At 45.3% G+C, this 60,026-nt stretch overlaps 1 protein-coding gene across 3 annotated transcripts; it reads right to left on the bottom strand.

The window, feature by feature from the left end:
• Positions 1-244: 244 nt before the first annotated feature.
• TMC7 (transmembrane channel like 7) lies at positions 245-59,047 on the bottom strand. 3 transcript variants are annotated; one of them, XM_060172860.1, is made up of 18 exons: positions 58,789-59,047; positions 45,062-45,136; positions 42,590-42,830; positions 38,743-38,891; positions 35,153-35,320; positions 30,707-30,789; positions 25,405-25,550; positions 24,269-24,416; positions 21,415-21,588; positions 16,191-16,348; positions 11,454-11,571; positions 11,090-11,187; positions 8,378-8,564; positions 6,298-6,428; positions 5,282-5,437; positions 3,787-3,865; positions 1,246-1,361; positions 245-896 (listed from the first exon to the last, which is right to left on the bottom strand). In XM_060172860.1, the coding sequence occupies exons 4-17, from the start codon at positions 38,870-38,872 to the stop codon at positions 1,287-1,289; spliced, it is 1,851 nt and encodes a 616-aa protein (XP_060028843.1). In that variant the 5' UTR covers positions 38,873-38,891; positions 42,590-42,830; positions 45,062-45,136; positions 58,789-59,047; the 3' UTR covers positions 245-896; positions 1,246-1,286. The 3 variants fall into 3 exon arrangements, 2 of the variants coding, with proteins under 2 accessions (XP_060028843.1, XP_060028842.1); XM_060172859.1 differs by lacking the exon at positions 45,062-45,136; XR_009544970.1 differs by lacking the exons at positions 245-896; positions 1,246-1,361; positions 6,298-6,428; positions 45,062-45,136.
• Positions 59,048-60,026: the final 979 nt, after the last annotated feature.

The raw sequence follows: 60,026 nt of genomic DNA, 5'->3' as shown, positions 1-60,026 counted from the left end.
GACAGAGAGGGGGAGAGAAAGACAGACACCTGCAGACCTGCTTCACCACTTGTGAAGCGGCTCTCCTGCAGGTGGGGAGCTGGGGGCTTAAACCGGGATCCTTAGGCTTGTCCTTGCGCTTTGCACCACGTGCGCTTATCCCGCTGCGCTACCGCCCAACTCCCTATTGCATAGGTTTTACCTTAATGGAAATCTTAAGAAATACCCTGTATATTTTGTGAAATAAAGGCGCATACACTTAAACTTGTAAGCACAAGAAAACATACACTAGCCCTTTAATAATATGGATATGTGCATTTAAGAGGCCAGCATTCTGTCCATTTTGGTACACCTGCCCAGGCTTGGCAGATGTTGCAACCTGTATTCTCAGGCATAAATGAGTGTAATCCCACAGCTCAACTACTCAAAGACCCTTTCCACCTTCACCGTGAAGCAGAAGTCCTTCAGAAATGGAGCCGCTGGTGCAGGACTGAAAGTGGCATTTGGGCGCATAGGAGACAAAAGTAGCTGCCACTTTAATTTTGATGACACGGGGCCTCAGTCAAGTTCCAGGTGCTGAAAAGTAGCTTTTCCTGGGTTGCTGCCCAATGCCAGAAAGCCACCATGGAATTCAGGCTGCCAGGTTCTCTCCACCTCTTGAGGTTTATTTACTCCATGGTCTTCAGGGGCTGCTCTTTCACAGGCAGAACTGGAACCAGCTTCTCTCCATTTCCATATCACTACGGCAAGGTAGCGGAAATTACATAACCATGTTCTCCATCACGTTCCCACTGGCTGCACCAAACAGATTCAAGTCTTTCTCTCCATTAAGAATCAGCTCTCATTTTAAGTCTGTTGAACTGTTCACAAGAGTCAAGTCTTCTTAAAGATCACTTATCAGCCCAAATTCTTAGATCCTGGTCAAAAGAAATAATCTCATGTCAAGAATCAGTGACCTCTACAGATACCTGTAAAAGACAGCACAGATAAGCTTTGAAAGCATCAAAGGTGGCTTCTCAATTGTTGTCATAAAAGCTTAAATGGTTTAAGAAGTTGCCAGTCTATAGGAAGGACTTGGGTCTAAACTCTCCTAAATTATAAAAGTCCTACAGAGAGGCTCGATTATGTAACCACAGCCACCCAACTGCACCAAAGAAGTCACTTCTCAGAATTCTGAACTCAAAAAAAGCAGTTTTTTGGGTTTTTTTTTTTTTTTTTTTTTTTAAGATTTCTGTTTAAATGCCAGGTGTAAATCTGGAAGCTCACCACTTGCTCAGCTCACAAACAGCTCTGCGGCGCTGTCTTCATCAGTCTGCACGGTTCCTCACATCCCGCTGGGCTTCTGTTAGTTTCTGGATTAGATAGCGCTTGTCACGACTTTCCTAAAGAGACAGAAAAAGGAAACATATGGAATATATTGAGAAACAAATATTTCCACCTAATAAATTGCTGGTCAGACAGTAATCAGGATCAAAACCATTAGGCTACTAGAATGGGCTCAAAAAGTGTCCAATAATCTTCCTAAAATGTAGATTTCTACTGTACTCCTTCCAGCGGCTCCTCATCACACTCAGAATTAAATGCAAGCTTCTTCCCAGAGTTCATCAGCGGCGCCACTCACAGGCCCACACTGCTGTTCCAACTTCATCTCACCTCTCCAGTCACACCTCTCTCCTCCTGGCCTCCAGGAAGGCCCCTCCTTTTCCTCTTACCCCTAACACCTCTCTTAATCACTCCCTTCTCATCATTCAAGTCTTGGCTGCAATGTCACCTCCTGAAAGCGATCTCTGGAGCCACTAATTACAGGCAGACCTAGCTTTACTGCACCTTGCAGGTATCACACTTTTTACAAACTGAAGGTTGTAAAAAATGAGCAAGTCTTATCTGCTCCACTTTCCCCAAAGCATGTGATGATGGTTAGCACTTCTGGTGATAGAATAATTTTTAATAATGGTATATACGGTGGTCCGGGAGGTGGCACAGTGATAAAACTTTGGACTTTCAAGCATGAGGTCCCGAGTTCGATCCCCAGCAGCACATGTGCCAGAGTGATGTCTGGTTCTTTCTCTCTCCTCCTATCTTTCTCATAAATAAATAAAAATCTTTTTTAAAAAATAATGGTATGCACGTATTTTAGATATCATGCTATAGCGTACTTAATAGATGGTAGTACAGACTGAACAAAACTTTAATATGCACATCATTATTATTGTTGTCGTTATTTTACTACCACCAGGGTTATCACCTGGGGCTCAGTGCTGGCTCTATGAATCCACCGCTCCTGGTGGATATACATATACATATACATATACATATACATATACATATACATATACATATACATATACATATACATATACATATACATATACATATACATATACATACACATATATTTTTTGATACGACAGAGAGAAATTGGGGGGAGATAGAGAGAGAGAGAAAGACAGACACCTGCATCCCTGCTCCACTCGTAAAGTGTTCTCTCTCTGCAATAGGGGGTGGGGGTTTGAACCTGGGTCTTTGCATATGGTAATGTATGTACTCAATCCGGTAAGCCACTAATGCACTTTATAAAGCTTGGGACTGGCTTTATTGCAGTGATCTGGGACTGAACCCACAATATCAAGAGGTGAGCCTCTACCCTGTTTATGTTATCTTCATAGCAGTAATTGTAAGCAGTACTAGGCTTTTAAAATATTTTTTTAATTATCTTTATTTATTTGTTGAGTAGAGACAGCCAGAAATCAAGAGGAATGGGGAGACAGAGATGGACAGAGACACCTGCAGATCTGCTTCATCGTTTGCAAAGCTTTCCCCCTGCAGGTAGGGACTGAGGGCTTGAACCTGGGTCCTTGCACATTATAACATGAGTAGCACTTGGCTTTTTTCTCTTCTTCCTTTCTTCTTTCCTTCCTTCCTTCCTTCCTTCCTTCCTTCCTTCCTTCCTTTCTTTCTTTCTTTCTTTTTTCTTTGCCAGGGTTATCGCTGGGACTTGGTGCCTGCACTATGAATCCACTGCTCCTGGAGGCCATTTTTTCTATTTTTGTTGCCATTGTTATTGTTGTTATTGCTGCTGTTGTTATTGGATAGGACAAAGAGAAATCAAGAGAGGAGGGATAGGCAGAGGGAGGAGAGAAAGATAGATACCTGCAGACCTGCTTCACCACTTGCGAAGCGACCCCCCTGTAGGTGGGGAGCAGGGGTTCAAACCAGGATCTTTCCACCCATCCTTATGCTTCATTCCATGTGCGCTTAACCCACTGTGCTACTGCCCCGTCTCCAGCATTTTTCTTTAATAACCACTACATCCCAGCACTGCAGTGAGGTGTGGGACAGGCACTCTGATATACAGTGGGTGCTGCATAGTAGGGGTTGGGGTGCTAGCCCCAACATAGTAGAAAATCTGAATGTAACTTCTGACTCACTCAAAACTTAACTACAGGCATTGCTTGGCATCCTGGGGAGATTGGTTTCAGGGCCTCCCACCACCTGCCATACCTAAATCCTCAAATACCAAGTCCTTTTAGTATCCATGGCGGATTGAATCCATGAACACAGATCTGCAGATAGGAAAATCCACATATAAAATGGATCACACAGTTCAAACCCATGTTCCTGAAGGTTCAACTGTACAGGGGAAGGAATGAATGAGTCAGAGAATGAATGACACAGCAGGAAGCCCAGTCTGAAAGGACTTGGTGGGGGGGGAGCATGCAGAAATCTTTCCTTCTCTGTGGGAAAAGTGCCACATTGGGCGTCCTGAAGATGTCGCAGCCAAGACCCTCTGGAGCAGTGCTTCCTTACCAGAGATAGCTGCTCTCGGAGCTGGTCCACCACCCGCTTGTGCGCTCCAGCCAGCGCGATGAAGTAGAACATAATGAGGCTACAACACAAGGCAGAGAGGTCACTAGTGAGTCTGTGCCATTTAGAGGCCACTAGAAAAACAAACCGATGTGACTGGGCTGGAGAAAAAAGGAAGGATAGGAGGAAGGGAGGAAAGGAGAAAAGGAAGAAAGGGAGGGGAAAAAATCCTTATATCCCCCAAGAGCAGAGGACATCAGAAACAAATTTTTTATTTGTGTCTTGCTTTAAAAAAAGGGGGGAGACAGGTGTGGCATGCACACATGGTTAAGCACACCCATTACAGTGCGCAAAGACAGGGATTCAAAGCCCCTTGATCCCCATCTGCGGGAGAAGGCTTCACGAGTGGCAAAGCAAGGCTGCAGGTGTCTCTGTCTCTTTCTGTCTATCTTCCCCTCCCCTCTCAATTTCTCTCTCTCTCTTTTTAAAGATTTTATTTATTTATTCATGAGAAATTATAGGAGAGAGAGAGAGAGAAAGAACCAGACATCACTCTGGTATATATGCTGCTGGGGACTGAACTTGGGACCTAATGCTTAAGAGTCCAAAGCCTTATTCACTGTGCCACCTTCTGGACCACTCCCTCTCAATTTCTCTGTTTCTATCCAATAATAAATAAATAAAATTAATGAAAATTAAAATCTTTAAAAAATTGGGGTGGGGGAGATAGTAAAGAGATTCTCATTCCCACATCTCAGATTCTATGCCCTATACTACCATAAGCCAAGCTGAGCAATGCTCTAGTCCTCCCTCCCTCTCTCTGATGCTCTTCCTTTCATTCTCTCTGTCTCTTTCATAATATATATATATGTATATATATGTATATATATGTATATATGTATATATGTATATATATATGTATATATATGTATATATATGTATATATATGTATATATATGTATATATGTATATATGTATATATGTATATATGTATATATGTATATATATATATATATATATATATATATATATGAAGGCGGGGGTTAGGTAGTATAATGGCTATGCTAAGAGACTCTTATTTCTGAGGCTCCAAAGTCCCAGGTTCAATCCCCTGCACCACCATAAGCCAGAGCTGACCAGTGCTCTGGTGGGTTTTTTTTTAAATATATATATATATATGCATATATATATATTCCCCAATGCCACATAAAAATGAATAAAAATAAAGAATTAACAGGATGATAATGACAATTTTACTTGTTAAAAACATCAAATAATGAGACAGACAGAGAAAGAGAGAATGAAAACCAAAGCGTCACTGGCATTTTCTAATGCCCATTTTAGAGATGGGAAACTAAGGCTCAGGTTCGGTAACTGATCGAGTGCAGCAGGTCACACACACACACACACACACACACACACACACACACACACACACACACACACACACCCATTCCCAGTGCAGTGTAGCTCCCAGGAACAGTATGCTGTCACTCACCAGATGATCATGAAGAAGGGCACTGCAAAGGCTTCCGATGTGATGCCGTGGACCAGGGACTGCAGTGAGCTGGGGAAGGTGCCCACTGTCTTGGGAATCACCTCCCAGGTGGTGTTAAAGTTGGTGAATGGCCCACAGGCTTTTGAGGACGGGATGCTGTCAGGACACAGAGAGGCGGAGGGGGTGTCATGCCAAGGTGTGAAGCCCTGGCAGATCCCAACTCTACACCTCTACACACCCAGAAGGGCCATGAACAAGAACTCCCCAGGGACCACCTGAGCTCATGGGTCTTCTGGAATCTTTTGATCAAAAGTGCTTACTCAATTGTTTCAGCAAGTGTCTAAAACTAACATCCAACTTACAGGACATTTAGGATAGAAAAGCAAGCTATACCATACCATGAGGAAATCATCAGTCATATCCTGAGCTGGGGGAGTCTAGTCCCCAAGATTTTTTGTTTTGTTTTGTCTTTTTTTTTTTTTTTTTCCAGAGTGTTGCTCAGTTCTAGCTTATGGAAGAGGGGTGGGAATTGAGTCTGGGACTTTGAAGCCTTGGGCATGAAAGTCTTTTTGTGTAACCATTGTGTTATCTCCTTGCCCTGCCCCAAGCTCTTAAGGGTAAGAGAGAGAGGCCTAGCCCCCAGCCTCAAATACTATGGGAGCACTGCAAATTCAATTGCAAAATCAAAAGTCACTCCAGTATCCAGAGAACATTCCTAAACAGAGGTGGGCCTGGCAGGGCAGTTTACTGAGCTCTCCCATGAGATAAGCCAATAAAAAGAATACAGGGAGAAGCTGGACTCAGCAGCAGAGCACTGGCATGTGTGAGGCCTCGGCTCTCATGCCTGGAGTCACATAAGCACACGAAAGACAAAATAAGCCAGAATCCCATGGATAGTGATGTGGTAATTTGTGCTCACTCTCTGTCTCACTACAAATAAGATAGCAATGGGCCCTTTAAAATAAAAGAGAGGAGGTGTCAAAAAGCAAGGAAGCCTTCCAAGCAGTCATATTTACCGTGCCATGCTGATTGTCAGAGGTATTATTGCCAAGCACAGCCCAATCAACAACACCAACAGGAAGAAGAAATTAGAATTGGATGCTCTGAACTGCCTTGGGGAAGGCCTACAGGTATGAAGAAGACTCATCTAAGGAGAGAGAAAGAAGGGAAAATTTAAGAGTACAGATCCCATGAGGTTATATGAAAACATCAGAACATTCTTCAAAAGCCAAAACATCCAAGTATAAAGTTAGGTTTAATCCAAGGTCCTACTTATTAGGTTAAGAGGAATAAGCCCGGGAGTCGGGCGGTAGCACAGCGGGTTAAGTGCAGGTGGCACAAAGCGCAAGGACCGGGGGAAGGGTCCCGGTTCGAGCCCCCGGCTCCCCACCTGCAGGGGAGTCGCTTCACAGGCAGTAAAGCAGGTCTGCAGGTGTCTGTCTCTCTCTCCTTCTCTCTGTCTTCCCCTCCTCTCTCCATTTCTCTCTGTCCTATCCAATAACATCAACAACATCAACAACAACAATAATAACCACAACAATAAAAGAAGAGCAACAAAAGGGAATAAATAAATAAATTAATTAATTAAAAAAAAAGAGGAATAAGCCTGTGTTTAAATTCCAGAAGTCTTATAAGCAGTGTGACTTTGGACGTTAATCAACCTTTCTGAAGTACAGCCTAATTTATAACTAGTGGTTCCTATTCCAAAGGGCAGAGGTAAGCCTGGCATGATAATCTATGTAAAGTGTTCAGCACAGTGGAGGGGGACAGTGCTATTATCATTTACTATTTTTATTGTTAGTGCTATTATTATTTCCATTTCTGAGTCACTGGGGTTTAGCCTAACAGACAATTAATAAACACTAGACTTGTTAACAGAGGGTACCTTTATCTGATACAAAGGCTGGGTGGTGGCACATCTGGTAAAGTACAGATGTTACAGTGCACAAGGACCCCAGTTCAAGCTCCCAGTCCCCACCTCAGGGGGTAGCTTCACGAGCGATGAAGCAGTGCTACAAGTTTCTCTCTTTCTCCCTTTCCATTAATCCTTCCCTCTCAATTTCTATCTTTATCCAAAATAAATAGAAAACTTGATGTTTAAATGAATAAAAAATTGAAAGTCTGGTGTTATTGTATACATATCTAAGTTAGTTATGTAAATATTCAATAGTATGCATATACTGCCTCTAAAATAAAGAAAAAGGGAATCCAGTAAAAAGCAAATGTTAGTCACTTGGAGGGCTACTCTACCCATTAAGTACTTAGCTCAGACACAGTGCCTGAGGTCTACAAACTGCTTAAAAACTTATACAATAGAGTCCAGGAACTAAATGCACTGGCTTCAAAAACTGATGACATTTAAATAAATAAACATTTCACTCTCCACCACCAAAATATACTGTCATCAACTGACAGGCTGAATGCAACTCAGCTCTTAGCCACCTTTAACTGTATTAAAAATATTTAAACTGTAAGCCATTACCCACCCCCAATAAAATGGTTTAAAAAAATTAAAGTCACAGGAACAAGAAAATTGTCGCTATGACTCCGAATTATGATGTGGAAATCCACTTAAAAGTCCTTTTTTCCAGGCAGGGGTAGATAGCATAATAGTTATGCAAACAGACTGTCATGCCTGAGGCTTCAAAGTCCCAGGTTCAATCCCCTGCACCACCATAAACCAGAGCTGATCAGTGCTCTGGTAAAATAAAATAAAATAAATAAATAAATAAATGAAAAAGTCCTTTTTTCACAGATTAAATATGTCTATCAAATAAGCAATTTGGTTTGTGCAGTTGGTAGGGGTAGACTCCCTTCAAACATGAATATGACTGCAGGGGAGTTGCTTCACAAGTGGTGAAGCAGATGTGCAGGTGTCTATCTTTCTCTCCCCCTCTCTGTCTTCCCCTCCTCTCTCCATTTCTCTCTGTCCTATCCAACAATGACATCCATAACACAACAATAATTACAACAATAAAAAAAGGGCAGCAAAAGGGAATAAATAAGTAAATAAAAATTTTTTAAAAAACATGAATATGGAATGCTTTCAAGATCAAAGACAGTTAAAGGGACCAGCTCCCCACCATCTCTCCTTACCTCTTTCACATAAAAGATGATAATGAATTTCAAGGTAGCAATTGCAGGGAGGAGAGGTGAGAAGAAGGCTCCAATCCAGCAAATAGTCTGTCCATAAACGATGCCCAGGACATTATCAGGGATGGCAAACTCCTGCTGCCCCCAGCACTGAATCAGCTTCCAAGAGGAACAGTAGGTCACTAACAGCCTACAAACAAAGGGGACAACTTCTTACCTGAATTATCAGTGTCTTCAAGGTCACACAACCACATCTACAAGACCAGGGTTGTTTCCACATGCATTTCTCAAGGAAATTGATCAATCATGGGTCTAGTAGGCACAGGGGGTTAGGTGCTGGTGCACCTGGTTGAGTGCACACATCACTATGTGTAAGGACCTGGGTTTAAGTCCTCAATTCCCACCTGTAAGGGGAACACTTCAGAAGCAGTGAAGCAAGTCTGAAGGTATTTTCCTTTCTTTTTCCCTCTCTACCTCCTCTCAATTTCTTTTAGTCCTATCAAATAAAATAGAAAGGAGAAAAAAAAAGGCTGCTGGGAGCACTGGATTCATCAAGCCTCAGAGATAGCCCTGGTGATGATGATGATGGTAATGATAATAATAATATAAAAGATAGAAGGCACAAAACATAATAAGCACTGTTATCTTTCAGGTCAAGTCTCAGAGCCAAATAAAGTTAGACAAGGCTCTTTTTTCTCATCTGGAATGTGTGTGTATAGTGGGGAGGAGGGGTCATAACATCACTTACAGGTTGTGGTGACAAAAACAACACCTTTAGCCTTTCTAATATGACTTGTCACTCAGCCTCCCAAAATGTACCTCCTCACAAAAAATGGCCACCTCACATGCATTTCCCAGAATTCTAGAAGTTTCCTATATAAGAACCGGAGTACCTGTGGCCCGAGAGAAACAATTAACTGTTTACTCTAGCCATGTCAGAACAACACTGAGAAATTATAAGCCATGGACACAGTTGGGATATAGACAGTCCTTCAAATGAATGAGGAAATGCCTTATATCCTGGCATGGATACACTGTTTACATAGAAGGTGGGGCAGGTGGAACAAGCTATGAGGTTACCCTATGATCTCATTTATGGGGGAGGCAAAAATTATTTCTAACAAGAATATATATCTTATTGTATATGTACTTATGTGAAGGAGGACATTTATTTTGAAGGATTCCTGGACCTACGCCCCCCCCCTCCAAAGTGTGCACAATGGCTACTTCTGAGGACTTGGGTGGGATTAGAAAATGAGAAGAGAGCGATCTCACCATTCTACAGATACCTGTATATTATTTATTTTTTTTAGGTAGAGGCAGAGAGGGAGGGAGGGATAAAGGGAGGAAGGGAGGGGGAGGGAGAAAGGGAGAGGGAGACAGAGAGAGACTGAGATTGCAGCACTGAAATTTAAACAATTTCTTTATGTTCTTTTTTAAAAATGATTCATTAGTGAGTGAGCAAGCAAGCAAGAGTGAGAGAAAGAACCAGAGCATCACTCTGCTCTGTGTAGCACATGTGGTGCTGGGGATCAAACGCAGGGTCTCATGCTTGTAAGTCTTGCTCTCTATCACTGAGCTACCTTCAGGACTGCTAAAATGTTGATGTTGAATTACTGATTTTAACACTTTTATTAGTGATGTCATAGCGGTTTATAATATTTTAAGATTCCACACTGCACCCACCACCAAAATTCTGTACACCCCACCCACCCAACAATAACTACCCTATATGTCTGTGATTATTTGTATAGTCTCACTGGACCTCTTGAATACCTGGGCCTGGGTAAAACAGTCTATGTGAGGGGCCAGGTGGTGACACACTCAGTAGAGCGCACACGCTACTATACACAAAGAACTGGGTTCAAGTCCTGGTCCCCTGGAGGGGGGAACTTCACAAGTGGTGAAATAGTAATGAAGGTATCTATCTTTTTCTCTCCCTCTTGATCTCTCCCTGCCCTCTCAATTTCTCCCTGTTCTATCAAATAAAAGAAAAACAAAAGTGGAAAAAATAACCAGTGGGCGATTCGTCATGCAGGCACTGAGCCCCTAGTGATAATCCTGGTGGCAAAAGTGTGTGTGTGTGTGTGTGTGTGTGTGTGTGTGTGTGTGATGGGAGGCAAACATATGGGTAAAAGGTAAATTAAATGAGCAGAGTTTCACTTAAGGCTCTAAGAGATTCTAAGAATAAGAATAAAACAGACAGCACAGTGACTCTAACCATGACGCTGATGATTAGTGTTTTGGTAGGGTCTGTGACCTGGAATGTTTTCAGCACTTTTGTCTGCATGACTTCATTGAATCTTCACAACCAACAATTCTATGAACTGGACACTGTGACTGTCCCCACTTCACAGAGGAGCAAGTAGGCTCAGACTCAACATGACTAGCAAGTGACAATGCCAGAGCTTGAACCCAGCTAAGTGTCCACTACCACCGGAAGGGTCTCCACTGGCAGGGCCCACAGTTGTGCTAACAGCAGGAAGTCACCTCCGTGAAAACCCATGAAAAACAGCAACATTTCTGCCCTCTGTAATGTCTTTCAACAGGGGCATCTATGCAGGAGTTGTCTGAAAAGTCACCAATGAATGTCAGTGCTTTCCAGGGACTGTGGAATCTTCCAGTACTTTGCAGAGAGCAGCTGTGATAGGAGCCTCCAGTGGGAATTGGAGTGAGGGTGACAGGGAGAGACTAAAGGGGAGCCCTAACACTTACTTTCTTGGGAAATCCACAAAAAGTGTCACAGCCAAGATGATGATGAAATCAAAGATCATCAGCTTGTACATTTCCTGCCCAACTTGGGTCTCCCAGCACTGAAATCAGAGCAAGAAAAAGTGAGTCCCACCTCAGGGCAGAGAAAGACTGGTTCTCCAGCTCCTCCCAACACCCTTTCAGTTCCTGCAGCCTCTGAACAGATCATCCATTAGATTCTGTAAGATTCAGCACAGACTCCAGTCCTTAAAGTACCCACTGTCCCAGGCCTGTATGTGGCAAGAAAGCTGGTCAACTAGGAATCCATCTCAGGGCTTTCCTCCAAAATGATCCACTCAGGGGGATACTCTTATTCCCACAGCCTCACCGGGTAGAGTTTCTGGTTGTAGCCACAGAGTTCACAGGAGTAGTTATCACAGGAGGTGATCTTGGAACCCAGGGTGAAGACCAGCACACAGATGGTGGCCAGTCGCATGAAGACACACCTACAGGGGGCAAGAGAGAGCATGGACGAGGAGATTCTTTAGATCTGCAGCTGAGAACAGAGATGCTGTCTTTCTTAAAAGCAAACCTGGAAGTGGGGCAATAGTTCACCAGGTTAAGCGCAGGTGGTGCAAAGCACAAGGACCGGCATAAGGATCCCAGTTCGAACCCCGGCTCCCCACCTGCAGTGGAGTCTCTTCACAAGTGGTGAAGCAGGTCTGCAGTTGTCTTTCTCTCCCCCTCTCTGTCTTCCCCTCCTCTCTCCATTTCTCTCTGTCCTATCAAACAACATCAATAACAACAATAATAACTACAACAATAAAACACAGCAACAAAAGGGAATAAATAAATAGATAAATAAATTTTTTTTAAAAAGCAAACCCTACCACCAGGTTCCAGATGCTACTATGATGCCAACCAGTTTTCCCTGGGCAGACGACCCCACCAATATGTTCTGGAGCCCCACTTCCCCAGAACCCTGCCCCACTAGGGAAAGAGAGAGACAGGCTGGGAGTATGGCTTGATCTGCCAACACCCATCTTCAGCGGGGAAACAATTACAGAAGCCAGACCTTCCACCTTCTGCACCCCATAATGACCCTGGGTCTATACTCCCAGAGGGATAAAGAATAGGAAACCTATCGGGAGTCGGGCGGTAGCGCAGTGGGTTAAGCACATGTGGCACAAAGCACAAGGTCCCGCGTAAGAATCCCGGTTCCAGCTCCCGGCTCCCCACCTGTAGGGGAGTCGCTTCACAGGCGGTGAAGCAGGTCTGTAGGTGTCTATCTTTCTCTCCCCCTCGGTCTTCCCCTCCTCTCTCCATTTCTCTCTGTCCTCTCCAACAACGACAACAACAATAATAACAACAATAATAACTACAACAATGAAAAACAAGGGCAACAAAAGGGAAAAGAAAAAGAGAGAGAGGAAGAAAGGAAGGAAGGAGGGAGGGAGGAGAGGAAGGAAGGAGGGAGGGAGGGAAGGAAGGAAGGAAGGAAGGAAGGAAGGAAGGAAGGAAGGAAGGAAGGGAGAAAACGAAAGCTATCAGGGGAGGGGATGGGATACGGAGTTCTAGTGTTGGGAATTGTGTGGAGTTGTACCCCTCTTATCCTATGGTTTTGTCAGTGTTTCCTTTTTATAAATAAAAATAAAACAAAAAGAAAACCCTACCTCCCCAGAGCCCTACCCCACCAGGAAAAGACAGAAACAGGCTGGGGGGTATGGACCATATTCAGCAGAGAGCAACTACACAAGCCAGACCTTCAATCTTCTGCACCCCATAAAGACCTGTGGTCCGTAGTCCCAGAAGGATAAAGAATAGGGAAGCTTCCAATGGAGGGGACGAGATACAGAACTCTGGTGTTGGGAATTGTATAGAATTGTACTCCTCTTACCCCACAATCTTGTCAATCATTATTAGATAACTAATATAATAAATAATAGCAAACCCACAGAGTCAGAGGGAGTTACCATAATGATTATACAAAGAGCTGAACAGTGCACTGGTGAAAGAAAAAAAAAAAAAACCCACAAACCTACAAATGAGGACAGAGTTTCTGGATGGAATGGCAAGAAAGTTTTGGAAAAACTTTCCAAAGTGGTGATGGTGTAACACAGGGAATGTACTTAACACCAATGAGTTAAGGCAGCTTCTCTGTTTGTAGACTTCAGGGGTCCAGAAAAACAAAACACATCATGAAAAAACAGTAAACTCAACCCAGACAAGGGCACATTCTACAGGACAAATGTCCCATTCTCTCCTACAAGCCAATGACATAACACAAGGGGAGGGAGGCTCTGAGAAGAGTCAAAGTGGCTTAAGAGACAGAGCCACCAGAGGCAGCATGTGATCTTTGTGTGGACCCTGACCCACACAAACCAGTGCAATTTACTCTTATTAGATGTGATGATGGTTAGGCTTTTTAAAAAGCCAACCAGGGAGTTGAGCGGTAGCGCAGCGGGTTAAGTGCACGTAGTGCAAAGCACAAGGACCGCCGTAAGGATCCCAGTTCGAGCCCCTGGCTCCCCACCTGTAGGGGAGTCGCTTCATAGGCGGTGAAGCAAGTCTGCAGGTGTCTATCTTTATCACCCCCTCTGTGTCTTCCCCTCCTCTCTCCGTTTCTCTCCGTCCTACCTAACAACATCAATAGCAACAATAGTAACTACAACAATAAAACAACAAGGGCAACAAAAGGGAATAAATAAATATATATTTTTAAAAAGTCAACCAGAAATACACTGAAAAGTTAGATAAAACAGCATTTTAACTTAATGTAATTAAAAAATATGAGAGAAACCAGAGCATTGCTCAGCTCTGGTTTATGGTGGTGCAGGAGATTGAACCTGGAACCTTGAGCCTCAGGCCTGAGAGTCATTTGCATAATCATTCTGCTGTCTCCCTTGCCCTAACATAATTTTTTTAATGTCCCTAAAGCAATCCAACAAAAAGGGTGGAGTAAATGAAACAAGATTAGCAAAATGTTGGGAATGCTTGAAACAAAGTGAAGGGCACTAAATCTGTTTGAAAATAACCAAAACATGGGTGGGGGTAGATAGTATAACGGCTATGCAAAGACATTCTCATGCTGTGGTCTGGGAGGTGGTGCAGTGGCTAAGGAACTAGACTCTCAAGCATGAGGCCCTGAGTTCAATCCCCGGGAGCACATGTACCAGAGTGATTTCTGGCTCTTTCTCTCTCTCCTATCTTTCTCATTAATAAATAAAATAAAATAAAATAAGTGATTCTCATGCCTGAGGCCCTAAAGTCCCAGGTTTAATCCCACCCCCACCTGAACCACCATAAACCAGATCTGAGCAGTGCTCTGGTTAAAAAAAGAAGAAGAAGAAGAAAAGAAAATATCCAAAACATATGATTTTTAATTTTTACTTTTTCAGCACATGCAGTGCTGGGAATCAAACTCAGAACCTAATGCTTCTAAGTCCTGTACTCTATTGTTGCACCACCACCTTGGCTTAGAAAAAAAAAAAGACGCAAATGTAATTTTAGGCATTTCAGAAGCAGAAAGAGAACTCTCCAGTTTCACACCTGGCTCTCTTCAACTCAACTGTGCTAAGGCTGTGGATTCTGCTTTTTTTTTTTTTTCCCCTCCAGGGTTATTGCTGGGCTCGGTGCCTGCACCATGAATCCACCGCTCCTGGAGGCCATTTTTTCCCCCTTTTGTTGCCCTTGTTGTTGTAGCCTCGTTGCGGTTATTATTATTACCATTGTTGATGTTCATTGTTGGATAGGACAGAGAGAAATGGAGAGAGGAGGGGAAGACAGAGAGAGAGGGGGAGAGAAAGATAGACATCTGCAGACCTGCTTCACCGCCCGTGAAGCGACTCCCCTACAGGTGGGGAGCCGGGGCTCGAACCGGGATCCTTACCCGGTCCCTGCGCTTTGCGCCACGTGCGCTTAACCCACTGCGCCACCGCCCGAACCCCTCTGCTTTTTTTTTTTTTTAAGATTTTATTTATTGATTGATGCGAAAGATAGGAGGAGAGAGAGAAGGAACCAGACATCACTCTGGCACATGTGCTGCTGGGGCTTGAACCCAGGGCCTCACACTTGAGAGTCAAGCACTTTATCCACTGCGCCACCTCCCGGACCTCGGATTCTGCTTTTTAACAGTGTCCTTTTCTGGGGGAAAAAAATGAACAGTATTTAAAAGAAGAGCTATTTCAACAAATACTAAGAGGTCAACTTTAGCACGTGGCGCGAAGCACAGGGACTGGCGTGGGGATCCTGGTTCAAGCCCCCGGCTCCCCACCTGCAGGGGGGGTCGCTTCACAGGTGGTAAAGCGGGTCTGCAGGTGTCTGTCTTTCTCTCCTCCTCTCTGTCTTCCCCTCCTCTCTCCATTTCTCTCTGTCCTGTCCAGCAACAAACGACATCAACCATGGCAATGATAGCCACAACAAGGACAACAAAAGGGGGAAAAGATGGTCTCCAGGAGGAGTGAATTCATGGTGCAGACACTGAGGCCCAGCAATGACCCTGGAGGCAAAAAAAAAAAAAAAAAAAAGCCAACTTTAACGGAGTCCATGTTGAGAGGAGAGAAAAATCACTATAGCAGAATGGGCTTTAGGATCTTCCAGCTAATACGAACAACGCTTCTCCCAAGAGAAGTGTGGGAGAGCTCGGGTACAGTCATGGGGAGGGGAGTGACTCTGGAGCCGGCCACCCAGAGGCAGAGAAGGGTGAAAGTTCTGATATTTTCCTCACAAATCCTAGAGTCACTCAGGAGAGTAAACCCCAGATATCAAAAGCAGCACTCACCCATAAACTACCTTCCCTTCCTCCAACCAGACCTCATCCACTCACATAACCAACTATCATTCTCTTTCCACCTGTCATTTCTAACATCTTCAGAGCCACACCTCTTATGAAGATTCCTATGTTACTCCCTCAGCTGTCCATGGACCAGCACATGAATCCAAAACACAATTCTGATGCATCGATTCTCAAGTCAAAGAGATTTCATTCATGCATAAAGCTTGATTCACTCATTCATTCTTATGGTGGAGGAGGGTTCTTGGCTCAGTCGCAATCAATTAGCAATGTCTGCCTCAGGCAAGAAATCATATGATTGGTGTGGCTGGCTTGGGCATGTGCAGACATTACCTAAGGATCGTCAGCCGGATCTCAAAGCCTGGGGAATAATCCTCATAGTGAATGATCTTGGCAAAGATCATCGGGGTGATAAAATTGGCCAGGGTGATCACAATAGAAGGCAGGTACAATATCAAGAGGTTCTCTCCAAAGACCATCTTGTCAATTTCCTATGAAGAGAACACAATCAATCAGGAGACAATAAGAGAAACTGTAGAGGGGGCCAGGGAGTGAACAGGGGGGCCTGACGACCCTGTGTCCCATGCTGGAAGACGACGACAAATCTTGGTGGAGGCTGTGGTATGTGACACCTGTCATGGGGAGATAGGAAACTGTATACCTGTGACTAGAGTCTGGTAGATAAATCATTTCCTAATAAAGTGATCTGAGAGAAAGATGGAGAACACGCATCATACAGGAACTGATCTTAAAGGAACTCACCCACATCTGATCAGTAGGCAAACAAACATATTTGTCATTCAGTGTGACCCCCAAACACAAGTTATCTTCTTCCTTGAGTGTTCAGAGGAACCATGAGCTAGTACTATTGTGGGAGAAAAATGAGCTCTGTTGGATTTAAGTGATGTGGAAAAATCCATGCACTTTGTACTGTTGGAGGATTTAATGTATTTTCCAAGCTGTAGCACTAATTGACTTGAAATAGCCATTCTCTCCTCTTTCACAGTAATAGACCATCTGGCCATATACTGATCACCAGAGACAACATTATAATTCCTGGCCTCCATTACAAAAACATCTACCTGATTGAACTCTAGCCAAAGAAATGTGTGTGGAAGTTTTAAGTGCAACCCCGAGAAGAGAAGGAGTGTACCCTCCTCATCTCCATTCACATAAATTAGAAAGAAATTGTGAGGTGCCATCTCCTGCCATTCAGAAGAGGGCACACCCAAAGGAGGGCAGAATTAGAACACCTTGGATTTATTTTTTGTAATCTTTCATTTATTTATTTTTGTTTGACATTTCTTTTTTTCTTTTTTTATATTTATTATTTTCCCTTTTGTTACCCTTGTCGTTATTGTTGCTGTAGTTATTATCGTTGTTATTGATGTCGTCGTTGTTGGATAGGATAGAGAGAAATGGAGAGAGGAGGGGAAGACAGACAGGGGGAGAGAAAGATAGACACCTGTAGACCTGCTTCACCGCTTGTAAAGCCACCCCCCCCCTGCATATAGGGAGCCGGAGGCTCGAATATTTTATTTATTCATTGGACAGAGACAGATAAATCAACAGGGAAGGTGGGAGATAAAGAGGGATACAGAAAGAGAGACACCTGCAGCACTGCTTCACCACTTGTGAAGCTTTCCCCCTGCAGGTAGGGACCAGGTGCTTGAATATGGGTCCTTATGTATTGCAACAGATGCCACAACCTGGCTCCTACCTTAGATTTTTAAATTGTTTTATGTGAACTAAGGCCCCAGAAAGTAAAGAGAGGAGCTAGGTATTAAGGTCAAGCACTCTAGCCTGGATTGAATATTGTGAATTCCAAGAGGAACAGTTGTCTCAAGCACTCTGTTTTGGATGTTCTTCTAATTTCTATTAAAAGAGGGAATTGTTGGGAGTCAGCGGTTAAGCGCATGTGGTGCGAAGCTCAAAGACCAGCCTAAGGATCCTGGTTCGAGCCCCCGGCTCCCCACCTGCAGGGGAGTTGCTTCTCAAGTGGTGAAGCAGGTCTGCAGGTGTTTATCTTTCTCTTTCTCTCTATGTCTTCCCCTCCTCTCTCCATTTCTCTCTGTCCTACCTAACAATGATGATATCAATAACAACAACTACTACAACAACAGTAAAAAAACAACAACAAGGTCAATAAAAGGGAAAATAAATAATATAAACAAATTTTTAAAAATAGGTAAATAAAAGAGGGAATTGGGGAGCTCGGCACACCAGGTTAAGCACTCAAAGTACAAAGGGCAAGGAATAGCACAAGGATCCCAGGTTGAGCCCTCTGCTCCCCACATGCAGGGAGTCACTTTACAAGTGGTGATGCAGGTCTGCAAGTGTCTGTCTTTCTCTCCCTTTCTCTATCTTCCTCTCCCCTTTCACTTTCTGTCCTATCCTATTAAGAGGGGGAAAAAAAGGCCTCCAGAAACAGTGGATTCATAATGCCAGCACTGAGCCCTAGTGATAACACTGGAGGCAAAAAAATAAAAAAAGAGAAAAGGGCATTGGTCACCTCTGTTTCAAAGCTCTCTCATATCAGTAAAATTACATGCCCAAAAGTAAAAGAGAAAATGTCGTATGCGTTACATTGGTTTGTTCTAGCCCTCCCCAAACCAAGAGAATTGGATCAGTCCAATTAATTTCGTGGGCCTGCTTGGCCCCGCCCCAAGGAACCCTGAGGGAGGGTTCCTGAGTTCATGAGTCCGAGAGTTCCTCAGTTCCAGAGTAAGGGAGAGGGTTCCTGAGTTCGAGAGTGCCAGAGTTAGCCAGAGTTCCTGAGTTCCTGAGTTAGACAGAGTTCCTGAGTTCCGGAGTTCGAGAGTGCGAGGGTGCGAGAGTTTCTGAGTTCGAGAGTAAGGGAGAGGGTTCCTGAGTTCGAGAGAAAAAGAAAGAGTGCTTGCACCGCCGCAAAGAGACAGCAGAGTTCTGTTTGGTGATTAGTTTGTCTTAGTTTGTGAATCGTTGTTTCTGAATAAAGAAATACAGCTTCCCTGCCCAGCCGTTGTCTCCGCGTCTCTGTTCACCACCGTGAAGCTAGCCCGGCCAGCCAGAGCCTTCCCGAATTTTAACAACAAATGGCGCCCACGTGGACCTGACCTGCGCATCTCTCAGATAAGTAAAGACAATTTGGCTACCTATGCACTATGGCCTTCTCTTCTGCTTGTGAAGAGATCTCCAAAGGCCTCTGCTCTTTCTTCACGAGACTGTTTTGCTGTTTCTGGAACATTTATGTCTGGACCACTCTGTGGTTTCCACTCGCTCGGGCGAACTCAGAACAGCCAGCGGGAATAGCCAGCAGGCGGGAGGCGAGGCGCAGAGCTGCTGTTTCCACCTGGTGGAACAGCCAGCCAGCCGGCTGCGCCCAGACAACCCCGCGCACTGCGTCTGCAGCCCCGCAGCCCCGCAGCCCGCAGGAGGCCTACGCCACCATGCAAGAGCCCGATGCCAGCACGCTAGAGCCCGATGCCAACATGCTGGAGCCCGATGCCAACATGCTGGAGCCCGATGCCAACATGCTGGAGCCTGAGGCCAACATGCTGGAGCCCGATGCCAACATGCTGGAGCCTGAGGCCAGCCCACAGGAGCCGGCTCTCCACCGCGTGGTGCAGGGCACTGGACGCTTGATCCCTCCACGCTGCTCGGCCACTGCAAACAGGGCAGCAGACATGGCAGGGCCATGGGGCAGGGCCGCGGCGTTCTATCATGGCCGCCACCCCCGGGCACCTAGGCTCACGCCTTCTACAAAGATGGCCTGCCTGCCCTCTTTCTATGAATTCTGGAACCATCCCGGGCCTCCCGGACCCCCGGGCTCCCTGCCAAAACTGGGCACACGAGATCTCCAGCCGCCGGTCCGGTCTGAAGACAGACAAGCTGGAGTACGCAGAGACTTGTGCAGAGATCGCAACCTGCAATTCCTAGAAGTGGAGCTGCGCGGGAAGCCACCTCCGGATGGTGAACCCCCCCCCAACAACTAAGACAATATAGATTTAAATTCGTGTTTAAAATGACATGTCTTCGTAACAAAGGTTTCTCTCCTCGTGTATTAATGACTATGTTTATGTGTATGTTTAAAGTTTGGTAAACAGTAGCTTTAAGGCTAAATTCTTACTAGTCAAAGATAAATGAAAAAGGTTTTCAACGTAATTCTCATAAAGATAAAAATTAACTTACATTTAAAGTCTGAGGTAAAAATTAGTTAACAATCAATATATTTCAACTAAGTTGGTCTAAACAAAAGGTTAAATAGACTTGTTGATATGTAAAACACTACCTTCTCTATTAGAAATGGTAGATCGCACAATGGCTATGCTAATTATTCTCATGCCTGAGGTTTCCTCTCCGGCCCACACCTAGGGTGTGTCTCCATCTTGAATGGGTGTAACAAAAGGTTAAAAGACGTTGTTGATATGTAAAAGTCTCAAATTCCTTCTCTATTAGAAATGTTAGATCGTGCAGTAGATATGCTAATAACAAGTTTTGCTTCATAGTAAGTAAGTTGCAGCCAGCTGCCTTTGGGACCCTAGGCCGTTCCCCGCCCCCATGCAAATGCCCGTCGAGGCAAGTAGCCCCCCAGAGGCAAGAAATGTTTTTTTTTCAGATATGGCCCCCTCAGGCCTTCCCTTGGCAACATGCTGGTTTTTGTTATATATGTTTCTGTTCACCCCACACCCTTGATACTATAATCATTTAGTTAAAAAGAAAAGGGGGAATTGTCGTATGCGTTACATTGGTTTGTTCTAGCCCTCCCCAAACCAAGAGAATTGGATCAGTCCAATTAATTTCGCGGGCCTGCTTGGCCCCGCCCCAAGGAACCCTGAGGGAGGGTTCCTGAGTTCATGAGTCCGAGAGTTCCTCAGTTCCAGAGTAAGGGAGAGGGTTCCTGAGTTCGAGAGTGCCAGAGTTAGCCAGAGTTCCTGAGTTCCTGAGTTAGACAGAGTTCCTGAGTTTCTGAGTTCGAGAGTAAGGGAGAGGGTTCCTGAGTTCGAGAGAAAAAGAAAGAGTGCTTGCGCCGCCGCAAAGAGACAGCAGAGTTCTGTTTGGTGATTAGTTTGTCTTAGTTTGTGAATCGTTGTTTCTGAATAAAGAAATACAGCTTCCCTGCCCAGCCGTTGTCTCCGCGTCTCTGTTCACCACCGTGAAGCTAGCCGGCCCGGCCAGAGCCTTCCCGGAAATTTTAACAACAAGAAAAGATCCTCATACCTGCTTCAAAAGACTAATGTGGGAGTCGGGCTGTAGTGCAGCGGGTTAAGCATGGGTGGCGCAAAGCGCAAGGAACGATGTAACAATCCTGGTTCGAGCCCTGGCTCCCCACCTGCAGAGGAGTCGCTTCACAAGCCGTGAAGCAGGCCTGCAGGTGTCTTTCTCTCCCCCTCTCTGTCTTCCCCCTCCTCTCTCCATTTCTCTCTGTCCTCTCCAACAACAACAACAATCATAACTACAACAATAAAACAAGGGCAACAAAACAGAATAAATAAATATTAAAAAAGAAGAAGGAGAAGAAGATTGTAATGTATGCCCAATCAGAGTAAGGTTAAATACATTTCCAGAGAATACTTACTTTCTTCATGTGTTCTTGGGAGAATATAGTGGCTCTGTAGATTGCATAAAAGCACGCAGCTAGAACAGCCAACACAATACAGTTCAAAAACAATCTCAAAGAGTAGATCCTTATCGTCTCCTCTGAGGTTCTTTCTGCTATTTTCTGCCGTATTCTTTCTTCCTCCAGGTCTGCCTGAAAGAAAACAAAAAACAAAAACTCACCCATGAGCACTGGAGTAAAGCCTGTCTGTCATTCATTCATCACCTGTTTATTCTCCATCCAAACCTTTCTGTAAGGGGCAGGTAGTGGCACACACCCAGTTGGGTGTACACATTACCATGCACAAGAACCCAGGTCCAAATCCCCTGTCCCCACCTGCAGAAAGCTTCATAAGTAGCGAGCACTGTTGCAGGTGACTCTCATTCTCTCTCCCTCTGTCTCTTGCCCTCTCTCCGCCTATTTCTATGTATCTATCAGAAAGGGGGGGGGGGTCACCAGTAACTGAAGTAATTACACAGACACCAACCTTCAACCCTAGTGAGGGAAAAAAATCCCACTAAAGAAAGAAACAGGTTGAGGTTATGGTCAACATGCCAAGGCCCATGTCCAGCAGAAAAGCAACTATAAAAGGCAGACCTTCTACTTTCTGCACCTCATAAAGAATTTTGGTCAGGGCTAGGTGGTGGCACACTTGGGTAAGCTCTCACATTAGAGTGCTCAAGGACCCAGGTTCAAGCCCCTGGTCCCCACCTGCAGGGGGAAAGCTTCACAAGTGGTGAAGCAGGGCTGTAGATGTCTGTCTCTCTCCTGTACCTCCCCTTCCTTCTCAATTTATCTTTCTCAATCCAGAAATAAATAAATAAATAAATAAATAAATAAATAAATAAATAAATAAATAAATTTGGTCCATACTCCCAGAGGGGTAAATGTTAGTGGAAGATGACCAGAAGGCTCTGGGCTCCAATTCTGTCAGGACCTGAAGAGAGAATTAAAAAAAAGGAAAGGACCTTAGAAGTTGTAGGTATGACTTAGGAAAAGAAGGCAGAATCACAGGGAAAAAAATGGGATGGGCAAATATATATAAATATATATAAATAATCAATCCATTATCTGTGATCTTGGGAGAACTAATGTAGTTTCCAGTGGAGGGAATGGGGACACAGAACTCTGGTGGTGGGAACAGTGGAATTATATTTTTATTATCTTATAATTTTGTAAATCAATATTAAATCCTTAATAAAAAAAGAAAAAAAATTCCTTAGTCCTATCATCTTCCCCAAGACATTTTCCCAGACTAAGACCAATTAGTTTTCATGTTTACTAAAGGTCTAAGTCAAGGTAAAGCCTTCTATTTCAGACTGCAATTAACGGGGATCAGGTATTGGTACACCAAGTTCAGCACACATATCAAGAACCCACAGAGCCCTGGCTCCCTACCTCCGCAGGCTGCTTCATAAGCAGCAAAGCAGGTCTGTAGGTGACTCTTTTTTTTCTCTCCCTCTCTGACTCCTCCACTCCTCTCACTTTCTGTCAGATCAAATAAAAATAGAAAGAAAAAAGGGGGGCATCTGGGAGGGGTGGGTTTGTAGTGCCATCACCAAGCCCTAGCAATAACCCTTGTGAGAAAAAAAAATGCCATTAGCGTCGCAATATGTGGAAACAGGGACTGGAGAGATAGTTCACCAGGTAGGACACATGCCTTGCCATACGCGTGGCCCAGGTTCAATCCTTAGTGCCACCTTGCAGGTGGCTACAGCATTAGAGGAAAGCTCCAGTGCTAAGATCCCCACTCCCCTCTCTCTCTGAATGAAAAAAACCAAGTTGCCCTGGAGTACTGAAATTGCATGTGAACTATCACCTAATTGTGACACTACTTCTATGTAGTTATATGCATAAATTCTTTTTTACATTTTTTTATTATCTTTATTTTACTTATTGGATAGAAACAGCCAGAAATCGAGAGGGAAGCTTGCAAGCTTCATGATAGGTCGGTCGGGAGTTACTATGGTGCCCCTCATCCCAGTGATTCTAATCAGGTCCACTGTGAGCAGTGGCACTGTGTAGGCATTAAGCCCTGGTGGCAATAAATAAATTAAATAAATGTGATCTTTTTCCATCTTGATTAAAGTTTGTATATATTTATTCCCTATTCTTGTGTGAGGTGGATCAATATGCTACTTGTATCTCCTCCCCTGATCAATTTGTAAAGAGTCTTCTACATTTTCTTTTTTTTCTAAATAATTTTTAAAATATTTTTTAATATTTATTTATTTCCTCTTGTTGTCCTTGTTGTTTTATTGTTGTAGTTATTATTGTTGTTATTGATGTCATCATTGTTGGATAGGACAGAGAGAAATAGAGAGAGGAGGGGAAGACAGAGAGGGGGAGAGAAAGACAGACACCTGCAGACCTGCTTCACCGCCTGTGAAGCGACTCCCCTGCAGGTGGGGAGCCAGGGGCTCGAACCAGGATCTTTACGCTGGTCCCTGCACTTTACGCCACGTGTGCTTAACCTGCTGCGCTACCGCCCGACTCCCTCTTCTACATACATTTTCATGTTCTCTTACACCCCACCTTATACCAAAGCCCCCCCATCCAGAGTCCTATTTCATTTGGTAGAAACTTGATAGGATGCTACCAAGTAGAAAACGTCTGTGTAGAAGGTGGCAGAAGGAAGGACGATGTCATTTGCTTTCACCGTGGTGTGGTTCCCACCTGCATTGCCAGCTCCCGTTCACTGCTCCATACCTGACCTTACAGTGATCAAACCCAGAAAGCTGCTCCTTGCTAAGCCCGTCTCCTCTACAAACCGGCTCCAGGGTGTGGCCTCGCTGGCCAGGAGCCCAGCGGGAGAAAGGTTGGTAGTGCTCACCCGTAGCTCATAGCGCAGGCTGCTGTGCTTCAGTTCGGCCATGCTTCGGTTGGTGATACAGAAGTCCCAGCCAGCAAAGATCTTGTTGCAGTAGCTCTGGAAGTGTTCCTCACTCCGGATCAGGCTGATCTTGAACCCTTCCACTGACCTGAACCCAAAGCACAATCACTTTTCTTCTTCTTTCCTCTGCCCTCAAAATCACTCTTCTTATAAAGCCTTTCCCCAAAGTTAGACTAATTGAAAACAGAAATAACTCAGAGTATGTGAAATCTATAGTGGTTATCTGAGGGGAAAAGGGTTAAGAGGAAGAGGCAGAGGGGTCATTTTGATAGTGAGATGGCCATGGAACAATGTATATACACTGAGCAGCTTACAAGTCCCAATTTTTCTTTCTACTTTATTTGATAGAACAGAGAGAAACTGAGTGTGTGTCTATGGGGAGGGAGAGAGAAAGATAGACACCTACAGACCTGCTTCCCTACAGGTGGGGAACAGAGACTTGAATCCAGACCTTTGCTCAGGGTAACACCTGAGCTCAACTAGGTAAGCCACTGCCTGACCCACATCAGGCCCAAATGTTTAAAAAAATTATACTCTGGACTGGCAAGATAGTGCCATCTGGAGACTGAGCCTGCTTTGGCATGTGTGTCACCAAGATTTAAGCCCAGGCCCCACAGCTCCCATTCATTTCTAGGGATCAAACCCTAGTCTCTAGTACTCTATGGGGGCAATCGTTTTACCCACTGAGCTATCCCCTGGTCCCTAAAGTTTCCTATCTCTATCTATATCCATCCATCAAATGGCTTGATCTAAAAAGATGTGACACATGGCTGTGCCTTCCATCCAGGGCTATAGTCACATTCTAAGCCATTCTAGATACATGTGGCAGCTAACCAGATGCCTCCTTGCTGGAAATCACTGCCTTTCATCTAAGGGGAGCTCTTATTACAGCTGGAATGAAGCCCAAACTCTTTAGCTCACAACCCCCCCCACATAGCCCACCCTTGGTCTGTCACCACTCAGGCAATGACCCCAGAGTCCCTATTCCCTCTCTTTCCCTTCCCCCACCCCACCCTGCCACCTGCTACTGTAGACTCCAGTCACCAAAAAGGACATGAGGACAAGATCAATCTTACCTTTTCACAATCCAAAGCAGGCTTAGGGCCAGGTAGGCAATAGTGCTTAACAAATAAGCCAAAGGCAGGTCATAGGAGAAATTGTGAAATTTCACCCCATCAATAGTATAATGGCCATAAAAGAGGCTGGTCTCTTCCAGGAAACCCTGAAACAAAGCCAAGGGCATGAGGTCAGACTGGGATGTTCGTCACAGGAACCTGCAGGGGGTGCACTTCATGAGTGGTGAAGCAGAGCTGAAGGTGTCTTTCTCCATCCTATTTTCCAATCCTCTCTCTCTCTCAAAAAAAAAAAAAAAGTGAACTAACAATTCACAAAATAGAAGAAAATACTTGTCAATTTTTTATCTGATAAGATACTTGTATCAAGGTCTGGGGAGATAGCATTATGATTCTGCAAAATATTCTCATGCCTGAGGCTCCAAGGTTCCAGCACTATTAGCCAGAGTTAAACACACTCATAAAACACACACACACACACACACACACACACCTTTTCTTCTTCTTCTCCTTCTCCTTTTTCTTCTCCTTCTTTTTACCAGAGTTCTGCTCAGCTCTGGCTTATGGTGGTACAAGGGATTAAATCTGGGACTTTCTAGGCTCAGAAATGATATCTTTCATATAACCACTATACTATCTCCTCTGCCCAAACAGAGAACTCTTAAAACTCGGTAACAGGGAGTCAGGCAGTAGCACAGCAGGTTAAGAGCCGGTGGCACAAAGCGCAAGGACCAGTGTAAGGATACTGGTTTGAGCCTCCAGCTCCCCACCTGCAGGGGAGTCACTTCACAGGTGGTGAAGCAGGTCTGTATCTTTCTCTCCCCCTTTCTGTCTCCCCTCCTTTCTCGATTTCTCTCTGTCCTATCCAACAATGACGACATCAATAACAATAATAATAATAACTACAACAATAAAACAAGGGCAACAAAAGAGAATAAATATTTTAAAAGCATTTAAAAAAAAACTTCAGTAACAAAAATATATCAAACTCAGTTTAATCGAGATGAAAACAGAATATGAATAGGCATTTACTCAAAGTTCTGCCAATAGTCAATAAGCACATGAAAAGATATCCAGCATCATCACCCATTAGGGAAATGCAGTTTGAAAGAACAGAGATCCTACTTCATACCAACTATCATCAGAAAGTTAGGTCACATAGCAAGTACCCAAAACTATGTAGAGATACATCATATACTATTACCATTGAGAGTGGCATCCTACTTCCAGAGACTACAACATAGGGCCACAGCTCTTGTGCTTCTGGTGAGAATGTAAACCACTATTATGGAAACTACTACTGTGGAAAAGCCTAGCACTTAATCAGGGTCACCATTTGACCCCGTGATTCCATATTTAGCTTGAGACCCCACAGAACTGAAGGCACAAAAAACTTGAAAATGGATGCTTATAGCAGCACTATTCACCATCATAGTCAAAAGGTCAAAATCCTTGGGTTGTGTCACTGGGGAGAGAGAAGAGACCAGGAATTTGTGGCGGAGCGGGAAGGCAAATCTTTATTCACAGGGATGCCCTGAATTGGGTGTGAGCACAGCAGTTCAGGCCACGTGGAGCTAGCAAAATGGCCGCCTCCCACTATGCCCACCAGCCCTGAGGGGATAACGTGGTAGATATCTGTAAATAATACTTGCATGGAAATAGTGGTTTGTGGGCCCTGCCAGTGTTCGACCACATCTGCACAATTTCCCAACAGAAATAACCCAAATGACTATGATAAGATGGAATCTTACTTGGAATCTTATTTGACTAGAACAACAAATGAAGGGCCCACAAACAATGTACCCTCACCTGATCTAAAAACATGTCATGGGCCAGGTGGTGGTAGAGCAGACATTTGACAATATGCAAGGACCCAGGTTCAAGCCCCTAGTCCCCACCTGCAGGGGGAAGCTTCATGAGTGGTGAAGCAGGGTCTCTCTCTCTCTAGCTCTCCCTCCCCTCTCAGTTTCTCTCTGTCTCTTTCCAACAAAGACAGTATTAAAAACATAAAAGTCAAAGAAGTCACACATCAAAGACTACATGTAGTACGAATCCATTTATATAAAATGCCCAGACACAGCACTTCAGACACAGAAGGCAGAAGAAAGGTAGTTTAGGGTTAGTTAGTTTAAGCAGGTGACAGCTAATAGTAAAATTTCTTTGGGGATTGATGAAAATGTTCTAATGTCATGGCAATGCTTAAAAATTGTGAGTACATTAAAAAAACCAGTAAGTGTGTGAATTGTATGATATTTAAATTATATCCTTATGTCTCCCTCCAAAAAAACCATAATCCCAAAGGTGTCTTGAGTGAAAATACAGCACAAGGAAGTCCCTGACTTCTTATGGTGGGAATAACTGAACACCTCTAACTACTCGCTGGTTGGGAAGGAAAATTCTCAGCGTATGAACAAGAGGACATACACAGGAAATAGAAATAGTGTAGAAGTGCACAGATGCTCACTGCTGCATTGTTTATAAAGGGCGAAACAGAAGCAATCAGACAAGATCGGGCGTGTTCAGGGTAGTATGGCCAGACAACAGAAGTAATCTGAATGTTCATCAAAGGATACTGACTACACTATGAAAAGTTCATATTACAAAATCCCATGTATGAGGCCTGAGGTTCAATCCCCAGAAATCCCACCCCAAATTCCTCATCAAGAACATGCAGGCACAAGAAAGGGTGAGAAGGCTGTGAGTCATGGTGCAAAAGACTTCTCTGGAGAGGGCTGTTTTCACTTCTTAAAACATATTGGCACGAGGGTTATCCCTGGGGCTTACTGCCTACATCATAAATCCACTGGAAAGCTATCAGGGGAGGGGATGATCCCTGGGGCTTGCTGCCTACATCATAAATCCACTGGAAAGCTATCAGGGGAGGGGATGGGATACAGAGATCTGGTGGTGAGAATTGTGTGAAGTTGTACCCCTCTTATCCTGTGGTTTTTGTTAATGCCTCCTTTTAAAAAAAATTTAAAAATGTTTCTATAGGGAGGGAGAAAGAAATTTGCTAGGAGCAGTAGGATTTTGCAGACTAAAGTTTAACTGTAACAGTGATAGCAAATGGAAAAAAATAATCTTTTCTCTAAGGAAAGTTACAGTGTTTGGATGTCTGCAGACAGAGACTTCTCTCGTGGGTTGTGTTTTAAAATAGCAAATACTGCTGGAGTTTGATTCCAGCTCACCTTCACTAACATCTGATATGCTTGGGGAAGTTACAGAATCTTTTCTTGCTTGCAAATTTTGCAGTTTTTTGTCTGTTTGTTTGTTTTTCCCAGAGTAGAGACAGTAGCCCTCACCTGACAATTCCTCTTGGTTATTTTGAGGAAAACGGGAGATCAGAGATATAAAAAAAAAAAAAAGCAAAATACAGTAGGCAAATTCAATGCCTTCTGCTTATCTAGTCAGCAAAATAGAAGTTCAATGACATGGCATTTGAGGCCACAACTTGCAGAAAGATATTTATACATATCTCCTACTTCTTATGCACTTATTAAAAATATTTACTTAATTAATTAATTAATTTTTCCTCCAAGGTTATCACTGGGGCTCTGTGCTGGCACTACGAATCCACTGCTTCTGGTGGCCATTTATTCCATTTTACTGAATAGGACAGAGAGAAAATGAGAAGGGAGGGGGAGAGGATGATAAACATCTGAAGACCTGCTTCACCACTTATGAAGTGTCCTCCTTACAGGTGGGGAGTGGGGGCTGGAACCCAGATCCTTCCACGAGTTCTTGCACATAGTACTATGTGCACTTAACTGGATGCACCACCACCTGGTCCTCTACTTGTTTTATTTGAATGAGACAGGCCACAGCACTGCTCAGCTCAGGCATATAGTGGTGGAGGGGAATGAACCTTGGAGTTTCAGCCGTGAGAGTCTGGTGCACCACCACTGTGATATCTATCTCCTGGCTGTTTTTCATAAACATTGAAAGGAGTGGTTCTCAACCACATGAGACTTTGTCTCCAGGAACTACCTGTATGGAAGCAATTTATTGTTTGTCACTTTGGTGGGACTGCAGCTGGCATCTAGTGGGTAGAGACCAGAGATGCTGCTATACACATCCATGGCACGGGCAAGTCCTGCGGTGTATCTCCCTGGTCTCTTAGTCTCTGTCTCTCTCTGCCTGAAAAAATCAGTCAGGAATGATGAAGCATGGCAATGATAAAAATAAATAAATAAATAAATAACACTCTGGGGCCTGTGCAAGTGATATACCTGATTGAGCGCACATAATACAATGTGCAAGGACCCAGGTTCAAGCCCCTCATCCCCACTTGCAGGAAATGAAGCTTTGTAAGCAGTGAAGCAGTACTGCAGGTGTTTCTCTGTCTCTTTCTCTCTGTCTTCCCCATTCCTCTTGATTTGTCTCTATCAAATAAATTAAAATATTAAAAAAAAATAACCCTTGGGAGTCGGGCGGTAGTGCAACAGGTTAAGCACACATGGCTCAAAGCTCAAGGACCAGCGTAAGGATCCCGTTTCGAGCTCTCAGCTCCCCACCTGCGGGGGAGTCGCTTCACAGGCAGTGAAGCAGGTCTGCAGGTGTCTATCTTTCTCTCCCCCTTTCTGTCTTCCCCTCCTCTCTCCATTTCTCTCTGTCCTATCTAACAACGATGACATCAATAACAACAATAACTATAACAACAATAAAAAAACAAGGGCAACAAACTGGAAAATAAATATTAAAGAAAACTTTAAAAAAATAATAACCCTTTATATATATATCTCACAATATATATGGAGAAAAGATGTATGTAAGTAAGGAGGTTGTTTAATTTCATGTGAGAGTACAGGCTGTTCAACAAGAATTGACAGCTGTTCAAGGGACTTCAGGTAGGCAAGTGTACAAATGCTGTGTGTGTGAGAACACATGTACAGGCGCACGGGTATACCAGCCCGTCTGTGTGTTTTGTGGAGAAGGGCCATGGTGGTCTAGGACCTCAAGACAGTAAGGGCCTTCCATGTCAGAGAAATGAAGTTAAGTGTTACGTGGGTTTCTTTTTGATGAAAAGTCTTCCTCAGGAGGAACTTGGAATTTTATTGCAGGTCAGGATAAAGACGGCAGGGACTAGGAACAAGGTAACAGTGACAAAGGCTAGTTCCCATACTTTCTAGCATGGCGAGTGAACACTGTCCCCATAGATGAGGTCACCACAAATCTCATTTCCTCTAACAGTATTTGTGTCAGTGCTCATGTTTGGCTCTCACAGCAGGCTTCAGGAAGCTGATGTTTAACCTGCTCTATTTTCAGAACACTAAGGGTTCAAAGACAGAATATGTAAAGTACTTACTGTGCCAGAAAGCAGGTCTATAATGTAGCTGTAAAAGTAAATGAGTCCAGAGCTACTGATTGGATAGACTGTGCACTGGATATCTGCAGAATGTAAAAAGAACGTCAGTGGAAATCAATTTAGTCTATGCAACTTGTCCATCACTGTTTGTCTATAAACACTTATATAAAGTTGAAAAACAAGGTCAGGAGAGATAACACTAAGCAGAACTTGGACTGGAGTTGGTGTATTGCACCAAAGTAAAAGACTCTGGGGGTGGGGAGGGGAGGGTTCAGGTCCTGGAACATGATGACAGAGGACCTAGTGGGGGTTGTATTGTTATGTGGAAAACTGGGAAATATTATGCGTGTACAAACTATTGTATTTACTGTTGACTGTAAAACATTAATCCTCCAATAAAGAAATTAAAAAAAAAACACACATATATATACTTATTTATTTTCCAGAGTCGGGGCTTCTTGCATTTACAACTTCACTGCTCCAGGCAGAGAAATTGATGGAGAGGCAGAGAGAAACATCACTGCACTGGAGTTTCCTCCACTGTCATAGTATCTCTCAAATGGTGCACAAATCTGGGCCACACATGTGGCAGTGCAGACCCCCTACCTGGTGAGCTATCCACCCAGTTCCCATGTACACACATTTAGATGTGATATATATATGAGTTTGGATAAGTTGATGGATCTATGATTTTCTATTTGCAGACAAATTCCAAGTGCACCAAGAATAACAGCATACTTTCTTGTCACTGGGAGATATACATATAGATATATAACATATAGATATATAGATATGACATTTTGTATGTGGGCCCACTTACAGTACATGTCTAATATTTCTTGCTTTGGGAAGTCATGTTTAAACATGTTTTACATGTTTGGGAATATGTGATTGATAGAATCATTACTCAATTTTTTTTTTTTGGCCAGAGCAGTGGTGAGCTCTGGCTTATGTGGTGTGGGGAAGTGAACCTGGGCCTTGGAAGCCTCAGGCATGAAAGTTTGTTTGCATAACCTTTATGCTATCTCCTCCACCCAATTCTATTTTTTAATATACATATATATGTATATATATATATATATATATATATATATGGGATTAATGGTTTAGTCAGCAATAAAACACAGTAACAAAAACAATTCAATACCTTCTACGTCCTCTGACACCATGTTCCAGGACCTGAACCCTCCCCCCCCCCACTTTAGTGCAGTACACCAACCACTATTCTATTTTAAGCACATCCACTTGTGAAAGATCTCCATAGCTCTGCAGTTTCATTTGAAAGTCCACATGTTCACTACGTATAACCAACCAAAAAACTGTTGGGCTGCCCATTTCAGCAACACTACTGATAGACAGGTGAACCACTCGCTTTCTCTGTACCAGCCAGTTTGACTATGTAATGAGTAATCATAGGTGACACACCATACTTTCCCGTTCTCACTCAAGGTTCTGCAGTTCAAGTTCATGCCGTTGGCTTAGGGTGAGCAGGGATAAAGTCTGGGCTCACAGCCAGGCTCAGATCCACTGCAGGTCACTTCTGGGGACCAGGCTGGGGAGGGGAGGCAATGGTTGGCTTGAGGGTACACTTCCCATAGGCTCTTCTCTAAGGCCAGTCAGCTACACAGAGCTATCTGAAGCTTCACTGGATAAAACAGGTCACATGGCCAAGTTCCAAGTCAGTACTCTCTGCTCACAGTGGTAGGCCCTTCCAAGTGACCATTAACACGGTGTGACAACAAACTAGGGAAAACAGTCCACAAGCTACCACCTCGATCTTTCTAGGCCTTCATTTCCCTTTTGTTAAAGTAGGAACATTGGACTAGTTCCTCCAAGGTCAATTTTAGCCCTTCCATTCTCTAATCCTTTATTTACTTATTAATTTCTTGAAATTTATTTCGGAGACAGAGAAATTGAAAGGGAAAAGGAAGATAGGGAGAGAAAAACACCTACAACAGTTTCACTGCTTGTAAAACTTACCTCCTGCAGGTGGGGACCAGGTCCTGACACACTATAATGTGTATACCCAACTGTCCATTTTCTAACTTTTTTTTAAATTTTTCCCTTTTGTTGCCCTTGTTGTTTATCATTGTTGTTATTATTGTTGTTGTTATTGCTGTTGATTTTGGATAGGACAGAGAGAAATCGAGAGAGGAAGGGAAGACAGAGAGGGGGAAAGAAAGACAGACACCTGCAGACCTGCTTCACTGCCTGTGAAGCGACTCCCCTGCAGGTGGGGACCTGGGGGCTCGAACCAGGATCATTAAGCCGGTCCTCATGCTTTGAGCCATATGCACTTAACCCATCGCGCACCACCCAGCTCCCCATTTTTTTTCTTTCTTTCTTTCTTTCTTTCTTTCTTTCTTTCTTTCTTTCTTTCTTTCTTTCTTTCTTTCTTTCTTCCTTCTTTCCTTTTTTTTTTTTTTTTTTTTTTTTGCCTCCAGGGTTATTGCTGGGGCTTCGGTGCTTGCACCATGAATCCACTGCTCCTGGAGGCCATTTATTTTCTCCCTTTTGTGGCCCTTGTTGTTTTTTATCATTGTTGTGGTTATTATTGTTGTTGTTGATGTTGTTGTTGGATAGGAAAGAGAGAAATGGAGAGAGGAGAAAAAAAACAGAGAGGGGGAGAGAAAAATAGACATCTGCAGACCTGCTTCACCGCTTGTGAAGTAACCTCCCTGCAGGTGGGGAGCCTGGGACTCGAACGGAGATCCTTAAATAGGGAGCAGGGGGCTCAAACCAGGATCCTTACGCTGGTTCTGGCACTTTGTGCCATGTGCGCTTAACCCACTGCGCTACCGCCTGATACCTGGCTCCCTATTTTCTAACTATAACACATGTGTGTGCTATTCATTCAACAAGCAGTTAGAAAAATCACTATGCACCAGGTACACATCAGGGGCAAAAGGAAGAGTAAGAAGCAGTTGCTGTCCTTGAATAGCTTATCAAGAGATTGAAAAAAACAAGTAAAAGGCAGATTACTATACGGTACTACTCTTATTTTTAAGAGTGACAGAATTAAATCAGAAACAAGTATGAGGAGGAGGAATGCTTAGGGTCACAGAATTGGTTCTAGAAAGGGGTTCTGGTCGGGCGATGGTGCACCTTGCTGAGCACACATGTTACAATGCACAAGGACCCAGGTTCAAGCCCCCTGTTCCCCACTTGCAGGGGAAAGCTTTGTGAACACTTAAGCAGTCTGGCGGCAGGTCTTTCTTTCTCTCACTCCTCTATCTCCCTCTCCCCTCTTGATTTCTCCCTATCTCTATCCACTAAATAAATAAATAAATAAAATGTTTTAGAAAAGAAGAAAGAGGGGGTTCTTCTGGAAAAGGAGTTAATGATAGAAGAAATAAGACGTTGGAGACTAACTGCAAGAGGCCTGGGTCTTACTCAGCTCTCCCAGCCATCCCCTGGCATAGAGCCTGGCACCTAGAGGGTACTCAGCAAATAGCGTGAGAGAACAGCTTCTACTTGAACAAACAGGATGCCCAGAATTTCTGGCTTATGTTGAACATTCAAAAAGGAAATGGGTCCCTCCCTTGCTATAGTTATCTGGAACACTACCTGTGTTTATTATTAAGTGGCAACTCTGAACATCACGGTGAGCGCAGATAAAAGTCTTGCAATGGGGCCAGCGAAACTGCTCGCTTGGAGAGTATATCTGTGTTGCCATGTGCACCACCCAGGTTCAAGCCCATCCCCTACCACACTGGAGGAAGTTTTGGTGCTGTGGTCTCTTTTCCCTTCTCTGTCTCTATCTAAAAGTCCGCTGGTGAGGTGAAGCCCCCGAGACAACAGCCAAAATAAAAGACTTGATGTCAAGTCACTAGAGTAGATTGTATTATGTTTGCCAGCCATTCGACTGTCCTACCCTCCTACCCTGCAGTGCTCCTCCCAAATGCCTCCCCAGTGACTTGCCTGGCCTAGTGAGATGTGGCAGAAATGATATGTTCCATCTCTAGGAAGAAGGTATAGAAGTCAGCATGTTTGCTGGGGCTTTTTCTATGAACATAGTAACAGTCAATGGTCCAAGAAGAGGCTGCTCCATCGAACTGGGCACCAGAGTAAAGACAACATGGAACAAAGCAGCACAAATAGTGAGGGACAAGTACTGAGAGTGGGAAAACATCCTCTGGAGTTATTAGGAGCTGAGAACTATGGGGGTCATTTGTTTCTGCAACACAACCTACACTATCCTGACATAACATATAGACTAGAAAGATGTCTGGAGGACCTAGGAAGTGCTTCAGTGGGTAAATCCCACACCTCACCAAGCGCCAGGCTCTGAGGTGGGTCCCCCAGTACCACATGGGAAAACCATGGCCAGCACCAAAGCGAACATCATGACTGCAGAGCAAAGCTTTGGTGTCTCACCCTCACTCCTGGAAAAAGGAAGCGCCGTAAGAAGGAGCCTCTTCACAGCACACCTGGCCGTAGACTCACCTGTGTCTTTGGATGGAATGAACACAAAGGTGCTATTGGTGATCTTGTATTTGGTGAGCAAGATGGGGAGCAAAACCAGGAGGAAGATGATGAGAAATATCACCAAGTTCAGCAGCACCAGAAACCGCAAGAAGGAGAAATAGGACTGGATCCCAGTACCAAATTTCCCTAGAAGAAAGAAAAATCCATGTATCACTGATCAGGAGCTTTGAAAGAATGCTCCCCCCTCCCTCAACCTCTGCCCCAAAGATTCAGTCAACCACAGAGGTTGACACTGGAGGAACATTGGAGAGAGAAGGAATAAACAATGTGTTCTCTACTGTCAACTTTAGGATTCAATTTCTCAGTATTTTAACCTTCTGCTTGTAACTCTCAACTCCATTTTGCATTAATCATTCAAGAGTGGCTTAGGAGAGAATTCAATATCATTTCTAATATGAATATCCAAGTACCTAGGAGAATTTATGGAAAAGATTGTCCCTGTCTCCCCCCCCCACAAAGGATTACAGGAGTGCTTTTGAATTAACTGTAAATATGTGACTGATCTGAATTCTCTATTGAACTATCTTTACACAAATAGCAGGCTAATTATAGGAGTCTTAAAATAATACTAATTTGGGACCAAGTGGTGGCACACAAGATAGAGTACACACATGACTACGTACAAGTATCTGTTTTCAAGCCCCCATCTGCACAGGGAAAATGTCAGGGGTCGTGGAGGAGTGCTACAGCTGTCTTTCTCCCCCAACTCCTTTTTTTGTTTTTTGGTTTTTTCTCCAAATAGAAAACTAACCTTCCACCAGAAAGTGGATTGAATTACTAAGAACAAAATTTCTTCTTTTAATTTTTTTTTCCCAGAGCACTACTCAACTCTGATTTATAGTGGTGCTGGGGACTGAACCTGGAAGCTCAGAGTTTTAAGAATGAAAGTCATAAACATAACCATTATGCCATCTATCCAAAGCAAAAAATCCCTCTTAAGGTTGAGGTGTCTGCTTGTTCTTGGTGGAGGCAAAAAACTTTAATTCTGAAGCTGAAGCTGTAAGAGAATCATGGTGTTTGCTCTTCTCACACCTAGTAATCTTGCCAAAGCAAGCAGTGTGACTATCAAACCTTCACCTCCTGCCAAATGAGTTCCTATTCAGCCAAGAATCACAGGAGCTCAGTCACTGAAGAGAAAAGCAAGACCCCCACTTCCCAGGCAGAATTACCTCCCAATACACAAGCCACTTCCTGGTTGAAAATCTCCAGAAAGACTGTCACTTAGTATGAGAAGAAGTTGGCATGGTGGCTAAAATCTCAATCCCTGGCTGGTTAGTTTCATTCTAGCTGTGAACTTAACCTCTGTGAACCATGACAAATATTTATATAAAAGATTTTTGTGAGGATGCCCTGAAACACCATGAATAAAATGTTTAATGTAAAGCCTGGTTTATAGAAAGTTGGGCGGTAGCACAGTGGGTTAAGCACATGTGACGTGCGAAGCGCAAGAACCAGCCTAAGGATTCCGGTTCGAGACCCCGGCTCCCCACCTGCAGGGGAGTCGCTTCACAGGCGGTGAAGCACATCTGCAGGTGTCTTTCTCTTCCCCTCTCTGTCTTCCCCTCCTCTCTCCATTTCTCTCTGTCCTACCCAACGATAGCATCAATAACAACAACAATAAAATAACAAGGGCAACAAAAAGGGAAAAATTAATAAATATATATATAAAGGCCTGGTTTATAGTAGACTTGAGAAAGTTTAGTTTTTTTAATATTTATTTCCTTTTGTTGCCTTTGTTTTTGTTTTTATTATTGCTGTAGTTATTGTTGTTGATGTCGTCATTGTTGGATAGGACAGAGAGAAATGGAGAGAGGAGGGGAAGACAGAGGGAGAGAGAAAGATAGACACCTGCAGATCTGCTTCACTGTCTGTGAAGTGACTCCCCTGCAGGTGGGGAGCTCAAACCGGGATCCTCACACCAGTCCTTGTGCTTCGCACCACCTGTGCTTAACCCGCTGCGCTACCGCCCAACTCATGAGAAAATTTAGTTTTTATTACTTTGTTTCCATGATGCCATGCTTAGATGCCATGCTTAGATCTCAGAAGAAGGATGACTGATGGCTAAAGGTTTAAATGAGTCTATAAAATGCCTTGTAACTCTGCTTATATTCTTCCAACAGTAAAACAATAAACAGCTCACTGACTAGATTACCCAGGGGAACTTATAGGTCACTAAAATAGTAGTAACAGAAAGTTTCTTCAATTTGCCCTGCCATGTTCCTTACAAACTTTACAAGTTGTCCACTTGAGCAGATTTCAGATGCTTCTAAATTGCTTTTTGCTTTATAACAGGAGTTATATAATCCTAAGAGGGTATCCCCTCCTCAGCTCTGCTATGTTACTCAAATGTAAATGTTTTCTCCCTAGTTTCATATTTCGGTGCAATTTGCAGTCTTTGTATACTTACTATGAATTTAATTGTGCTGCTCATGCCTAATTTATGTTTTTTGTCCCAATGTGATATTTGAAAATGGGTCTTGGGGAGTGGGGAGATGTGAAGTTTGGATAAAGCCATGAGGTCCCAGGGCCCCTATAATGAGCCTAGTGCTTTTATAAGAGGTGTCAGAGCTTGTTAGTTCTCGTGGCCTCCCGGCTCTTTTAATTGCTACCGTGGGTTATTGCTGGGCCTTAGTGCTCACATGATAAATCTACCACCCCGGCAGCCTTTTTTTTTTTTCTTTTGTTCCTCTAGGGTTATTGCTGGGGCCCAGTACCTGCACTATAAATCCTCTGTTCCTGGAGGCCATTTTTCCTATTTTGTTGCCCTTGTTGTTACTCTTGTTGCTATTATTATTGTTGTCATTGTTGTTGTTGTATAGGACAGAGAGAAATCAAGAGAGGATGGGAAGACAGAGAGGGGGAGAGAAAGACAGATATCTGCAGACCTGCTTCACCACCCGTAACGTGACTCCCTTGCAGGTGGGGAGCCAGGGGCTCTAACGGGGATCTTTATGCCGGTCCTTGAGCTTTGTGCCATGTGTGCTTAACTCACTGCTGCACTACCACCCACCCCTCTTTTTTTTCTCTTTTATTTGATAGGACAGGGTGAATTTGAGTGGGAAGGGAGATAGAGAGGAAGAGAGACAGAGTAGTACTTGCTTCGCTGCTTGTGAAGCTTCCTCCCTGCAGGTGGAGACCCAGGTTTAAACCCCCTCTCGCCACCTACAGGGGGGACACTTCACTAGAGTTGAAGCAGGTCTGCGCTGCCTATCTTTCTTCCTCCCTCTCTTTATCTCACTCCTCTCTCAACTTCTTCCACAACATCCCACCAACGACACATCTGTAGAGGCAGGCAGTGTGGAGGGGGCACCTTATTTATTTATTCATTCCCTTTTATTGCCCTTGTTGTTTTTTATTGTTGTCGTTGTTGTTGGATAGGACAGCAAGAAATGGAGAGGGGAGAAGACAGAGAGCAGGAGAGAAAGACAGACACCAGCAGACCTGCTTCACCGCTTGTGAAGCGACCCCCCAGCAGGTGGGGAGCCAGGGGCTCAAACAGGAATCCTTACGCTGGTCCTTGCGCTTTGCACCACCTGTGGAGGGGGTACCTTCTATGCTACGAATGTCCTTCCTCCACAGCTCCAAATGGGATGCCATCTCACGTGCCTTCCCTATGAATCTCTTCCAAGACTTGCTGCTGTACCGCTTCCACTGGTCCCACTCTGATAAGTACTTCATTTGGGTCTCCTGAATGTCCCTGGAGAGAAAACAAGCATGACAGTGACAGCACTGCCAAGTCACAGCATCAAATAAAACCCAGAGGGAGACTAGATCCCACATACACTGCTGGTGGGAATGCAACAGGGCCCAACGGCTGAGGAAGGCAGCTTGGCCACTCCTCACAAGTTTAACATAAAATTACCCATAGGACCCACAATTCTGTGGCGCCACATGAAAGCTCCCTCCCCACCCCATTCTGACCAGCTGCCTCTTCTCTATCTCCCATGACACATCTTCTTTTTATAACTTACCCTAAGAAAACTAGTGGAGTGAAAGGAAATAAAGAGTTTGTAATAACAGTTGGTGTTATGGACTGTATAGACATACATTCATACATACATACATTCATAACCACATTCATGGGTTGAAGTTTCAAACACCCCTCCCCCATGTCACGGGTATATGGAGGTGCTGGCACTCGTGTGGGTGGCCTCTCAGCAAGGTAAGCCTTGTTACTGGCCTCTCATGTTAACTCTAGTGGCTAACAACAGAAAAAGGACCAGGAGACCATTTTAATCACAAATTATCTATTTTATTGTACAGAAGGCAGGGTTTAAGTAGCAGAAGGGAACAAAGGACATTTTTCACATGAGATGATAGTGGTGGGTTTTGAAGGTCAGAACCTTCAAGGCGAAAGTTCTAAGGAATGAAGAGAATTGATAGTGGAGTGACAGAAAACAGCCTTGAAGGCAGAGAGATAAGATAGAGAAGTTAGACCAAAGTGGAGGAGGAGGTGAAGGAAATAGCAAGAAGTGTCTTTTGGTCAAGGCAGAATGGAGTATGTGTGATCAAAGTTAAGAGTCGCAGGCTGTGGGGCTGGGTGGTGGCACAACTGGTTGAGTGCACATGTTACCATGCACAAGGACCCAAGTACAGGCTCCCGGTCTCCACCTGCAGGGAGAAAGCTTCTCGAGTGTTGAAGCAGGTCTGCAGGTATCTCTCCTTCTCTCCCTCTCTACCTCCTCCTTCCTCTTGTTTTCTGCCTTTATATAATAAAGATCATTTAAAAACTTAAAAAGTAAAGAATCACAGGCCACAGGGTTGGACAGTGGCACACCCAACAGAACATACAAGTCACCATGCACACAGGCCAGGGGTCAAGCCCCCAGTCCCTATCTGTGTTGGCAGGGGAAGCTTCACTGAGCAGTAAATCAGTGTTGTGGGTGTCTTTTTTCTCTCTCCCCTCCCTCTCTATTTTTCTTTATCTCTATAAACAAAGAAAGAAGAAGAAGAAAGAAAAAAGCCACCACGAGTGGTGCAGGTGTGTGTGTTTGTGGGGGGGGGGTATGTCGTGCAAGCACTGACCCCCAGCAATAACCCTGGTGACAATAAAAAGAAAAAGGGACAACAACAAAGAATCACAGGAGTCACATGCCAGGGAAGTGGCTCAGTAGTAGAGCCCATTCCCTGATGTGTGATGCCCTGGGTTTGATCCCTGGCACCTCTCAAATCACCAAGGTTCGTCTGCTTTAGAAGCTACAAGGCACAATACATTATCAAAGGTATTTATGCTACTTCTAATGGATGGCCACAGAAGGCAGTTAAACAGAGACACCAACCTTTACAGCTAATGCAAGCCAATGGGGAAAATCAGGAATTAAAAATTAATTCTGCAAGGATGGAGAAATGGCAAACTAACACTAAATCTACTCTCTCTTTCTCTGGCTCTAGCTGAGCCTATTTCCCACACTCCCTGGCAGGTAGGTATGGCTAGTAACTAAGTTCTCTCTAATAGATATGTTTTGTTTGTTTGTTTTTACCACCAGAGTTATCTCTGGGGCTTGGTGCCTGCAAATATTTATTTATTCCCTTTTGTGGCCCTCGTTTTTGTTTTTGTTTTTTTGTTTTGTTATTGATGTCATTGTTGTTGGATAGGACAGAGAGAAAAGGAGAGAGAAGGAGAAGAAAGAGAGGGGGAGAGAAAGATAGACACCTGCAGACCTGCTTCACCGCTTGTGAAGTGACTCCCCTGCAGGTGGGAAGCCAGGGGCTCGAACCAGGATCCTTACTCTGGTCCTTGCACTTTGTGCCACCTGTGCTTAACCTGCTGCACTACTGCCCAACTCCCTACTTATTTATTTTTTATTAAGATACAGAATTAGGGTGAGAGAGCAAGAAAGAGAAAGAAAGAGACAAACAGACACCTGCATTCCACACCTCCATTCATGAAGTTTTCCTGCTCTAGTAACTTGTGTGCTTTGTGGGTTGCACCACCGCCCAGCCCCTTCAATAAAAATGTTATGTAGTCTTGATAAATGACCAGACCTAGCTCATAATCTCCTATCTCCCTCCCAGTAATGGGAATAAATGCAGCTCAGACCATAGACTACAACAGCTGTTCTAGTTCCAAGCGCATCACAAAGCCTTAAAGATTCTACTCCTCTCCTGGATCCCAGCTGCCTCCATGCAAACAAACCAAGCTAGCCTGCTGGGGAATGAACACACCCACGACCAGCCTATCTAGCCAGATGACATCCCAAGCTTGATCAGCAGCGTCACCTGCCCATCAGACATGCCATGTAACCTGCTGAAGCCAGACTTCCCAGCTGACTTGGAGCTTTGTGAAACTGTTGCTGTAAGCTACTAAGTCATGGGAGATTTATTACACAGCATAGTTAACTGATACACACATCCTTTTCCTTCCTGCTAACTGGATAAAGACAACAGTAAGGCTTTGGAGGCTGCAGAGCCACAATATGGCAGGAGCCTGGGTTCCTGAATGACACCAAAGTTCTAATATCTTAATCCGAAACTGAGACTTTTTATATGTGCAAGGAATAAACTCTCAGGACCAGGCAGTGAATGGCACACCTGGTTGAATGCACATGTTGCTATAATAACAACCTGAGTTCAAGCCACTGGTCACCACCTGCAAAGGGAAAGCTTCATGAGTGGTAAAGCAGTACTACAAATGTCTCTTTTTCTCTCCCTCTCCCCGTTCCCTGTGTTTCTATTTCTATCCAAAATAAATAAAATATTTTTTAAAAGAAATTCTGAGGCAACAGGTGGTGGCACACCCAGTTAAGTGCATATATTACCATGTACAAAGACACAGGTTTGAGTCTTCCACTCTCCACCTGAAGGGGGGCAGGCAGGTTTGCAGAAGTCCTTCTGTGTATCTATCTCTCTCTCTCTCACCTCCCCTCTCAATTTCCCTTCGTATTATAAAAGGAGAAAAAAAAGGAGTGGGGAAAAAAGGCAACGGGGAGGGGTAGATTCATAGTGCTGGCACCCGAGCCCAAGCAATAACCCTGGTGGCAATGATAAAATAAAATAGAAGAAACTCTGAAGACACTCTTTAAAATTTTTTTATATTTATTTATTTTCCCTTTGTTGCCCTGTTTTATTGTTGCTGTAGTTATTGTTGTTATTGATGTCGTTGTTGTTGGATAGGACAGAGAGAAATGGAGAGAGGAGGGGAAGACAGAGGGGGAGAGAAAGACACCTGCAGACCTGCTTCACCACTTGTGAAGCGACTCCCCTGTAGGTGGGGAGCCAGGGGCTCAAACCCAGATCGTTACGCTTCACGCCATGTGCACTTAACCCGCTGTGCTACCACCCGACTCCCTGAATACACTTTTAATGACGTGACCTCCTCAGGAAAAGTATTCCATGCATAAAGTGCATCCTTGCCCCAAACACATCAGATGCCTTCCAAGTGACTGCTGAACATACCTTAGTCTCCGCTTCTCTGAGATATTCAGTGCATACTTTCGAATGGACTGGTTATTGAAGTTTTCTGTGATGGCTCTATCCAGCTGGGAGCTGAAAGAGTCTGTCGGCTTCAGCAAAGTGCCACTCTGCTTGTCCCGGGCAGGGATGGTTGTCCTCTTGCGAGCAATGGACCGGTAGCTTGGCAATTCTTTAAGGAAAGTCACAGGCGGAGAAAAACTACTTGAATCCAACGAGAGGTTCTCTGGGGGAAGAAAGAAAACCATCATTCACCCCAGCCAGCTGATTTGTAGAGGAGAGGTGAATCTCAGAGGCCAGAACTTAACCTCACAGACAGTGACAAAATCATCTGGATCATTTCTTCCTTTATGCAGCACCTGAGATTGGGCTGAGCCCGGCTTGTGAGGTTAGCATGATGTTCAATGTGGCTGGAGGAGAGTGAATGAATGCCCGTCTGGAAGATTCTTGGTGATGACCTAAGAGTCGCACCACCCCTTCCGTGGACCTCTCCCCTTGCATCTGGGCCAGACCTGTGAGGTGCTTTAACCAAAGACCACAACAGAAGTGACACTTCACCAGTTCCAGACCCAAGCCTTCAAAGGGCCTGGAAGCTTCTACTTTTGTACCTTGGAACCTTGGGCTCTAACTAGACAGAGAAGAGAACCTAACCCTCCAAGGAAGAGAACCAAAACAAACTAGCTAACAGGCTGAACCAAGGGCCCAGGTGCCTTACCCCAGCGAGCTGTTACAGCCAGTCCCCGGCCCTTGAGCTACCCTTGTTGAGTGCTCCAGACCTAGCAGACAAGACACAGAGAACTGTCTCCTCCCGCTCTGTGGCTTCCTTGGTGCACAGAAACAATGGGATGGCTAAGTCATTCAATTTGGGCTAGACTGTTGGGCCACAATAGGTAACTGAGGGTAGAAAAACAGAGAAGCGTGAGAGAGAGAGAGAGAGAGAGAGAGACAGAAAGAGAGAATGGCTGGGGGCAGCCCAGGTTAGACTATGGGCTGGACTAGAACTCATGGGTGAAGGAGAGAGGAAACCACCAAGGACTTAGAGCAAAAGCAGGCTGGTGAACTGACCACATTTTATTTTCATTGGGGGTTGGGGAACAAGCCTGAACCCAAGGCTTCATGTATACAGAGCACAAGCTCTATATCCCCAGCCCCTCTAAGCTGACCAGACTTTAAAGAAGCACTCTGGGGGGACCAGGCAGTAGCGCAGCGGGTTAAGTGCACATGTTGCGAAGCACAAGGACCAGCGTAAGGATCCCAGTTCAAGTCCCCAGCTCCCCACCTGCAGGAGGGGTTGCTTCACAAGCAGTGAAGCAGGTCTGCAGGTGTCTATCTTTCTCTCTCCCTCTCTGTCTTCCCCTCCTCTCTCGATTTCTCTCTGTCTTATCCAACAATAAAGATAGCAATAGTAACAATAACAACAACAACGATAAACAATAAGGGCAACAAAATGGAGAAAAATGGCCTCCAGGAGCAGTGAACTCATGGTGCAGGCACCGAGCCCCAGCAATAACCCTGGAGGCGAAAAAGGAGGAGGAGGAGGAGGAGAAGGAGAAGAAGAAGAAGAGGAGGAGGAGGAGGAGGAGGAGGAGGAGGAGGAGGAGGAGGAGGAAGCACTCTGGAGGCTGTGAGAATGAGATAGTTTCACCCATGGGCACCACTTATGTGCACTAGAAAGGGACCCCAGTGGGAGCAGGAGAGAGCTTGCCCAGGAGTGCAGGCCCTGCTGTACATGGGTCTCAGGTTCCAGCCCAGGCACCAGAAGGGCAGCTCTGGTTGGAGGGACGACGTGGATGGTGGAGCAGTGTTATGATCAATTTTTCTCCCTCTCCCTAAAAAAAATAAAGAACGGAAAAATTGAGCATGGGGCTGGGGAGATAGTTCAATGTTAGAACACAGAACTTTCCTGTCTGAGGCTCACACGGTCCCATGTTGGAGATCCAGGAATGCCGTGTGCCAGAGTCGAGCAGTGCTCTAGTCTGTCTCTCTCTGTCTCTTTTTCTCTTTACCTTTTCTTTTTTTTATCAGAGCACTGATCAGCTCTGGCTTATAGTGGTGCAGGGGGTTGAACCTGGGATTTTGGAGCCTCAAGCATGAGTCTCTGCATAACTATTATACTATCTACTCCCACCCAGTATAACTATTATACTTTCTCGAGCCTCTCGACATAAAAATCAGTCTATTTTTAAAGAGAGAGGAGAGGAGGGGAGGGGAGGGGAGGGGAGGGGAGGGGAGGGGAGGGGAGGGGAGGGGAGGGGAGGGGAGAGGAGAGGAGAGGAGAGGAGAGGAGAGGAGAGGAGAGGAGAGGAGAGGAGAGGAGAGAAGAGAAGAGAAGAGAAGAGAAGAGAAGAGAAGAGAAGAGAAGAGGGTGGAGCAGTGGTGCACAGGGTTATTAAGTGTACATAGTAAGAAGCGCAAAGACCTGCACAAGGATCCTGGTTTGAGCCCCCCACTCCACACCTGCAGTGGGGTCACTTCACGAGCAGTGATGCAGGTCTGCAGGTGTCTATCTTCCCTTCTCAATTTCTCTCTGTCCTGTCAAATAAAATGAAAAGAAAAAAAAAAGGCCACCAGGAGCAGGGGATTCCTAGTGCAGGCACTGAGTCCCAGTGATAACTCTAGAGGTAAAAAGAAAAAGAAAAATTGCATGCAGGAGGTTCTCAGTGGTGGTATGCTTAAGGATCTGGTTTAATATCCTGAAGTTGCCCCCAAAATGAAAAATTAGTGAAAGAGGACGGAAAGGCAGAAAGCCTGCCAATGACGCCAGCACACAGCAGCCCCACAGAGGTGCTCCAGGTGACAGGCCAGGCAGAGAGAGCGCCGAAGAAGGGGGCAGCTCAGGCTCACCCTGAGCTGGAGTCTGACAATGCAGATCTTACATCCTGGGCTCTGTGACGGGCAAGTTCAGACACAAGGGAACAGCTGTCCCACTGTGGGTGACACACAGCCACGTGCCCAGAGCCTGCCCATGGCCACATGCCAGCCTGCGGGTTTCACGTCAGGCGGGTGTGACACACTCCCATCAGGAACAGGGGCTCCCTAACACAAGTGTGGGCTGTACAGTGGGTGGGGAGCCCTGGGTGAGAGGCCAAGAGCTGTGCAGCCTTACTACAAAGAGCTGTTCTTCATCACTAACAAAGGAGCAGTGCTGACCCACTGAGCATTCAGCAACCCTGAACCCTGGTCAGGACCTGGGGGTGTCATCCACCAGCCAGGTCACCCCAGGCAAGATGACGGCTGTCTGAGTCACACAGCTGTCATCTCAGGAACAGGGGATGTGGCATCATGGACCTCAATGGGATTGCTAGGATGGAGTAGCAAACAAGTAAGACTAGTTAGCATTTGTGAACCTTTCTATAGTGCCAGGCTATTCAAGGCACTTGTCACGTTTAAGACTGCACTCAACACACTTAATACTCTTGAGCTATTTGGGGGTGGGAGATGGTGCAGGGGGGAGAGCATGTGAGTTAGACCTCCAGCATCATATAGAAGCACCATGAATAGTACCAAAGGGAGATCCTGAGTGGTGGAAAGGTGCTTTGGTGTGTGTGTGTGTGTGTGTGTGTGTGTGTGTGTAGGGATAATAGAATAAAAAATTAAAAACTAGGCTACGGAGGATTTTACAGGGAGGGTAAGAGTCTTCTCAGCTCATACAACCTCATACAGCTCAGGAAGTGCTAGAACAAGAGGAATTGTCAGACTAGAGCAACAGGCTTTTCCGTGAAAGGATTCAGTGGGCCAAGCATCTGAAAGTGTGCCACAAGCATGAGTTAATGATGTGAGTGGCCAGGGAGGTTGTTCAATGGGTAGAACACCTGCCTTGCTTGTGAGAGGTCCCAGATTTGATTTCTGACACATGTGCTAGAGAGTTACTCTGGTTTCCCTCATGTAAAAATAAATAAATAGCACCAAGAGATAGCTCTCAGGAGGCTGGGCATTGGTGTACCTTGTTGAGCACAGGTTACAATGAGCAACGACCCGGGTTCAAAGGTCCTGAGCCCCACCTGCAGGGGGAAACTTCACAAGCTTTGAAGCATACTGCAGGTGTTTCTCTTTCTCCCTATTTCCCTTTCCTCTCGTTTTCCTATCAAATAAATAAATAACTGAGTAAATAAATAAACAAAGATAGCTCACAGGGTAAGGCTTGTGCCTTGTTATATGCAGGGTCCAGGTTCAAGCCCCAACACCAAATGAAAGGTAATGTGGCATCAGAAGTAGCAGAGCAGTGGGCTCTTGCTCTCTCTCTCTCTCTCTCTCACACACACACACACACACACACAGTGAAATTGTGTATGCACAAGGCCCCAGCTCTGAAAAACAAAACAAAAAGATAAATCAAACTTGAAAGTCACTATTTGACGATCCTTCCATACCCTCCACAGGAAGGATGTTCTATCACCTGGCAAGAGTCCCTGGTGGGAAATTCTATTTGCAAGTGGGCCTCCCTTGGAAGAGGAAGGATTTCTCCTCTTTGGACTTTCCTGGGAAGTTCTTCATCTTCAAAGAGAAAAAAACTGCAGCTATGCCTCTGGGCACAGGCGTCATTGTTTTTGTAGCTGGAGCCACTTCCTCCTGTTTCCCACGGGACCACACACTTTTCCAGCGTGGCCCCACCTGTTTTCTCATACCAACCTGCAGAGGCAGACAGAATAAACTGCATTGCCCTGGCTTCTTGGTAGGGAAACTGAGGCCCAGAGAGACAGTGGTCTGCCCAGGACTTTCATGTCAAGACAGACTCCTGGTTCTGCAGAAACTTAGAAAGGTGTCGCATCACCTGTCTGAACTTCAGCTTGCTCGTTATTTTTGTTTGTTTGTCTGTTTGTTTTTGAGAGGGAGGGGGGAGAGACAGCACAGCACTGCCCCACCTCCTATGGAGCTGTCCCAGGGCTGTCCATGCAGCTCCCATGTAGTGCCAGGGCCTCACTCATGATAAGGTGTGCACTCTACTGGATAAACTATCTCCCAGGTCCTCTTGCTTTCTCGTCTCCTGATTTGGTCCAGCCCCAAGAGCCACCTACCTGGCCACTTGAGTCTTGAGATCAATGTGTGGACTGATCACTGACATCTGCACTGTAGGAGGGAGCATATTATACATACTGGGGCACCTTCACCCTGGAATGCCTAGAATCTGTTGGCTATTCATTGGAGCAGGAGCTTAGCAATCTGGACATTATTATCTAAGGCGGAAGGATGAAGGGTAACTGCAGGAGACATAAGTAGTTTTCTGGTCTCCAGTCTACTGAGTGCAAGACACAGTCTATCTGAAGCTCAGGGCAGTGTCTGCTCAAAGAAGGCCTGCCATCTGAAGGGTGAATGAATGAATGAACGAACAGGCAGAAGCAAGCACATCTGGAGATCAGGGTTAGACCAGCTTTCTTGGCAATGAGACATAGCTCTAGAAAACAGGCCCAGGTCTACTACAATCTAACTGGCACTAAGGTCTAAAATGGTACTAAAAGCAGCCTCCCTGGCTTGCCAAGAGCCCAGCCCAACCATATTTGGTGCCGGGTTTACTTCAGGGTTCCTTTCCCACTCACAGATTCCTGGAAACTCTGGGTAAGAAGAGACCTTCTAGGGTGTCAGATCTAGGCCTCTCACCAGGTGCTATGAGCATGGCTTCTGCTCCAGCTTTACATAGAGTCCCTCTCTGCCTCGGACACTGGGCTGGGGCTGGGGGCTGGAGAGGATAAAGATATGCAAGCCTGTGTCCTTCCCTAACCTCTGGATTATGCACGTCTTTGACTAGCTCCTGTCCTCTGTAGGACACCCACAGCACTCATCCCTGTGATCACTCCCTCCTGCCCACTCACTGTTTCACTTCAGTGTCATCTGTGGTACTCTCCCTCCCCGACTAGACTGCAGCCTCTATGAGTAACCTCTCCTGTTCACCACTGAGTCCCCAGCGTCTAGCACAGAGCTTGGCACAATGTGATGCCTGCCAGATGAATGATGCATCATGCACGCATGAATAAATGGGTCAATCCCAATTCATGAATTTGCTGGTGGCTCCGGCAGCCCTAGCTCACCTGTTGGGCATTACACCAGCTCCCCTCTACTCCATGCTGCATTGATTGATGCTGTGGTCTATTTACATAACCATTGTTTTGCCTGAGACCTGCCCTGCCTGCAGGGTATTGGTTTAATCCCCACTGGTTAGAACTTTCGAAACAGCTGCTATGGAAGCTTGCTACCTTCGCCTTTTTTCTCTCTCCACCCCCTCTCCTAGCTATTTCTTTTTCCGACCTGCCACTTCTGTCTCAGAAGATATAAGGCATTTTCTCTGATCAATAAAGGCAACTGCATTGCGTTCCCGCTCAGCCACGAGTTCCTGGTTCCTCTCCCACGTCGCTGAGTAAGCAGCAGCCCAGGTTGGCTCTGGTCAAGTTTTCTCCCCTGTGATGCAACCCGACACTCACCCTCTGGACAGACCCAAATATGGGTTTACTTTGCCAGAACAGCAAAGCAAGGAAAAGCTCTCAGAGGGTTAAGCACTAAATAGTATTCTTTCTACTCAATATGTGGATTTTTTTTTCCTTCCACAACTGAAAAAAGTTAGAGAGTGACCCACAAAATAGAGCAGTAGGTTAAAGCTTTAGACTTAAAAGCATGCATCAGACGTATCAGCCTCACATGTATCGCAATGGTGCTCTGGTTCTCTCTCTTTCATTAAAAAAATTAATAAATTAAAAGTCAGCAAAATATTGACGGAGGTGCTAACTTTATTTTACATTATTAACTTACTTCAGGTATATCAGGGTCAGGTAACATTGTTTTGATCCACTTTAGAATTCCTGTTTTCTTGTCAAAAGTTTATTGAAATGAACTTAATTGCTCTACTTTCACTAGACTGAGTTTCAGTTAAAGGCACGGTTTCCAAGGGTGGATCTACAGCATGGAGATTGTACTGGGTATCAAATTTGCATTCCCACAGATGCATGTGGCTACTACGGGGGGAACAAGTCCAAAGCCTGACAGGGAAGGGACCAGGCCTGGAAGCCTCTGCCATCTGCCAGAGGTGGGAACAGCAGGAGTGAAAGAAAGGGCATCTGTGACTCACTCTTCTAGGCACCTGGGTGTGGCCTGGGCGCTGGCTGGTGCAAGGCTTCACAAGCTGATGAGCAAAGAATGAGTGACTAACAGGGAAATCAGAGAGAAACTAGACTCAGCACAGCTATCCAGGTTTGGAAGACAGTGAAGTCACCCATAGACTGACTTTGGACATTTACTGTGATTCTGGGTTTTGGAGGTCACATAACACAATGGTTCCCAGCTTCTGGAACCTACTGCCTGGATTTGAACCCCATCTCCCTTTGTCACCTGTGAGATCTGGCAAATGTCCTGACCTCTCTGTGCCTTAATGTTCTCACTTGTAAAATGGGGATAGCAGTGCCCACCTGAGAATCAGATGGTGACTCCATGTAAAGTGCTTAGAAAAAAAAAAAAAGATTAGTTGGGGCTGGGTGGTAGAGATCACACATTACCATATTGCAGGGGCCCAGGTTCACCCCTTAGTCCACACCCGCAGGGAGTAAGCTTCACAAGTAGTGAAGCAATGCTTTAGGCATCTCTTTCTCTCTCACTCTATCTCCCCCTTCCCTCTCAATTTCCTTCTGTCAAAAAAAAAAAAAAAAGATAAAAAGAAAAGAGAGTAAAGTCCACAGTTTTTATAATAGACCAGGAAGTAAATACTTCATGGCTGCCTTTCTGCTATCGGGGCAGAGTTGAGTGTTGTCATAGAAGACTGTGTGTAAATAAGTATTTACTTCCTGGTCTGTTATAAACACCACTGCACTCAGAGCAGCCTCTGGTCTGTTATAAAAACTCAATCAGTTGTGACACTGCCTGGCCCCTTTTGAGTATCTTTCATGTGTTGGGCCCTTCACTAGTTCTCAGGGCTGCAGTAGAGTCAGACATGCTCAAGTCTCTAGCTTTGGGTTTTATTTAAATCTGCTTAGATCTATGCTCAGCCTTGGGCAAAGTCCTTATCCATCCAGTAACAGTCACATTAGACTGTGATGTATGTCATAACAGACATGCAAACTTTATTTCTAAAAACAGGTAACAGCATAGTCTATGGGCTCTCACCCCAGATCTCTAGCAGAGAGCAGTGCCAGGCTACCCTCCCCACTGGCAGTGCTCCACGATACTGCCTGCTGACTGGTGACGGGAACCACCAGCATACGCCCCTGAATGACAGCTTTTTGTAGAATGTTCACTGCAGCCTCCCCTAAGGAACCTGATTCACAGATCTTTCCCAGATTGCTTTCACACAATGGTCAGAAGCCATCTATCATTCAGGGGAAAACACCACTAAGCAGATGTCCAGATGAAAGATGACTCCAAGGTCCCTCTGCTTCTCAGGCCTAACCTCTGTCTCCAGCTTGTTTCTAATACAAAAGCCACAAGGTAACAGAATGGAAGACAGACTGCGAACAGCCTAGCATAAATTTGTACTTAATCTTCCCGGACACCTGCGTGCGCCAGGTCCCCAGGCCCCTTGTCCCCTCACGAAATTAATGTGCAGGGAGATGTCCATTTGCTCTGGGTCAAGCTACTCCTGATGTGGGATGTGTATGACCTCCGTGGCCAGGCCCTGAAGATTTCCCTGAAGAGACAATAATGACAACTAGTCCTTGACATGATTGCACACACTTATTATCTACTGGGATCTTTGTAATGGCTTTATCACTGGGACCCTGGGGTGTTAACTGCATTTTGCAATGTGCAAAGACCAGAGAAGATAAGGACTTTGCCCAAGGTTGAGCACAGATCTAAGCAGATTTAAATAAAACCCAAGGCTAGAGACATGAGCATGTCTGACTCTACTGCAGCCCTGAGAACTAGTGAAGTGCCCAACACATGAAAGGTGCTCAAAAGGGGCCAGGCAGTGGTACACCTGATTGAGCACATGCATTACCATGTGCAAGGACCTGGGTTCAAGGCCCCAGTCTCCACCTGCAGGGTGAAAGCTTCACAAGTGGTGAAACGATGCTGCAAGTGTCTCTCTGTCTCTCTTCCTCTCTACCTCTCCTTCCCTCTCTATTTCTATCTCTATCTAATAAGTAAATAAATAAAATCTTTTTTTTTCAAGAGATGCTCAATAGGGGGCTGGGTGGTAGCACAGCAGGTTAAGCGCACATGGTGCAAAGCGCAAGGACTGGCGTAAGGATCCCGGTGCGAGACCCGGCTCCCCACCTGCAGAGGGGGTCACTTCACAGGTGGTGAAGTGGTCTGCAGGTGTCTTTCTTTTTTTCTTTTTTTTTTTTGCCTCCAGGGTTATCACTGGGGCTCGGTGCCTACACCATGTATCCACTGCTCCTGGAGGCTATTTCGTTTCCCTTTTGTTGCCCTTGTTGTTTTATTGTTGTAGTTATTATTGATGTCATCGTTGTTGGATAGCACAGAGAGAAATGGAGCGAGGAGGGGAAGACAGAGAGGGGGATAGACACCTGAAGACATGCTTCACCACTCGTGTAGCGATCCCCCCAACACCCGAAGGTGGGGAACTGGGGGTTTGAACAAGGATCCTTACTCTGGTCCTTGCATTCTGTGCCATGTGTGCTTAATCTGCTGCACTACCACCTGACTCCAGGTGTCTATCTTTCTCTCCTCCTCTGTGTCTTCCCCTCCTCTCTCCATTTCTCTCTGTCCTATCCAGCAATAACAACAGCTATAACAACTATAACAAGGGCAACAAAAATGGGAAAAATAGCCTCCAGGAGTAGTGATTCATAGTGCAGGCTCCGAGTCCCAGTGATAACCCTGGAAGCAAAAAAAAAAAGTTCAATAAACATTTCTAGATGAAGAGTGCTTGGACATCCTGGCTCTGGATTACAGCATGAACACCTTTCTGTTCAGTAACTTCTTAGGGTGTCAGTTTCTATGGAAATAACATGGACAAAGAACACCTCTTCCCAGATGTGGAGCAAGGACCTCAAAGCCACAGGCTTCAGCAGGGGAGGCGACTTAACAGGTAGATGGCAGGGCTGGCAATGTGTGAGGTGTGAGGTTCAGACCCAGCACTGAACCAGAGCCAAAGTGATGCTCTGATTCTTTCATAAAATAAAATGAATAAGCAAATCATTAAAAACATTTTTTCTAGTTACAGGCTTGGATCCAAATCCAAACTACTGACCACAGCCACCAGTTCCTGCTTGGTTGACCTCATCCGATGCTGGGAAATTGTACAGATGCAGTCACATCTGCCATGTTGCCCCCTTAGGCTATTGCTAGTTCCCATGAGAGTTGGGACATTCTTGGAGCGGGCACCTGTTCTGCCATGTTGTGCCCTCAGGGCATTGTGCTATGGTTACTCCTCCCCCTTCCCATTCTCAGGAGAGAGTTATTATCCTAACCTGGAGTGCTATGGTTACTCCTCCCCCTTCCCATTCTCTCGAGAGCTATTCCCATAAAAGCCCTCCTTCTTCCACCCCTCACTCTCTCTTGCCCGCCTTTCACGCAGGGAAGGTTGCTGTGTGAGGCGGCCATTTTTGCTACCTCCACGTAGCCCAAACTGCTGCTCTCTCACCCAACTCTGAGGTGCCAGCGCAAATAAAGGATTGTGTTCCTTTCTGCTCCAAACCTCCTTTTTCTGCATGCCGCCGCCACCACAATAAGATAGAGAGAAATTGAGAGAGTGGGAACACAGAGAGGGGGAGAGAAAGATTGTCCTTGCTAGTTCAAGCTTCTTCCTTCTCCCCGCCCCCTATCCTGGGTACTTCCTTGGTTCCTGACTCTTCCGCTGGAGGAGAGAGAGGAAAGATAGAGGACAAGATTGTGATTAGAGATAGCTTAGATTGCGCTGTGTTCCACGTCAATAAAGAAATACTGCTCTCCAGCTCAGCCATGAGTCCCTGGTCATCTGTCTCCTGCCCGCGAAGCTATACTGGCGCCCTGAACTTTGACTGACAATCCACGTCTCCTCTAAGACCCAGCCTGGGGTCTCAGATAACCTGAGATCATGCTCACCTCCAGCCCTTGCCTCTTCCCCGTATTCTCCTTCCCTACGCCCTTGCTGTCTGCACCTGTACAGTGGCGTCACAGGAAGTCCTCCTGCCGGAATCTTGGCACCTACACTATTCTCCTCTTCACACCATTAGTGTGTATATCTCCCTTGCTTCACAGAAACTTCATGAAAGTAAGTCCCTTGTCTGCTTCTTTTGCCCACATCTGGTCCATGGTCAGGGCTCATGGTCTGGACACTGCAGGGGAAGGGGAGGGAGTCCCAGAGAAGTGATGGGTGGTCCTCCACCAAACAATGCTCCTTTAAAAAGCAACCAGATTACATCCAAGCTTACAACACTGAAAAGTCATTTCCTCCTTTTCTCCTAATTTTTTCACTTCCTGATACAAAACAAACCCAAACGAATGCCACCCACCGGGGACCTTTGAATGTAGTAGGATCCAGGGTTGCTGGGCAGAGCTCAGCCTCTGCCAGGCAGGGAAGGAAAGGGGGGTAAATTAAGACAGCACTGGCTCCTGGGAACCTAAAATGGGCGTGAACGCAATCTCCAGCTACTTCACGACCTGCAGAAGGTCCCTCCAGCCCGGGACTACTTTGAAGGTAGTAAGTGACCTGGATGGATGGACAGGCAAGGGAAAACAAGATAAAAGATGCAACTTATCTTCAAGTTTAGTGTCCTCTGTTAAGATGGAGACTTTTTTTTTTTTCTTACCAGAGCAAAGCTCAGCTATGGCTTATGGTGATGCAGGGGATTGAACCCGGGACTTTGGAGTCTCAGGCATGAGAGTCTCTTTGCATAAGCATTATGCTATCTACCTCTGCCCTGCAATCTGTTAAGATGAACAAAGCCCACAGTGCAGCTGATGAAACTACATAACTGGGCAAGAGCCACAGATAACGACCACACAGAGATGAGAAACTGTAGTCAACCATGTGACCTCAAGCAGGTCACTCTCTGAGCCTCCCTGAGCTTCAGTTTTTCTGCCTATAAAGTAGAGAAATTTCTATCCCCATCTGCTTGGGTTACTGAGAAGATTGAGTGAGATGAGCAGGTCAAAGGCAGTGCTACCTCTGGCCGGGGCTGATGCTCAGGTGGTAGTCATTTTACTGTCGTGATGCTTGTTCCTGGCTGGACTTCTAACGCCCTGAGGTTAATGTCTGCATGTGCAGTGTGCCTGGAGTCTCTGGAGAAGGGCCCTTAGATATTTTTTGTCATCTTTTTATTATTCTATTGGAGCGATTAATGGTGTACAGTATAGTTGTTGACACATGGGTACAGTTTCTCATGTTGGGATTCCTACTTGGGGCAGGCGGACTCTGTGAAAACAACCCCAAGGTCCATTCACTCTACCTGTGTCTCTGTTCTTCATCTGTCTACCTGTCATTTATTGATCCACCTGTTATCTATCATCTGTCTAATGCTGTACTATGTTCACTATTGCTCAGTCGCCTTCTAGAACCAACATTGTTATTTATTTTTAATTTGGAGAAAGAAGTTGGAGGAAGAGACAGAAAAAGGCGGCACTACACCACCACTTCACTGTCCATGGAGCCAAACGGAGACTCATGCGTGCTAAGACACACGCTCTGCCTGTTGACCCATCTCCTAGGCCCCTGCTTTTATTTATCTTTTTTTATTACCACCAGGGTCATCGCTGAGGCTCTGTGCCTGCACTACAAATTCGCTGCCCCCAGCAGCTATTTTTTTTTCTTTCTCTCTTTTTTCCTTTTCATTTTCCTTTATAGGAAAGAGGAATATTGAAAGGGGTGGGGGATGCAAAGAGAAAAACAGACATCTGTAGGCCTCCTTCACTGCTTATGACAAGGAGGGTTTGAACCTGGGTTCCTGAGTATGGTAATGTTGTGCCTTCAACCAGGTGCACCACTGCCTGGCCCCAGACCTTGTTTTATCTCAAAAGGAAAAAAAAAAAAGGCAGCAGGTTCTGTTTCCTCTCCATAGGGGACTGCAGGGGCTGTGTCTGGTTTTATCCTTCTACTGTTCCAGGTGTGCCCAGCTTCAAAAGCCCAGAGAGCCCTAACCTTGGCCGGTAGCCAAGGTTAAGCCAAACACAGTCACATCAGGTCCCCTCCTCAGTATTGTGTGTCATGAGGGGGACACAAGTGAGCTCAGTGGTTCTGCTGCCACTACACAGGGCTCATGCTGCTGGGCGCCATATAATGCACTCTGGCTCTCCCACAGAACAGTTGGCCACAGTCACTCTTTACAAAACTTTAAGAGTCTCTGAGTGTGGGTGTTCCTCAAAAACATACACAGATGCTGTTGGGGGGACGTGGTTCAATAGGTAGAGTGCAGGCTATGTATGCCTGGGGCCCCCTGATTTGATGCTGGGCACTGCATATGCCAGGAGAGTACTTTGGTCTTTCTCTGTCTCATTAAGTAATTTCTTTTTCTTTTTTTTCTTTTTTATTTATTTTCCTTTTTGTTGCCCTTGTTTTTTATTATTGTTGCACTTATCGTGGTTGTTATTGATGTTGTTGTTGGATAGGACAGAGAGAAATGGAGAGAGGAAGGGGAAGAAAGAGAGGGGGAGAGAAAGATAGACACCTGCAGACCTGCTTCACCGCCTGTGAAGCGACTCCCCTGCAGGTGGGGAACCGGGGACTTGAAACTGGTCCTTGCGCTTTGTGCCATGTGCACTTAACCCACTGCTCTACCGCCCGACTCCCAAGTAATTTCTTTTTAAAGTCAAACATAAAATCACTAAACAATCCAGCAATTATATTCCTCTTTTATCCAAAAGAATAGAAAACAGATGCTCAAATGAAAACTTGTCCACAAATGTTCAAATTTCTTAGGAGACAAAAGTTGGAAACAGCTGAAATGTCCATCAACAGCTGAATGAATAAAGAATGTGGTGCAGCCTGTTAAAAGACAGACAAGTCAATATGGAGTCATTATGCAAAGTTAGTTTTAGACTGGTAACCACAGCTATCTTCCAAAATGGGCTTGTTTATACAAAGTCCCACCAAGATTCATTTTTGTAAGATAAGAGAGGGGAAGAGAGAGAAAGAAAGAGCCAGAGCATCACTCACACACACACACATGACACAGGGACCAAAAGGGGCCTCATGTTTGAGAGCCCAAAGCTTTGCCCACTTCAACACCTCCCACCGGGAATAGTGTAGTCATGAAGGCATCAAGGCTCAGAGGTAACCCTCGAGACAAAAAATAATAATAATAATTAAAGAAATATATTGCCTGCAAAGTAAGCAGGTGCAAAGGTCCCAAGGCAGAAATTACCTAGATTTGCTGGAGGAATGGGTAAGCAGCAGTATGTAGCTGGGTTCATCTGGGGTCCCAGGTGATGAGAGCATGGAGATTCAGGCTGGGGTACAATCACCCAACAGACCTTGTCCATTGCCACAGAAAAGCATGGAGTTTATTCTCAAAGCAGTGGGAAATCAATAAAAGGTGTTCCAGTCACGTCTCACTAAACAATGAGGACGTGGTCTAAAAATGCATCATTAAGGGATTTCATCATCATTCAAAAGTCAGAGAATACACATGTGGGCTGTGTGGTATAGACTACTGGGTCTGCATGTGGCATGTGGTTAATATCAACTACCCCAAAGTTATAAATACCATGTTTCTCAGCCCCCACCCACTCGAGTGGGTACAAGGTCATAAAATATCAGAGAAGAGGGGAAGGCCTTGTAGCTAAAAGGCCCAGTTAGAATATTCAGAAATAGGTGCAATAACCCTGGAGGCAAAAAAAAAATAGATTTACAATGAAGCTCTGAATTTTTACATAAATGTGTACAACCACCACCCAATCAAGACAGAAGAGTTGCCAGACATCCAGGGTTCCTTGTGATCTGGGAGGTGGTGCAGTGTCCTAAGTTCTGTCCCCAGTATCTAATGGGCCTGAGTGATGCTCTGGTTCTGAGCTTCTCATTAATAAGTAAAGGATTTTTAAGAAGAAAATGCAAGAACATGCTGTGAGTTGTTTTACTTTATGTCATATAAGATAGAGTTTCATGGTGAGGAGAGAGAGCATCCAAACCATGCTCTGGTACATGTGGCCCCAGAGACTGAACTCAGAACCCTAGGTATGCAAGTCCTATGCTCTACCAGCTGAACTGTTTCCCCTCCCTGCTGTGAGTTTTTTTTTAATTTTTTTTTAAATATTTATTTTCCCTTTTGTTGCCCTTGTTCTTCTTTATTGTTGTAGTTATTATTGTTGTTGTTATTGATGTCTTCGTTGTTGGATAGGACAGAGAGACATGGAGAGAGGAGGGGGATACAGAGAGGGGGAGAGAAAGACACCTGCAAACCTGCTTCACCGCCTGTGAAGCAATTTCCCTGCAAGTGGGGAACCGGAGGCTTGAACCGGGATTCTTATGCCGGTCCTTGTGCTTTGCGCCACCTGCGCTTAACCACTGTGCTACCACCCAACTCCCATAAATGTGTTTTAAATAACAAAAATGCAGTCAAAATATTTGGTAGGTAACCATTTTTTTTGTGTGTGCCTTTTAATGTACCAAACACTGAAACCATCATGTCTGAGGTTCTGAGGTTCCAGGTTCAATCCTGAGCATCACCATATGCCAGAGGTGATTAGTCCTCTGGCAGGAAAGTAAGTGGAATAAAAAAGAAAGAAAGAAAGAAAGAAAGAAAGAAAGAAAGAAAGAAAGAAAGAAAGAAAGAAAGAAAGAAAGAAAGAAGAGAGAGAGAGAAAGGAAGGAAGGAAGGAAGGAAGGAAGGAAGAAAGAAAGAAAGAAAGAAAGAAAGAAAGAAAGAAAGAAAGGGAAAGAAATGGACTAGGCACTGTGCTAGGCAGACACTTCGTTTCTCTCTCACTGAACCCCACCAGCACCCTATTTCCCTATTTCCAGCTTACTGCTAAGGATCTGGGTTCGATCCTGAGTGCAAAGCCTGAAAGGTCTAGAGGCAGGCACCTCAGTCCAGAATTTGTTCAGGCGAGCATTCTCATTCAACAGGTCCTGTTACTGGGGACCTGGTGGGGAACCCCCCAGCCAGTCAACAGGACGCAGACCCTCGTTCACGCCCCCGCCCCAAACAGGCATGGGAACCCCCATTCTGGCGCTCCTCTGGGCAGGGTGCGCGCCCCGTGCGCCTGGGGAGGATGGGCTGGAGGATCGAGAGCGGGGAGAACAGAACCGCCTTTCCTCTGGAGCCCGAGAGGGGCCGCGAGGAGTGAAGGGGCCGGGCCGGAGCCTCCGAGCGCCCCGGTGGCCCTACCTTGGAGGACGAACCGCTGCGGGCCAGGCCTGCCCACCGGGAGCGCGCTGGCGCTGGACTCGCTCATGGCCGCGCCCCGCGCCCGCCCGAGGCCGGGACCCCGCTCCTGCTGCCTCCCGCCTCCGCCTCCGCCGGGATTCCAGATTCCGCCCGCGTCACAGAGGCGAGGCGGGGCCCCAGACCGCCCTCTCCTGCGCGCGGACCCCCGAGGGGCCAGGACCAGCCCGCGGGTCTGGGAGGGTGCGGCTCCGCGCGCCGGGACCCGCTGGAGAGCCCGAGTGATGGGGCGCCATCCAGCGGCCGAGTTGCTGCGGGGTGACAGTCCATTTAAGTACGGGGGCTGGAGGCGGGGAGGGTAAAAATAGCCAGGATGGGGGCCGGGTGGTAGGTCACATGGCTTAAGTGCAAGGACCCGGACCGGCTTAAGGATCCCCGTTAGAGCTCCCAGCTCCCACCTGCAGGGGGCTCGCTTCACAAGCAGTGAAGCAGGTCTGCAGGTGTCTTTCTCTTCCCCTCTCTCTTCCCCTCCTCTCTCGATTTCTCTCTGTCCTATCCAACAACAACATTAATAACAATAATAACAATGGCAACAAAATGGGGAAAAAATGGCCTCCAGAAGCAGTGGATTCATAGTGCAGGCACCGAGCCCCAGCGATAACCCTGGAGGGGAAAAAAAAAATAGCCAGGACAAGTGCATCCGTACCTACCTGGCCTCTCCCAAGATATATCAACACATAAAATAACTCCTGGATGGAGATCTGGGCAAAGAAAGTGCAAGGGAGGGTTTTTATTATGTGCCCTATTCATTTGTATTTTATTTATTGTGTGTGTGTGGGGGGGGGGAGACAGACAGAAAGTCTGACAGAGGGAGACCACAGCAGCTCTCAGTGCTGGCATATGCACCATAGAGAATGGACCTGGGACCTCATGAATGCAAATCCTTATTCTGCACTGAACTATCACTCCAGCCACCTGTTGCGGTGTGATTTTAAAATCATTTATTTTGGGGGGCCAGGCGGTAGAGCAGCAGGATAATCACACATGGCTCAAAGCCAAGGACCCGTGTAAGGATCCCCTACCCAGCTCCCTACTTGCACAGGGAATCACTTCACAAGTGGTGAAGCAGATCTGCAGTTGTCTTCCCCTCCACCCTTGATTTCTCTCCTATCCAACAACAACAGCAATAACAAGGACAACAAAGTTGGGAAAAAGTGGCCTCCAGTTTTTATAAATAAAAA

This window comes from Erinaceus europaeus, chromosome 15 (assembly GCF_950295315.1).
Source record: "Erinaceus europaeus chromosome 15, mEriEur2.1, whole genome shotgun sequence".
Classification (NCBI taxonomy): domain Eukaryota; kingdom Metazoa; phylum Chordata; class Mammalia; order Eulipotyphla; family Erinaceidae; genus Erinaceus; species Erinaceus europaeus.
This window is presented reverse-complemented; position numbering and strand designations above follow the sequence as displayed.

Coding starts and splice junctions, on each gene's coding strand:
- TMC7 (XM_060172859.1), bottom strand. CDS start 58,855: ATGAGCGAGTCCAGCGCCAGCGCGCTCCCGGTGGGCAGGCCTGGCCCG. Junction 8,565..11,089: donor TTTGTGGATTTCCCAAGAAA/GTAAGTGTTAGG, acceptor CTTTGTTTGTAG/GCTGTTAGTGACCTACTGTT. Junction 5,438..6,297: donor CTGACAATCAGCATGGCACG/GTAAATATGACT, acceptor GTGTCCTGACAG/CATCCCGTCCTCAAAAGCCT.